We start from the raw sequence: 72089 nt of genomic DNA on the forward strand, positions 1-72089 counted from the left end.
TTCCACTTTTAAGAACTTGCAAGATTGTAAATTGATCAACAAAAATCTCAGGCAGAAGAAATACAGTTGCGAGAACGAGAAAGGCAGGCATCTAACAAAGACTTCTGAAATATCTAATTTTGCTTAATATTTCCCCAAAAGTGACACGTGTGAAAAACACTAGGGCTGCATTTAATTATCTTGATTTGCAACAATCACAACATTTATGGAAACTTAAGTAGAAAATTGAAAAATTATTAATCTAGTATTTTTCGTTATAAAAATGGAAATAGAATTCAGAATATTTATCTACCCCCGTGCCAGCAATTGGGGTAAATTCTGAAAGATCAGATAGACAGAACAAGCCACAGCTAATCTCGCTAACTTCTCAGCTGATCCTGTTTCCTCAAACTGGAAGCCTCTGAGTCCTCATCTGAATGGATCTCAGCTGAACTGCTGCTAAAAGCTTAAAAGCTTAAAAAGCTCTAGTTCCTGGGTTTTCATGCCTTACATACCTTTCTGCTTCCTGCCATCACTTCCTGGGATTAAAGGTATGTGTCTTTCTCAAGTAAGACAAGAGATCTCAAGTCTTGTGATTAAAAGTGTGTGTTACCATGCCTGGTTCTGTTTCCAGTGTGGCTTTGAATTCACAGAGACCCAGATGGATCTCTGCCTCCTGAGTGATAGGATTATAGGTGTGTGTGCCACCATTTTCTGGCCTCTATGTCTGTCTAGTGGCTGTTCTGTCCTCTGACCCCAGATAAGTTTATTAGGGTACATGATATATTAGGGGACATAATATCACTACATTTTCCCTTTTTGTCTAAAATAATAAAAGAATCTTATAACTAATATAGGAAAAACTATATCCAACAAGTATGTACATTATACTGTCAAGAATTACATTAAAAATGTCTAGTCCATTGACATTTGGCAGATTCAGACAAAAACTCCGTTATATATATAAATAATGTCCAGCCATTAACATTTGACAAATTCAGACAAAAAAATATTCATTATTTGTCCTATTTTGGTGAGTCCAATACAAAATTTGTATATAATATAGAAAAATCCAATCCAATGTAAAATAATTAAAATAAGAAGTTCCTTTATAAAAGTAGATTCAATAATCTACCTTTTTATCTTATCATATCCATATTCTCTCTTTTTTTCTTTTCTGAGTAGATTAAAAAAATCTCCTTTTTATTTTTATCATTTCTGTATCTTCTCTTTTTGATTCAATAATGAACACTTTTATCCTATTATTTCTACACCTCTTTTATTTTTCTGACTAGATTCAATCTACCTCTCATCTATATCCTCTTTTTTCTTTTTAACAAGAATTCTGAATCTAATCTCCTTTTTAAATATTTTTTTCCTGGCCATTAATAACAATGACTTGTAACCAACCATCCTAAACAATGACAATTATCCATAAGCCATTGAACAACAAAAAGCCAACCACCACACCTCTTGGGAATGTGGGTGCTGTTTTCTTAAAATTACTTCTTGCTCCCTGGGGGTGAAGACTATTGTGCCCATGTTACAATAACCCTGAGCAAGTCAACTATAGAGCCAGCCAATATCTGATGCAAAACACACATGGGTTTATTGATAACAAGCAAGCCCAGGCTTGGTCTGTGTCTAACACTCAACATAGAAGGTGGAGGAGGACAGCTCTGAGCTCTCAGAGTTGAGGGGGTTTTAAAGTGAAAATCTGCAAGTAGGATGGTACAAGCCTTTGTGTCCTATGATTGGGTGGGGTGTGTAACCTTTGAATTTACTGGTTGGGGGTTAAAGTTATCATTTTTGGGCAGTCCTGGATAAGTCTCAGGCTCTGTCCTTGAGCTGCCATGGAGGCTGGGGGCCTTGCATGTTCATATTGACCCATTCACATAGCTCTAAGTTGGTGAGGGGTCTCAGAGAGTAAACAACTGACTGAACCTTGAGCAGTCAGAGTACGTGCAGAAAGGGAGCCACTGCAAGGGCTATGTCTTCTGTTCATGGCCCTCCCAGAAACTGCTTGCTCAAGTCTCAGGAAACTGAAATTGAGGCCTGATCTCAGAGAGAAGACTGAGCACCCTGTTATGGCATCTGCTTTGTCCTGTCAATACATCTTTAGGGAATCCTGAAAAGAAAATCTTTGGGTTAATTGTCAAATCCTGAGAGAGGCAGAAGTATAATTTGTTGTCCAGTCTTCATTAACAAGGAATTGAGTGTGGTATACAAGTTCATCTTCATTCCCAACAATAACACATTTAGTTGCAAATGCCCCAAAGGAAGATGATAAGGACCCTAGCAGACGTCTTTTCTGATATCTGGAACTGCTTCTAAGCCCAAACATATTTCTGATTATATGGAGTCCTCAAAGGAAAGAAGACCCTTCATGTATCTTGATATATCTGTGTATTTTCCATCTAATATGGAGATGTGTATGAATGGTGCATGGTTTACCTACCTGGAGACCCTCTACTATGATAAAGTATGTAGCTCATGAGCTCTCTTCACCTTACTGTTTTTAAGGTGTGACCATAATCTCAGTCTCATAATCACACAGGGAAGCCAAAACCTACCAGGACAGCCCCAAACTCATGGGCACCATCCTGTCTCAGTCTCCCAAGTTGCTAGGATTATAGGCATGTGCTACCACACTTGGCCAGTTCATGTTATTTTTTGAGGCAGGGTGTTGAGTCTAGAGGCCACCAGGTCTGATGGATAGAATGGCTAGTCTCTGATTCCTCAAGGCAAGGATTAAAGGCAGCTGCTGATGCACTGGGCCATTTACATAGGCCCTATTCTTGTACTCCAGATCTATACTCAGGTATTCAAGCTTAATGCAGCAAGCACTTCATCAATTCAGCCAGCCACAGGGCCCACCTGTGTCTATTTCTAACAATCATTAAGTGGATGGTATAACAACTATGTTACAATACTATACTAAATATCCTACCACCCCAACATTTGCTTTGCTTTATGTTGGTCTAGAATGGATTTCACTGACAATTCTATGATGTTTAAGACAAATCTGACTCTTGGTTCCTAGCCTGAGGACATCAAACTGTGTGAGGCATTGCCCTAATCTTAAGAGTTGTTTTGAAGCTGGTTGTTTGCCTTTGGAATACTCAGCTGCTGCAAAGCTTTGGACCTTAATATAATGTAAAAAAAAAATTAAAACCCAGTGTAACTATGTTAAATATGTCTGTGCATCTATCTTCCTATAGGAAAGTGGTTCTGAAGACAACCATCTCAGTTTTCCTTTGCTTTCTGTCTCTCTCATGGCCTTATTCACAATATTCTTCTGACCATCATCTACTCTTTGTGTTTCCTTCTTTCTATTTCTGTGTTCTGAAGCACTCTTCCTCAGGAATTACTAAGATTTTAACCTCCCTATTTATTATGAACTGGGAAAACTAGAAGGAGACTTGCACAAAACTGGCCATCACAGAGTTAGGAGAGGAGCTCTCAAGACCACAACCATCCTCAATGTATACAGACAGTGGTTTTCTGGAGAGAATGAGATGCTTTTATTCAAGGGTAAACCCACCCATTAGTTACCTATGCTTCTGTACATACACCTGGGTTGCTCTAAGCAAGCCTAATTAAATTCAAGTTCCACTGAGCTAGATTTGAGTGCTGTCGTTTACTTGGTCTGCCATTGGTTACTGCTCTTTGGGTACTAGACAATTGTACATTTCCATAGGAAGAGTTCACACAATACTTAGCATATATGTATGTTTTTTTCTTCATTGATTTCTCCTAGTATAGCCTCTAGTGTCATCTAGTCATCCCTTTTATTTCAAGAACAAGAGAATAAAGCATACTTATTTTGTTTGTAAATAAAGAACAGACAATACATTTCAGAATATCTATTTTTGTACTTGTATTGGTAAAATTCAATGAAAATTAGATCTTAGAGTAGAAAAGCATTTTCCAATTGAATGAAAAAAAAAGAAAGAAAAAGGAAAGGAAAAGAACATTACTGCTCCTATGTATGGAAGAGAATAAAGTTTATGATAGATATGTGGAAGACCATAGCCATAGGCAGAGACATCTGGAAGAGACCAGAGTGGACATAACCAAACTTAGCCATGTAAGGAGAGGAGAAAGGGGAAGGGAAAGAGAAGAGAGAGGGGTTCCATGTGTAACAGCCAGTAGGTCCAAATGAACAAAGAAGGTAGATAACCAAAATATCTGGATTATATAGGTAAAAGCCTTGAGGAAAAAGGGCAGTCCAATGCCTGGGCTGGATAGTTCAGTTTAGAAGGCAAAGCATGACAGCCATACTTTGTAACAGAGAGGGAGTGAGGGATTCTGGGAGAACCTGACATCTTGGTATGTTAAGTGTACGGTTCAGTCATTTGTCCTGGATTTGAAACTTAACATCCCAGGCTTTTCATTGATAATAAATAAACGATAAGAAGCAGCATAATCTTCTATGGTTTCTTAATGCTGATATGAGGGCATCATTGGTAGGGACCTCAAAACCTGGAAGGTTGACCAAGTATGGGAAGAATGGGCTGTGTCACTCGGGCCAGGCTCTGCAGGACCCTCTGGAGGAAGGACATGCAAGCAGCACTTGGAACATCTTGCAGTCTTTAATGGCCTGGAAATCAGCTGGAACAGACACGTAGAAGGGACAGAAAGTAAAGTTAAGGAGCGTAGGGCAACTTTTTCTTAGATACACTTTGAAACTTTTAGGATCATGGTTCTGGAAGTTGGGGGAGGAAAGTCCCAAGACCAGGGGATGGGAGAAACAATCCTAGCTTCAAGAATAGGCGGTAGATGGGAAGACATAGGCTGAAGTTTGTTTGACCTGTAAGAAATGGATTCAAACTGATTCCCCGAAGATTACAACTTTTTTTTTTTTAAGTTTAAAAAAAGAGGTAAAAGTTTTAGATGTGTCCTATTTTCACTGTTTGTAATCTGTACTGAAATCCACCCTGTAGAAAAAAGACAGTATACTCACACCTTTGCGTCATAGTAAAAGCTTGGGGACCCAAAAATGATTTTGAGTTAAAAGCATGAACACCCTTTCTAGAACACTGGGTGTACACAGACTGGAAAGAGGTTTTTAGCACAATGAGAAGTACCTTTAATTCTGTACTTAGAAAGCAAGCAAAGGAAATCTGAAATTTTGACCTTGTGATTAGGATAATATTTGCAGTGCTTTGCAAAAGCTATATTAATAGCTTACCAGTGTTATTCCCAGATCACAGGGGCCCCCAAAAACCACCACAAATACCAAATCCAATATGTAAAAGCAACGAGCCTTTTTTTCAAGCTGGACCTTGGACTCTCCATCTTTCAGACAAAACAGTGGGAGCAGATAGCACCGAGCCTGGGCAAGGTAGTGTCTTTATCACAGTAGAGGTCGAAAGTGAGGGGATTTCCAGGGTTCAGGACCCTGATTGGCTAACATTTGTCTAAGGGTGTTTTGGCAAAAGGGGATTGCTATGTGCTGGGCTCAGGCATCTGGCTATCTTATATAATTTTCTGTAATGGTTCCAATGTTTGGAATGTCCAATATTTCCTCTTAGATGCTGGCTCTCCCTGGGTGGTGTCAGCTTATGGCTTTTCCTGGATCCCAGTGCTGCCTGCAGGTAAACCAAAACTCAGACCTACTTTTTATTTGTTTTTTATGGAGCCTGACATGGCAGCAGTGTAGCCAAGCTACTGCTTGGGTCTCATAATCAAAACTCCATTGATGGTTAAAATGCTGGACTTCTGAAACCTTGGTATAGCAATAGCATAATGAGGTAAAGAAATCTGAAGTATTTTTCAAGTTTTTTTCCCCTAAGTCACTTTTACATTTACATACCTTAAAACACCATCTTAAATCTTCATATCTTAAGCTTTTACATCCTCAGACCTTTATAACTCACATTTAGATACTGTTAAATACTCTTTGAGCCTTTAAACTTACATAAAATCTGAACTATTTTTTATTTACCATGTGACACAGGTGTCTGACCATTGACAGAAGGTATTGTAAAGCAAGTTCCTCTAGATAAAGGGATAGTACAAAGGTACTTTGAACACTGTTCTGTGAATATATCTCTTTATAGAGTCTGGTAGCAAGCCTTTCTTGGGTGGTGGCCTAGAAGCTCTAGGTAAGTGAGGTCTGAGGCCCGACTTTTACATAGGAAGAGATCTGAGGAGGCAGCTGTAACCTTGGGGAATGGGCTGGTATGCTTGCTGCTGTTAGAATGACAAAGCAGCAGTTAGTCTCTCAATATCATCAGAGATGTGAGGATAAACTATAGCTGGAAGCGTCATCCACATGGCCCATGTATCAGTGAAAATGACAGAGCCTTCCCCATTACATAGGATGAGTTACCTTAGGCTCAGGTAGTCTCCATGATTTTAATGGGGGCAGTGGTCATCTTTGGCTGTCGTACAGGACAGCATTTAATCTTCAGTTGCATACAGAGCCATGCTCCTTTGGCTGTGAGACCCAGATCTCAGAGATTTTTCCAGTAGAAGAAGTTAGGAAACATAACCTTTCTTTGACTGGGTAATGAAGGGCAATCAACCCAATAATGCACAGTTTGTGCAGAGCCCTGGTGGCAGGCAAGGTATGGGACCATTTTGGCCAGTTGTCAGCTGTAGTTGAGATTTTTCTGTCCCACCAGCCAATTCCTAAATCACCACATGGAGACTTCTTATTAATTATGAAATCTTGGCTGATAGCTTAGGCTTGTTTCTAACTAACTCTCATAACTTAAATTAGCCTGTGTCTATTAATTTACTTCCTGTCTCGTGGCTTTATTACCTTTAATCTGTACTGCTCATGCTGCCTTTCTGCTTCCCCTATCTCTGTCTCCACCCTTTTTCCCAGCATCTTCTCTGCCCTGAAAATCCTGCCTAGCTATTGACCATTCAGCTTTTTATTATTTTATTGCCAAATGACAATTCTTCACAGTGTACAAAAAGATTATTCCACAACAGTTAGCACCACCACAGTCCAGGTGGAGCCATTGTGCCCCATTTATCTTCTTTGGAGACTTTAAGAATTTCCTCTAGGAGGGGGCAGTTCTGTCTATTATAGGAAGCTTAAACATTTTAGTTGCCACATTCAGCAGATCTCTGAAGAATTAGAGGACCATCTATTAAATATAGCCAATTTTAGGCTTAATCTTCAAAACACATACAGGAGGCTAAATGAAACTGGTTACTAAATAAACAGTTTACAAGTTAGTAGCTTATATAAGGTTAGGATTTTACAGCTTTATCCTGTTAAGTTTGAGCCTTAAAATTTGAGTTGAACATTTAATTTAACTACAATTAGCATCAAGATAGAATATCACATTTTTATGACATAGTTTATCCAAATAGCTAAAGTTTAACAAAGTTACCAAAGACAAAGGAGCTAGATAAATATTAATGTGAACATGAGTAGACTTTAGGAATTTATACACCTTGCCTATCAGATATATCTTATTTATCAAACATACACTGTTACTTACCTAAATTTTCTAGAATCTTGGTGTTGGACAGTTAGCAAAGATATAAGTAGTTACTCATACATCTTAAGTTGGCTTTTGTTATAACCTTACAATTTTAGCTTCATACAAAAACCCATACCAATTCAAAAATATATTTGGAGACTTGTTTCTTTCTTTGTCAAAAAAAAAAAAAAAGAAAGAAACACAACAATAAACTAAGGGCTTAGTAGTACTGAGAAGTTTTACAATTTTGCTTTTTATGTCATGCCAGGTGGTAATTGTAAAATGGTGAATTCACATGGCATGTACATTTTAATCTTAGTAAAGAAGGTTGCCAGTCATGTGGCTGCTTACATCTTGATAAGGTCATCAGCCAAAATGGAGGCGATCCACATGGTTGCTATTTAAATCATCTGTTGTAGCTGGAGTTATCTCTAGTCCTGCCTGGGCTGGCAGCCACTCAGACTCAAATAAACACACAGACACTTATATTATTTAAATTGTTTGACTCAGGCTCCTTGCTATCTAGTTCTTATATCTTAAATTAACCCATTTCTATTAATCAATACCTTGCCACCTGGCTCATGGCTTACCAGTACTTTACATCCTTCTCCTCATGGCAGCAGCTGGCAGGGTCTCCCTGCTTCAGCTTTCCACCTCCCAGAATTTTCCTCCTCCTTGTCCCTCCTACACTATCCTTCCTGCCTGGCTACTGGCCAATCCGCATTTTATTTATCAATCAATCATAGCAACATATATTTACAGCATATAGGACATCTCACAGCCATTTGTTTTCCTTTTGATCTATTTTTAAAACAAGAGTTGAGTCTAAGTTAATATACAGTATATTCTAGACAACAGTTGAAGAACATATATATCCATACATATATTTTTAATCTATAAGTCTTTTGTTATGTTTTAAGACAGATTACATTATAGATTTTGCAGATTCATTAACCATAGCCAATGAACATATGAATCAATCCTGAGATAAAAAATATTTACTAAGTCTTGAAATATTTCTTGAGAGCATAGCACAGAGAAATGATATAGATAAAAGATTTAAGAGTGTAAAGATGTTGAAGCTTAAAGATAAGAAACTCTGGGATCATTTGCTTATGCTGGCAGAAGTTGTTACAATCTGCAAAAATTTGGAACATGAGTGTGCCCTTTTTGGCTATCAGGATATACTTTCTGGATTATACAGAGAAGAGCCTCTGAGGAAAGGACAGCTCAGCGCCTGGGCTAGAGAGTTCAAGGTAGAGGGTGGGATATGCCAGCCATACCCTGTAACAGGTAGGGACTGGGGGATGCTGGGAGAAACTGGAGGCCAGGTCCACTTTTATATGTTAAGTAGGCACCTCAGCCATTGGTTCTGTCTTTAAAAATGAACAACAATGTCTATGTGCATTTTCCATACATTCTTGATAGATACTTTGTTTTAGACTAGTTTTATGTGATATATAAAAGTTTGAATATATTCTAAAGAGTAGGTAGTAGTAAGACAAGTTAAAATTGGCCACATGTGTATGTGTCCCAATTATGAATGTCCCACTACAAGTAACATTTAATTTAAAAATCAGTATCACTTTTGTTTTAAATGTTCTAGCATTTCACAGATGACAAACAAGTGCAAAATATCTCTCTTCCATTCTACCTAGGCTTTAGAAAGTTACTGAAAATGATATTTCAACTTACATAAATGATTGGTGGCTTCTGCCAGAGGGGAGGTAGCTTTTTCCACATTGTGATCTCTCCAGGAAACATCTCCTTCCAGTCTCTCAAAACTAATCAGCATGCTTCCTGAAAACAAGAGTGGTTAGCTACATATTGTATCAGGAAGAAACATTGGCACTGATGACCTAGCCACAGAAGGCCTCATTGATCCCTCTTACTTGAGGTTTTGGTGGAATTAATCACAATTATTGTACAGTTCTAGGAGAGAACAAATAGATCGTGTTCTTCAAAAGAAATGGCAAGGTTTCAGAGGAGAAAAAAAAAAGACTGGAAATTCTGCTGTGCCATGTTCTGAAAATACACTCTGTCAACAACTGCTTTCTGTTCGCTGCTTTAAAATAAATTATGTATGACAATATTCTAATAAGGTTTTACTCATGCAGAGTTTATGCTTATGTGTTATTTTTCAACATATTTTACTCTACAAAGGAGTTCATGGATCATAATGAATTACTTTGCAAATCAAAAAGGAGAAGGAAAATGGCACTTCTTCCTTCTCTTTAAAATACTGGCCAGCAGAGAAAAACGAATAGGATCCAGGGACAAGAAAGCTATACTTAGAAGGATTAGATTCTCCCACCCACTGCCTCCTCATCCTATCATGGTCTCATTCTTCTAGAGTCATCCAGAGTCCTTGGAAACCACAAATAGTCCTGAACTCACATGTCACATATATGGACCTACCTCAATCTCCATCATCCAGAATGGCAAAGAAGGAACAGTCTAAGGCTGAGAGTGAGAACGAAGTACATAATGTAAGCTAGCCCTTGATAGCTTTTACGAAAGTATCTTTGACATTTTGAAAAACAATTAAAAAGTACAAATATTAGCAAAAAAAAAAAAACAACCAAAAATATTTTGAGATGGATTTTCACTATTTTTGTCATCCTATATAATCTACATTTTCTTCTCTACTGTTTTCATCAATTTTATATGACCAAAATTAATAATTTGCCAAATTTATATATAGTCATTCAAAGATGAATCATATGTCTCAATTTCTTCTTATTTTGAAACTGATAATCTCTTTAGAATTATGTTTAGTATGTGTAGATTACTCTATAGAAAGTCTTTTGGTAAGTACATAAATGAAGGTTTTTTATTTTTTGTTTTGTTTTGTTTTGTTTTTTTAACCAGACACTTCCTAGAAAGAAATGAAGTACTAGACTGCTAATATTCATCTTCAGAGGAAAAGAAGACCAGAAATTACTTGCTCATATTATAACTAAAGAACACTGAAAAATGATTTAAGAAACTAATTTCTCTCATAATGCTGAAAAATACTATTTTGCATTTAAAAGTCTCTCCCTTTTTTGTTCAAGATGCAATGACTAAGGATGAATGTATATAAGGTACTATATTTACTCTATATTCCAGAGAGCTCCCATCCAGGAATAAATAAGCTGGGAGAGAGTAAAGCAATATCATTTCTCATGTTATGTATTTCATCCACATTAAAGTCTAGGTTTTTCTAGTATCATGATTGATTGATTCCAAACAACTTAGAGTGTGGATTCATGTCATGTAACAGCTAGCTGCCCCCCATTTCTACTCTGTATTTTGATACAAAGTGAGGCTTTTTTCCATATTAGGGAAGACTAGCTCAGGAGAGTGTTACTAGTGGAAACTGACTATACTGTGCTCAAACTACCTCTCACCTTCAATTCCCCTTGCCTGGAGCTTGGCTCACTTGGATCACTAATTAGCCATAATCACTATTAGTGCAGCTATAGCTTTAAGACTATTTCTAAGCTCCCCAGTTATTTTCAGGTTCTGTGTTCCCCTTCTCCTGCCCACTTGATTGGTTTTAAATTGCAACTGTCGACTCCAGCTTTCTATAGCACTTACTCATGACTGCTCCAGCGTTCAACTTTCTCTTTCCATTCAAACAGCTAAATTGGAAGTGTATAGTGTTTGATTTATATTTAGATGTAGTTTTTAAATGAAGAGTTAAAAGTTAAAAGTCTGCACAGCTGCAGGAAACATTATTGAAAGTCCTTTAAAACCATTATGTAGACTCTCCGAAATGGCTGCTACAAATGCACATTATAAAGTTGCCCTTTTAGCTGCTAGCATTTCATTTGAATTTGCACTGTTTCTCCCTTGCTATTGTCCGTATTTAATGGTAATCATTTAGTATCATAAAGCTAGACATGTTTCTCTACACAAGGATAATAATGGCACATGTAGAAAAAGAAGTTTGCAAGGAAGGGAGTTTGAAAATGTGGAAGACAGAGGGTGCAGGAGCTCATTCAAATTAGTTTGCAGCAATACTGGAATAAACTGGCTAAAACAACAGGTACTTTTATCATTTGCAGAGACTGAAAGTCCGTCCTTACCATGGACTTTATTTATGACCACTACAGTTTGTGAGGGACAACATCACGGACCCAGATTTCCTCCTCTGTTAGTTCTGTCACTGTCAACATCTACTTCATCCTGGGCTGACTATCGCTCTTAGAGAAAAGATGGCAGACATCTGCCAACTTGCTGGCAGGGCTCTCTGCTTTCTTCATACTCATCAGTAGACATTCACTTGTGAATGTAGAAGAACCGGAAGAAGAGAAGGGCTAGAGAAGAGAGAGAAGGGAAAGGCTTAGGGGACGGTGAGGATATAAAGAATAGGACCTGAACGAAAAATGAGGATAGAGAAGAGGACTTTCTCCAGCAACTGCAAATGAAGCTTCCCAGTGAGCTTCCTATAATTTGGGGGAGCATAGGGGATTCCTGGACATCTGGAACGTGTCTAACAATCTTTTCAAAAGAACAAGGAAGTAGATACTGCACAGTCAGCCACCAGTGTCTGCTCTATGCACGAAGGGTTAGAAGTCATAAAGTAAAAGTGGTTACATACAGATGAACCTGACCTTTGATTTAAATGTCCAGCTCATATTTCATTCATAATAGCTCAATGAAAACAGTTAAAATAAATCATAAGATTATATATTAAAGTGAGTGTATCTAAAGTCATTGTAGCAAGCTTTCTCATTGTCCCTGTCTCTTTTATTTGAAACCCTTGGACAAATGGCTATAATTTATTTCCTTTACTTGAAGAGTAGGAGAATAATTCCCATTTCTCTGGGAAGAGCTGCATCTATACTTTATTACAATATTTTCAATTTCCATTATAAGAAGTACATTTCCAATATCATCATAAATGTATTAACCCATTATTAGTAAATACACACAAGAGTATAATAAATGGGTGCCTTGGAATGTATAAAACTGAGGCAGAGTGTTTTGATCCCCAAGCTGTTTATGGGACAACCAAAGAGATAAGACACGTGTATAAATAACTCCAGTTTGAGTTAGAAAATGAGTCCATTAAAGTACAAACAGAGAGTAATGCAGAGTGCATCTCTTTCACTGGAAGATTATCTCTTACGTGAATTTTTCAAAGTAAATCTCAATTTCCAGTTCTTGGGGAAATTATTAGCCACACTTCTTAGTTTATCGTCATCAGCAGCTCTGCTTATTCTTATCATATGCCAGTTTTACCTGCTTAGGAATCACAATAGAAGGACTTTTTCTACAAAGCATTTAATTACTCCTTTGCCTCTAGGGATGTTATAAGCCAAGATATTAAGCTGAGATGGTGCTGTGTGCTCAGCCTGTAAACAGTTCTCATGCCCACACTAGCTATAACCTCCAGAGTAAACAACGCAATCTGCTAACATGGCAAAGGGATCCAGTCCCTATTTTAGGACTTAGCTGGAGATATGTAGTTTTTTTAATCCACAGATGTCCTCAATAACCAAAAGTTCAGAATAAACAAACACAAACTTTTGAATGAAATTATTCATATCTCTGTATGCTGCTTTAAACTAGTAGAGGTAACTAAAATGGATATCACAGGGAAAAAAATTGTCATGCAGAAGTAATGATAGTATACTCTTTTTCTGTTACTTTGGATTCACAGACACAATTTTGAATGTCAATTTTTGAGTAATAAAAAAATCACAGAACAAAGAGAGAAAGGTTTGATTTGGAGTCCAAATCATATCATAACTAACTACATATAGTATATCATAATTATTTTATCTGTTTGAATTTCATATATATACATATGGCTTTTCTACACTACTTAAAATACTCCTTTCTCTTAATTTTAGAAAGAAATATTTAGTTAAAAATTCTAAAATAAAAAAATAGATTATGAATCCAAATGTGAAAAATTATGTTCATGCTATTATTTTTTGTTTTACCTTCACAAGGATTCCCATATATTAATATGGGTAGTTGAGAATTGGCTGCTCATAATTTGGCAATAATAGTATGTTTAAGTAGGATAAAATTAATGATTTTCAGCTTCTTCAGTGTCAAATCCAGGGACTGTTGCCTGAACGATGTCATTAAAATTTCAAGTCATCCTTCAATACAATAACACATAAAAAGAAAAAGGAAAAAAAAGCACAGAACTAAAATTATTTGCCCAAGGCCTTGAAACTTACTAGTAAATAAATAGTGGAGGTGGGGCAGGAAGCCAGGCCTCTCTGTTGTGTCTGCACATTCATGGGATTCTGCATGGTTCATCGACAAAACCTTGCTGAGCGTTCAATATCCTCCAATCAACCATTAAAAAAAAGTCTGTTTTATTTTTCAGAGCCATGTAGTTATACATCATGGAAAACAGATATTCCTTGAAAGGTTTGGAGGCTGTAGGTTGATGAAATAGTGTATTTGGGCAGGTGTGGACAATATACACTAGTCAGTTCCTCCTTTGGCAGACATGACGGAGAGAATTTCTTCTCACTAAGACTCTCAAGGATGCTTTGAAGTGCTCTACTGGGGATAATGGGGAAAAATCTGGCCATAGCTTCCATTTATATAAAGAGAGTTTTTATTTTAAAAGCACTTTCCCATGCATTATGTAAATATACAGTAATGAATATTTAATCCAGAGGCATCTGAGCCTCATCTATATTTTTATGGGGCATCATTTAAGCAACTTTTAGTCTCCCAGTATCTCTGCCCTTTGAAGAACCCCACTTATGACAGCATGTTAAAAACTAGATTTAATAAATGTCCAATATCAGTTCATCTTGCATATAAATAAAACACTTCAATCTGAAATGCAGCTCATTACAGACAGTTTTGTCTTTATGGAGTCAGTGGGCAGCCATTCCTGGGACAATGGAAGTGAGGCTCTGCAGGACATGTAGAGCAACTTACTCTGTGGGGCTAAAATTGCTCAAGATTAAAATTAAAACAATAAACTTCAGCTCCTGAGTGTCTTCATTACTAAAGCATTGGGTCATTTACTTTAACAATGCCAACTTACTCTCTATTTCACATTCCCTTTAATTAGTTAAGGAAGTAATATGCAAGAGCACACCTCATGGTGTCCCATTACCTTGGAGAGATGCTTTTTCTGTTTCCAAAAATAGCATGTTTCAGCTCCTAAATTCTTTGTAGAAGGAAAGGATCCCAGTAGAAATAAGCCATGAAATACCATACTATGAACTTCTAAAAAGAATGTGCATGTGATAATGATAAAATATATATGGTACATATCATATGTACCACATTGCTGAAACAAAAATACATAGACTCAACTAATAACCTAGAAATAACATGCAGAAAAATGAACCTCAGTGGTAGGAATCTTGGACAAATGCCCAATTATTTCACCTAAAACCCAAATCACATAAGACACAATCTATTTTGTTGAAATTCCTATGTAGTAAGTATAGACTCACTCTCTTAAATTGTTTAGTTATTATAGTCTAATCTCTGACTTTGCCTGAGACTAACAGAAATAGTACATAATCATGCTTGTAAACTGTCAAATTAGTTTATGCCAGTGCATTGAACAATTTATCGTGCACAAAACTACAAAGTGTTTTGAAGGAATAATAGAAAGGGAACTTAACACCTATAAGATCTGTTTACCCAACTCCTGGCACCACCCTGAAGATTGTCAGTCATTACACATAACTAAAAGATAATAATCCTAAAGGATTTATCTTCATTAACACAATTGAGAATTTAAATATTACATTGTATAAACAGGTCTCATTAGGTGTAATTATGAAACAAACTTTTTATCTCTTTTATACTTATCCCAATGTCGTTTCCAGGTTGTCCCTAGGTGGTAACATAGATAGGCTCCTAACAGTTTGTTTATACATTGATAATAAAGAGTTCTGTGGCCATACTAATTCAGTAAACAAGCTCTCCTTCATAGAAACCTGGAAATCCATTCCAATTTAGTTTAATCTTTCCCATGTTCCCTCAGTTAGAGCCCAAACTGCACAGAAAGTACATACATGATCAGAGGTGGAACTTGCCTGACTTCTTCCTCTATTGCTTCCTCCTGGATTTGCTAACACAATTTCTTGGTCCTTTGGATTTTGGAGAAAGTAAAAGGAACTGGAGAGTGCTGAGTATCAACCGTTGTCTGATGGCTTTGTATTCTCTGGATCTCACACCTGTTTAAAGACAGTTTGAAGAGATTGACTCCACCTGTAGCTGCCTCCCTTTGTCTCAAGTTCCCTCATATATCTGATACTTCTATACTGCAGCACTATCTGAAAGCTTTCTGTCATCCTTTCAAGAGCATGGGTCCTGAAGACTCTGTGGTCATAATGACAGCTTCTTGCCAAGCACTCATCTTCCTTTATCTCATCCTAGCAGGACTCCAGTCTGTCGCTCTCACTTCCAGTGGTTCATCTTAGACTCAGATCCCCCTGTATTGTATCACTGTCCACTACAAACATTAGGAGACACATACTAAGTTTCCCAAAGCATTTTCTTGTACTTGCATTATTTATTTGAAAGAACAAAGGAACAGCATCCCATTCCTCCCAATGAAGGCAAGTAGGAGACTAAATATTCTACAATAGCTTTTTATAGGAAAATTCCCATTTCAAAGTGAGTCCAAATGTCTATTTTCTGAATACTTGTAAGGCCTACATGATGGCCAATATCTATTGCAAATTTGACATGATCTAGAATCGCCTAGAAGTCACGCCTCTAGCCATACTTCTGATGTGTGGCTTTTGGTAGATGGAGGTGAAAGGACTCATCCTGAAAGAGGGCTTTGGTTCCAGAAGAGATTAAAACCTGAAGGCTCACAGACCACCACTATACTTAGTTCTCTGCTTTCTTCCTGATGCGTGTGCAGAGGGATCAGATGCTTCAATTTCCCGTGGACAGGAGTTCTTCACTGTGATGGATGCACACATAGAGTGAGACAACATAAATCCCTTCCCCTGGCTTTACTTTTGTTAGGTGATTTTATCACAGAAAAATAAATAGTAACTAAGTCAACCTCTTTATAGTGAATGCTCAGGAGGCACATTGATTGGGGTTTAGACTCCTACTTTTAGGTTTTACAGGGTGCACTCATATGCAATTAACTTCCATTTTTCGAAAGTCTGAACCAAAAGTTGGATAGGAATACCACCTAAATGCCACTGATGCTTCTTTCTTGGTGCTGCATACTTAAGGAAATACAAAGAAGTTATTGAGATATAGTGACACAGACATATTTTATCTCTAGTGTGTAGGGTGGGAGAGATACCTAGAAACTAATGGCACATTGGCATTTAGTTAATCATTTCTATATCTGTATTTTATATAAATTATATAAACCAGCAGTATTCATTAATTAAATCATTATTCTACCCTCTGAATTAATGACATTCAGGTGCTGTCTCCTAATCAGTGATCCAAACTCCAAGGACTATATATAATATAATCTGTGGTAAACTTTTTAAGAAACATTTAACTTGTTTCTAAATGTTTTTATACTATAAGGATTAACCTTCATACTGATATCTATAATGCCTGGAGTAGTTTACATTCCCACCAGCAGTGTGTAAATGTGCCCTTTTACCCATGTCCTAGAAAGTATTTGTTGCCATTTCCTGTTAATGCTTACCATTCAGAGTGCTGCTTGTTCATTTCATTAGTCCACTTACTCATTGGGGTGTTTGATTCTTTTCTTGGTATTTAATTTTTGAGTTCTTTGTACATTCTTGATAATAACCCTCTATCTCATATGCAGGCTGATTCTTCACCCATTTGTTTATTTTCCTTTGCATAAGCGTTTTAATTTCATGTATTTCCACTTGTCACATTTTGAAATTATTTACTAAGGAATTTGAGTTCTTTTCAGAAAGTTCTTGCTTACACCTACACCTTGAAATATTTTCCTATTTCTTTCTGTAACAGTTTGAAAGTTTCAATTATACTTAAAATCTTTGTCCCACTTTGAATTTATATCTGTAAGGGGTGAAAGGAAATGATCTAGTCTGGTGCTATCAGTCAATATTCCCAGTATCTCCACTATTCCCAGCACTGTGTGTTGAAGAGGGTTTATTTTCTATGGTGTATGTTTTGGCATCTTTATCACAAATCAGATGGCTGTAGCTATATGGTTTTTAATCAGGGCACTCTATATCTATAATATTGATTTACGTGCATGTTTTGTGCCAGGGTCAAGCTCCTTTTATACGGCTCTGTAATATAAATGGAAATCAGTTAGTTTTGTGACATCTGTATCTTAGAGATGCTAAAGACTCCATCACAAGACTGAATTGATAAATGTATCCAGCAAAGTAGCAGGATATAACATCATGATATAAAAATAGTATTCTTCTTTTCTACAAATAAAGACATGCTGAGAGAGAAATTAGGAAACAAGATATATACAAAAAATTAAGAAAAATTAAAAATCCCATTCACAACATCCTAAAATTCTACCTTGAAATATAGCTTGCAAGATAGCTCAATCACACAAGATCACAAAATAGCTTTTCCTTGAAAGTATAAGGATTCAACTTTAATTCCCATAACTATGGTTAAAATATATATGTGTTTATTTTATTGTTAAATATATCTTAAATAATATATAATAAAAGTACATATAATAGAATATGCTTGTAATCTAAGCAGTGGACACAGGTGAAGACCTGGAGCTCACTGGCTACCTAGACTAGACTATTCTGTGAGCTGCAGGACACTGAGAAATCTTGCTCAAAACAGTGACTTGATCTTTAGCCTCCAAATAAATGTGCACACATATGGATGTGTACCAAAATGTGAGTTTCCACCAACACACACAGGAGCACATACATATACATAATATGTTACACACAAAAACGTTGGAATAAATCCAACCAAGAATGAAAAATATCTCTGAAGTGGAAATGTTTGCACATTGGAAAAAGAATATTTTTAATTTGTGTATTAGCAATGCCCAAAGAAATTGAAAAGATTGTCAATGGTGTGTTAAATAGAAAGTTCTATTGTAAGAAAATACTTTGTAATGTTGCCAAGGGTGTGGTTTCAAAAAAAAATGATAGAGGTGGGAATCAGAAATGGTCTTATAGAAAATTTGGAAAGAAACATGAAGGTAGATAGAATTTAGAACATACCTGTGTTGTCTCTTTCAAAATTAAACATAGGTTGGTAAGGATGAAAGGAATATGAAAGGAGATAAGAGAGCAAGGAAAGAGAAGTATGGAACTGTCAAAGAAAACTCACTTAATAAAAACAGACAAAGGAATAAATTTGATGCCTCCTGTGGCTGCAGAATTTATAAATGCAGCACAAATGATATATGCTATTATTATACCTAAGGTAATTGTGGCTTATGGTGTGCAATCACATCCATAAATTTCTAGGCAAAGACCATGAGGATAAATACAAAATTAGATTTGCGTAACTTTGCTCAGGCAACATTTTTAAAAGCAGAAGTATGAGACTTTGTTCCCCAAGTGACACAGTTTTATTTCTGTTTCTTGATAAAATTCTCTGACAAAACAGCTTTAAGGGAGAAAGGATTATGCAGTTTTCAGTCTCAGGTTACAGTCTAATCCATCATTGTGGGAAGTTGAAGGAGGAACTGGAAGTAGCTGGTCATATCCACAGTCAAAAGCAGATGAAAAGGAATAAAGACATAATTGAAGTCCAAGTCCATGATCATGAAATGATGCATTTCACATTCAGGGTGGATTTCCCCATCTCAATGAAAGCAATCAAGCTCAACCCACAGAAATGCCCACTTGGCCAACATGATCTCGGAAATTCCTCTTTGAATCTCTCCCCAGGTGACTCCATACAGTGCCAATTTGACAATTAAAAATAACTGTTATACCAAGGTTCACGTATTGGTCAGGTCTAAATTATTATGGGATTCAGACACATTCACTATCTCCAGATTACCATACACTCTAGCACTAAAAGAAAACTAAAGAGTGTCACAACTGCTTGTGCTAATTTAATGTCTCCATGATCACAAAGCCTGTCTCATTCTCATCTTGACATTAGCAGTAGCCACTAGAATGTTGGCCTATATGATATGCTAAGCACCACACATCTTAATGTGCACTTTCTGACTAAGGCTCAGTTAGCATATTTAGATACCAAATTAAATCCCCCATTAGTACATGAGGAAGCCCATACAGAGGGTTTTTATTTTCTCTAAGTTATTACTGTTCATAAATAAAGGTGTCCATCAACAGTCAAATTTCATAGATGAACTGCCTTTAGTGTCCTGGTATAAAACATGATTCCACCTCTCTAAGTGATTACATATAAATTTGATAATGTATTGGAAGTACTGTCGTGACAGCAACCATAGAGCTCAGAAGCACAATACTTGCTTCTGTTCCTTAGAATTGGATTTGCTTTTTAGTTCCATGATCTAATGAGAAGTGGGATCCCAAACTATTCTACATTGATTGTCAATTTATGAGTGTGGGTATACATGTATTCATGAACTTGTTTAGGTCAGAGGATAGGTAGGTAATTCATGTGTTATTGCTAAGATGCCATGCACTTTGTGATTTGGGACAGGATCTTTCACTGACACGTACAATTCAAAGATTAGCATTTTATTAGGCTAGGAGCCCAATGAGCTCCAGACAGCTACCTGTCTCCACATTCCTAGAACTGGAATTCTCGCAAACACAACCATGTCTTACATTTTCACATGGGCTCTAGGGACAGAACTCTTGTCCTCATACTTATGCAGAAAAAAACATTCCCTACTAAGCCATCTCTCTAGTACTATATATATAGAGAGAATATATATCATATATCATATATCAATCATATATCATACACCATATATATATTATATGCTAAGCACCATACAGTTTAGTTTCACACACACACACACACACACACACACACACACACAAACACACACACACACATACATATATAGCCTATATGCACATGGCTAATAATCTACTCTTGAAAGCCCTAGACAATATGAATATAAATACAATTAAGGCAAGAAAGACAGGATTCCTGTCCCTGGAACCTCTGGTTTTATCTTTAAATATGAAATGCTGTATTTTAAAAAATCCATTAAGTGCTGATATAATAAGATGAAACTAAAAATTTGGTGGCACAGCTTTGGAAAGACTGTCCCCTCTGCCTGAAGGGATCAGAAAACCAAGTGGCAGGTCACAGAGAACTTTCTTCCTCATGTTGTAATTTACATCCCCTTTGGTTATGTGCATTCATTACTTTATTCTTATGACTTATTCAAGTATTCAGTCATTTGGACAGCTACGTAAGTGAGCCTTTTGCCTTGTTGCAAGCATCTAATCAATATGTCTAAAATGACTAAGCAGATGGACTGGACTAAGGCTTGCTCCTGCTTTAGTAGGAGAGGCCAACATGACACACAAGCAACAGGATTCAAATGTCAATGATTTACAGTTATCTAGCTCCTAGTCCTAAGAAGTTTAAGTAAGAGGATTACCAGGAAAATAATTAAAAAGTGATAATGTGTGTTCTGCTTTAGGTCATAATGGGTTTCGTTAGATGAGCAGGGCAATGCTGCAGTTTCCAGCCCCCTCCCTTACTGTTTTGATGATTTTTCATGGCATAATCAATGATACTACAATCTTATTGTTATTCAGATAGGTAACGGATATTAACATTTGGGATCAGAGTCATTTCTCAACGGAGATGGAAAGAGGTTTGTAAAGGCCATTACCTCATCAACATTTAGTGTCTCTGCTGAAGAAGAGAGTATGGAAGAGAGGAATCAGACTAAAGAAGATGGAAGATTAAAAAAAAAAAAAGCCAAAGGAAAGGAATTTTTTCATTATACTGTGGACTTTAATGGTTCTCTGTTGTCAGTCTAATTTGTAAAGATCAATAGCTTCTCTTAAACTACAGTCCAGGCATCCCTATCTCCTTCTGATTCATCTGCTCGGCACATTATTTTCATTCTGAAAGATAAGAACATAAGGCATTTTCAGATATTTTTACTACTTGTACAGTTCTTTAAGCTATCAAATAACCCAAAGTGTGTATGGTAATGACAACTTTTTATAAAGGAGCAGAATGTGAAATCTCACAGTTGAAATACTGTCAAAATACAAGCAGGCTGCATTTTATCAGAGTGGATTTAAGCTGTGTTTACAAGTTGCCAAATATGTGAAAGAAAAATGAGAGGTGTAGTCAGGGTTTAGACGTTTTTCGGTGTCTATCTATAAAAACCTGTGATGAAACTGGCCCAGCTTTCTAATTTGTCTCAGTAGATCCTGTGTCCAAAAGAACTTCAGCATTCTTTTTTTTTTTTTTAGATTTATTTTATTCATTTCACATACCAACCACAGATCCCCCTCTCATCCTTCTTCCCACTTCCCAGCCTTCCCTCTTGACCCATCCCCCATTACCCTCCAAAAGGGTAAGAGTTCTCATGGGGAGCCATCAAAACCTGGTACACTCAGTTGAGGCAGGACAAAGCACTTCCCCTCTGCATCAAGGCTGAGCACAGTGTCCTACCATAGGTAATGGGGCTCCAAAAAGCCAGCTCATGCACCAGGGTTTGATCCTAATCCCATGGCCAGGGTTCCCTCAAACAGACCAAGCTACACAACTCTCTCCCATATGCAGAGGGCCTGGTCTGGTCCATATAGGTTCCACTGCTGTTGGTCTAAAATTCTTGCTCATATAATCCCTCTTCCTTCTCCTTGACTGGACTCCCATAGCTCATACTGGTACTTGGCTATGTATCTCGGCATCTGCTTCCATCAGTTACAGGATGAAGGCTTTAGCTTCTCTGGAGCTGTGGGTAGTAATCTGGTTAGTTTTACTTTACACCTAGTATCCATTTATGAATGAGTACATAGCATGTTTGTCTTTCTGAGTCTGGGTTACCTCACTCAGGATGACATTTTCTAGTTCCATCCATTTGCCTGCAAATTTCATAATGTTACTGATATTTTTACCAACCCCACATCTGACAGACGGCTGATCTCCAAAATACATAAAGAACTCAAGAAACTAGACATCAAAATACCAAACAATCGAATTAAAAAATGGCCTACAGAGCTAAACAGAATTCTCAACAGAAGAATTTCAAATGGCTAAAAGTCATTTAAGGTATTGTTCAACATTCTTAGTCATCAGGGAAATGCAAATCAAAACGACTCTGAGATACCATTTTATACCTGTCAGAATGGCTAAGATCAAAACCACTGATGACAGCTTATGTTGGAGAGGATGTAGAACAAGGGGAACGTTCCTTCACTGTTGGTAGGAGTGCAAACTTACACAGCCACTTTGAAAATCAGCATTGTGACTTCTCAGTAAATTGGGTATCAATCTACCTCAAGACCTTAGGATGCCACTCTTGGGCATATACCCAAGAATGTATGTACTCAATAATACCACAAGGACACTTGATCATCTATGTTCATAGCAGCATTATTCGTAATAGCCAGAACCTGGCAATAATCTAGATGCCCCTCAACTGAAGAATGGGTAAAGAAAATGTATATATATACAATGGAGTATTACTCAGTTGTAAAACAAACAAACAAAAACAAAAACAAAAACAAAAACAAAACCACATTCTTTATGAAAACACTTATCTCAGTAATTTCAACCATCAACATAGGTAATATTCTTCCTTATATTTTGTTTCCTCTCTGGTTAACCATATTTTTAACACTTACATCTGAAGCTCAACATTGATGGCATCATCTCATTGGTATCTCAGTAACTTGCTATGATATATTTCAATTCAAGAGGAGACAAAATAAAATATTCCTCATCAGAACATTGATGAATGATAATTTAAATTCTAACTATACACGTTCTGTGTGCATATAATTTTATACATCATAACACAGGTCATGGCCAGGTGATGGTGGTGAACACCTTTAATCCCAGCACCCTGGAGGCAGAGGCAGGTGGATCTCTGTGAGTTCGAGGCCAGCCTTGTCTACAAAGTGAGTTGTAGGACAAGGCTCCAAAAGCTACACAGAGAAACCTTGTCTAAAAAAAAAACCAAAAACAAAATAAAACAAAAATAAATAAGCAAATATATAAATTAAATAAATACATAAGTAGATAAATAAATAAATAAACAAATAAATAAATACACAGGTCATCATTTTTTGTCCATGATGGTAGGAGACTGGGTATATTGTCTCTTTTCAAATTATAATATTTTTAATTTTTGTTTATTGATATTTAACTGAATAGTAAGCCCAGAAGCATCTGTAAGTACACCTATACTATGTAAATTATCATGTAATCATAGCCTTCATTTCCTCAAGTTCCAATCTCCTAGTCTTATCCCCAACTCTGCATCAGAACATGTGCTTTAGTGTTTTCTGACCCCCACCCACAATTCGTGTGGATCCCACAGCTCTTTTCTTCCTAAACCTTCCCCTCAACACTCAATGTTTCAGCCCAACCTAAAGATCCAGAAGGCAATCCCTGCAAAACCACGGGTCACACCTGCCAGCGAAAGAGGTAAGTTAACTGCAGATCTTCACCTCTCCTTCTCCTCCTCCACAGTGAATCCTCCACCTCATCCCAGCTCTAGAGCAGAAAACTTGCTGAAGTTTCTCTTTCCCTTTTGACCCTATCTTTCCCTTTTGATCCCTTCCTGACAGATCAGGAAAACTGTCTCCTCCAAACTTTCTTGACCCAATTCATCCCATTCTATCAGGCTCTAACACCAGAAGCATTTCTAGGGGAATACACTACCTGAGCAGGCCAGGGAAATATGTAAGCTAACCAAAAACCTGCACCACTCCCTCTTCTCCAAATGCAATCCCCCAGCCTCATCCCTAGATCTGCAACAGAACACCTGCTGCAGCCTTCCTTCCCTACCTGCCCACATCTCCTGTGGATGACAAATAGAAATTTTCTTAAGTCACATGCCTTTAAGAGTAATAATTAATAATTTGAACGTATAACAGAAGTCACAGAGAGTGCTCAAATAGTTCATGTTATTCTAAAAATTTACAAGAACTGTGACCTTTGAGAACAACCTTAGACCCATGAAATTAAATTCAGTGAAGTAATTATAAGCACAAGGAATCCAAGGAATTCAACCTGCATTTATTGAGAAGAAACCTGAAAAAAGAGACATGAAGATATTACAAGGATGAAAACAGCAATCTATGCCAAAAATATACAAAAAGTATGATTGACATCATCATTGAAAGAGTGGGTCAGCACAAAATGCTGGAATGTAGAGGGAACCTGGTCCTGCAATTAATGGAGGACAGAAAAATGGTGACCAAGATAAAACCCATATTTTACTGAACTTTAAAAGAAGTTAGGTTTTCTATTTACTTATTTATTTTTTATTTTTGGTTTTTCAAGACAGGGTTTCTCTGTGTAGCTTTGTGCCTTTCTTGGAAAATATACAATGGGACATTTGTGTGTAAGAGGTAAAATTTACAACAATGCAGGGAAGACAAGGCTGCTGAAGCTTTACCATATTGAGAGGAAAGAAAGTAAAACACAAAGAATTTGAAATATAGGATTAGTAAATATGGTAAAAAAATTCTTTCATAAAACTTATCTGTAGCAAAGATACTAAGAAATATACCTGAAACACAGACATTCATTTCATGATTGAAACCAAGGAAAAATAAAAGAAATTGTACTAATGTGTTTAAGTACAAAACCAAAAATCAATAGGTTCAATGGTGCTGAAGAAAGGAAAGGTTTTGGTGACAGAAAGTGGAGGAGATTACATAAATAATCTCATGAATGGAAACTCTATATTAAATGGAATCATAAAGCAACACTAATTTATTTAAATAGTTCACATTAAATGAAGATAGTAAGTAGAACATTTAACATAAGTGTTATAATATTCTTATCAAGTGTATTATATTTTGTTGGAGGGTTTTTGTTGACTGGTAGAAGTTGTAGTCTCCCCATGGACTGTCAACTTATCTCAAAAGTTAGGCAACATGGGGCTCCTTCCATCCAGCAGAACTTCCTGCCTTTACCTGTCCTTATCTGGAGATGTCCCTGTGCCTGCAGGGCTGTCATTTTCTGAAAGCTCTCCCTAAACCAGATGCCTGATTCATCTTTAGCTTGACCATTGGCACAGATCCCTGCTGGAAGACTTGAGCTAGGAGCTCTGCCATAGAACCCTACTGCCACATACAAAGCCTTGCGATAGGAGTGTGACACTTAATGCAAATTAGGATTTGTCCTCGGACTCTCAAATCCTAGTTATTCCTTATACAATGGAATAAAATTGAGCTGTTTTGCTGAAAGTAGTCTCCCAGAGGGCTGTCTCCATGCGTGCTCACTGGCCCCTTTAAAAGCTTCCTGCTGCCATTTCTGCCTCTTTTCCCTCTTGGACTGGTGGCTGACAGGCCAAGAGGGAAAGAGGACCCCCACATTATTTAGAAGATGAATGAACATAAAAGAAAATATCCAGTCATTTTTTTTTTCAAATTACTGCTTGTATGGTTTCCGCATATTCAAGGTCTGGAAGAACTCATCATCTTTTGTATATTATGGTGTTCTGTGGAAAATATAGAGCACATATATCTAGCACTCGTTAAAAATCCAAGTTCTAGGTGGGTAATGCTGTGGAATTTCATTTTCTCACTTGTAAATTTGAAATCAATTCTTATTTGTAAAGATTACATTTAGCCATTGCATATGGCTCTACAATACATAAAGAATTTTTCATACAACTGTACACCATCCCCTCAGCATTTTTCTCCCATTTTCTCTCATATTTTCATATGATTATAGTAAACTGGGACTAGTATTGCACTCTTCCCAATACACTGGGTATCCTAAGCCATTTAATATTGGAATCCTCTAACTCTCATTTTGGAAACTTTGATATTATTGTGTTATTTTGTCATTTCGAATGACTTTGTAAGAGAAACCATCTTAAGGAAATAGATAAGAAACTAAATTCCAGTTTGAGTGCTATTCCAAATTACAGAGTCATGGAATTTCACATTTTTATATGTGGGATTACATTATGTTCAAACCACAGTAAAAGTTCATGGCAATTATCAAGTTACAGTTTTGTAAAGCACAAGTAGATTTGTCTGCTGTTAGGCAGCAATCTGAAGCTGAGTCACATGGGTAGCTTGGCAAACTTCCTGGAGAATTTGTGTCAACGTGTGTATGTGATATTCATATTTCCTTCTTGAAAGAATAATGGAATTTAAAAAACATTATTTATATTCTAAGGTAGCTGTTGATCCTTGAGTATGGAGTTAATGTGGTGCACAAATCTGGTATATTTGCTGGTTCCTCTAGACATCATGCGTTTAGGAGATTCAGAAAATGTTTATATTATATCATGTCCTTCTTTTTTATATACTATGCAAATGTGTAACTATCAAATAAATGACTACTAAGTAATATTAGAAAATAGGAGAGTTTTTCTTTCCCTTCCATGATGTCCAACAATGGTATCACTGTCTCTTCTATCACGTGTCACTTTTAAAACACTATTTATTACATGTAGTCAACTAACTCTATTACTATTCTAGAATGCTCTTGGATATTCCTGATTATTCTGTTACACTGATAATGTTGCATTGAGAACCAAGTAAAATTCAAATTTCAAATCTCTATTATGCTATCAAATATAATCTACTGGGAAAAACAAAAGCTATAAACATATTTGAAAAATACTCCAGTCACTAAACAAGGGCTTTTTAAATGAGAGCTAAACCTTGAGTGAAGCCAAAACAGATGCTGAATGTATAATGGACAACACATAGGAGAAAATAATCCTATTTTTAAACCACTTACTAGGTAATAGATTTTCTAAAAGCAGGGGATAGTATTGAATTTCATTGTGTTCACAATACCCCTGATACTGATTGTTGATACACAATCAATAGTATCACAGTTTCTGCTCCCTTCTCTTCTTTCCTATTTTCCTTTATTCTTCTGCTCAATAAGTATATATAAGAACTGTCATTTTGTAACACTTGATTTGTGTGAATCATTGCGTGACAACATATAGTGATTAACAACTTTAGCCTACTCTGATGAATAGTGTCTCAAGGAGCTTTTATCTTCATTCACCTTTCCCACCATTGTGGAACTGGTGTTTTGTTTGTTTGTTTTAATTTTTTGTTTTTGTTTTTGTTTTTTTTCATTAGCTCCTCATCCCTAGAATTGTCAGGACTGTGGTTTTGTTGTTGTTTTAATGTTTGGGGGGGGGGGGTCCACAAGAAGTCCCATGCATGAACATCAGTCACATACACAATCAGCAAGAGTGTTTATTAAAAAATTTCTAGTATGCAGGGGTCAACCATCTGACACATGGCAAATGACAAGCCCAAGAGAAGCTAGCAGGCTCCTTTCAAGCAGGATTGAGGGGATTCCAGCTGTGGTTAAGTGAACTTTGAAGTATTTGGGTATAGTCTTCTACTGGTACAGGGATCATTTTATGATTGGCTCTTGGTATCTGGTCAGCAACAGTGGTTGCTGTGTCAGGGGACTGTTTTCTGTGTCAGGGATCTGTTTGACTGAAAATAGCAAGGTTCCAGCTTGTGGCTGGGAAGGACCCTGATTGTTTTGCCTGAGGGTCTGATTGAAGCCAGCCATGAGTCAACATAGGATGGTGGGATAATATTGGGCATAAGTCTTAGCAAACTGGCACCTGGAAAAATAAGACAAAAAACAAATACAAATAAAACAAAAAGCAATTGGCACAGTTAGGGTCAGTCCTGTTGCAAGAGGAGATGGCTACTTCGGTCTTATTCTGACTTTCAAATATTTATTGGCCATTAGGATAAACTTTCTAGTAAATTAAGAGCTTTTATTTTACTGTTTTTAGTTGGACTCTATCATTTTATTACTGCTTTTAAAAATTCTTTAATTTTTTTGTTATTTATTATATTTGTGTTTTAATTTTATACATAAGCCATGTGTTCCCCTGTCTTTCCCATTCCCATCCCCACACCCACCTTCCCCACAGCCCCTCCCCTTCCTTCCCCATCTCCTCCAGGGCCAAGACTCCCCTGGGGATTCATTTAAACCTGGTGAATTCAGTACAGGCAGCTCCAGTCGCCTCCTTCCAGGCTGAGCAAAGTGTCCCTGTGTAAGCCCAAGGTTCCAAACAGCCAGCTCATGCACTAAGGACAGGTCCTGGTCCCACAGCCTGGGTGCCTCCCAAACAGTTCAAGCTATTCAATTATCTCACTTATCCAGAGGGCCTGCTCCAGCTGGGGGCTCCACAGCCTTTGGTTCATAATTCATGTGCTTCCATTCATTTGGCTATTTGTCCCTGTGCTTTTCCAATCTTGGGCTCAACAATTCACATTCTTACAATCCCTCCTCTTTCTTGACATTTGGACACCTGGAGCTCCACCTAGGGCCTGGCCAAAGATCTCTGCATCCACTTCCATCAGTTATTGGATGAGAGTTCCAACACGACCATTAGGGTGTTTGGCCATCTGATCACCAGACTAGGTTAGAACAGGCTTTCTCTCGACCATTGCCAGCAGTCTATAGAGGATGTATCATTGTGGATTTCTGGGGACCTCTCCAGCACTCTGCCCATTCCTGTTCTCATGTGGTCTTCATTCATCATGGTCTCTTATTCCTTGCTCTCCCTTTCTGTTCTTGATCCAGCTGGGATCTCCTGCTCCCCTAAACTTTCTTTCCCTCAAACCTTGCCCTTCATTACTCCCACTGTCGTCTAGGTTGTTCATGTAGATCTCATCCATTTCTCTGTCAATGGGCAATCCCTGTGTATTTCTTAGGGTCCTGTTTTCTAGGTAGCCTCCCTGGAGTTGTGTAGCAGTTTAGTCATATTTGATTTTACATCTACTATCCTACTATGAATGAGTACATATCATGTTTGTCCTTCAGAGTCTGGGTTACCTCACTCAGGATGATTTTTTCTAGATCAATCCATTTGCCTGCAAACCTCATGATGTCATTGTTTTTCTCTGCTGAGTAGTACTCCATTGTGTATATGTACCATATTTTCTTTATCCATTCTTCAGTTGAAGGGCATCTAGGTTGTTTCCAGGTTCTGGCTATCACAAACAATGCTGATATGAACATAGCTGAGCAAATGCCCTTGTGGTATGATTGAGCATTCCTTGGGTATATGCCCAAGAATGCAACAGCTGGGTCTTTGGCTAGATGGATTCCCAATTTTCTAAGGTAGCACCATATTGATTTCCAAAGTGGCTGTACAAGCTTGCATTCCCACCAGCAGTGGAAAAGAGTTCCCCTTGCTCCACATCCTCTGCAGCATAAGCTGTCTTTTTTTTTTTTTTTTTTTTTTTTATATATCTTAGACATTCTGACAGGTATAAGGTGGTATCTCAGAGTCGTTTTGATTTGCATTTCCTGGATAATTAGGGATGTTGAGCAATTCCTTAAATGTCTTTCAGCCATTTGATCTTCTTCTGTTGTGAATTCTCTGTTTAGTTCTATTGCCCATTTCTTAATTGGACCGTTGGGCATTTTGATATCTAATTTCTTGAGTTCTTATTTTTCCTTCTTTTTTTTATTATTATTAAATTTGTGTTTCAGTTTCACACATCAGCCATGGGTTCCCCTGTCCTCCCATCCCGCCCTCACCCCCACCTTCCCCCAGCCCCACCCCTCCTTTCCCATCTCCTCCAGGGCTAAGACTCCCCTGGGGATTCATTTAAACCTGGTGAATTCAGTACAGGCAGGTCCAGTCCCCTCCCTCCAGGCTGAGCAAAGTGTCCCTGTGCAAGCCCAAAGTTCCGAACAGCCAGCTCATGCACCAAGGACAGGTCCTGGTCCCACAGCCTGGTGCATCCCAAACAGTTCAAGCTATTCAATGGTCTCACTTATCCAGAGGGCCTGCTCCAGCTGGGGGCTCCACAGCCTTTGGTTCATAATTCATGTGCTTCCATTCATTTGGCTATTTGTCCCTATGCTTTTTCCAATCTTGGGCTCAACAATTCACATTCTTACAATCCCTCCTCTTTCTTGACATTTGGACACCTGGAGCTCCACCTAGGGCCTGGCCAAGGATCTCTGCATCTACTTCCATCAGTTATTGGATGAGAGTTCCAACACGACCATTAGGGTGTTTGGCCATCTGATCACCAGACTAGGTTAGAACAGGCTTTCTCTCGACCATTGCCAGCAGTCTATAGAGGATATATCATTGTGGATTTCTGGGGACCTCTCCAGCACTCTGCCCATTCCTGTTCTCATGTGGTCTTCATTTATCATGGTCTCTTATTCCTTGCTCTCCCTTTCTGTTCTTGATCCAGCTGGGATCTCCTGCTCCCCTAAGCTTTCTTTCCCTCAAACCTTGCCCTTCATTACTCCCACTGTCGTCCAGGTTGTTCATGTAGATCTCATCCATTTCTCTGTCAATGGGCAATCCCTGTGTCTTTCCTAGGGTCCTGTTTTCTAGGTAGCCTCCCTGTAGTTGTGAGTAACAGTCTAGTCATCTTTGTTATACATCTAGTATCCTTCTACAAGTTAGTACATACCATGTTTGTCCTTCTGAGTCTGGGTTACCTCACTCAGGATGCTTTCTTCTCGATCCATCCATTCTTGAGTTCTTTATATATTCTGAATATCAGCCCTCTGTCAGATGTGGGGTTGGTGAAGACCTTTTGCCATTCTGTAGGCTGTCGCTTTGTCTTGTTGACCATGTCCTTTGCTCTACAAAAGCTTCTCAGTTTCAACAGGTTCCATTGATTAATTGTTTCGCTCAGTGTCTTTGCTACTGGTGTTATATTTAGAAAGTGATCTCCGGTTCCAATGCATTCAAGAGTACTTCCTACTTTCTCTTCTATCAGGTTCAGAGTAACTGGATTTAAGTTGAGGTCTTTGATCCACTTGGACTTATGTTTTGTGCATGGTGAGAGATATGGATCTATTTGCAGCCTTCTATAAGTTGACATCGAGTATGCCAGTACCATTTGTTGAAGATGATTTCTTTTTTCCATTGTACATTTTTGGCTTCTTTGTCAAAACTTACATGTTCATAGGTGTGCGGGTTAATGTCAGCATCTTCAATTCGATTCCATTTTTCCACATGTCAGTTTTTATGCCAGTACCAAGCTGTTTTTATTACTGTAGCTCTCCAGTAGAGCTTGAGGTCGGGGATCGTGATGCCTCCAGAGGTTGCTTTATTGTACAGGATTCTTTTGGCTATCCTGGGTTTTTTGTTTTTCCATATGAAGTTGAGTATTATTCTTTCCAGGTCTGTCTCTTAGTATATTTTTATTGTACAGAGGAAAGGGTGACATTATGACCTGCATTCACAGGTTATTAACATGCAATTTTTCTTTATTATCATTTTGTGTTCTCTCTACAAATTCCTCTTCATAGCTAGCAGTTCTTCCTTCATATTCTTCATTCACTACTCTTCCAGATACCAAAAATGTAAACAAATATCAAATAATTACTAGTCTTTTATTTAATATTTATTTCTAGCCATTTCCCTGCAAAAGACACATTTTTTTTTTCTTTCTAAGGCTGTTGTGTGACAATACTTTTCCTGGGATGCAACACACATATCTACTCATCTCAAATAGGGATCCCATGACAGACCAAGGTATGGAAACTATAAGAGTCCAATAGGATTATGGATGTATGGTCACTTATAGGAGCAGAAAGGACTCAATGACAGGTCACCAAGGCCCTCTTCACCTCACAAATCTGGAAACCTCTGCACACTGCACAACCTGCAGGCAGCCCAACAGATTGGAGAATATCCTTTCCAAGTGGCTCAGTTGCTCTAAGCCTCTTTCAGGCAGCTCAGTTCAGTACTCTTGGCAGTTTTTTCCTCTGAGAGTTTTCCTTGCAGCTTAACTCTGCTTGTCCAAAGAGGACAATCTGCTTTTGTTGCTTCGTCTGACATGGTGTGGCCTTCTGAATATGGTTGGCTTCATGTACTTCCTGTAGCTATTTTGAGTTGTTTACTTTTCTGTTTAAAGAGCTCCCCCACAGGATGGAGTATTTTAACTCAGAAGAAACTGCTGCAAAATGATGGCTGAATAAAAATCTGTTGCGCATATAACACATGTTTGTCCATTCATCCTTTGATAGACATCTAGGCTTGTTAATCAGGCTATCATGAATACTAAATCAATGAATGTGGATTTGCAGGTACTTGTAGAGTAGGGTAGCTATGATTTCTTTATATATATATATATATATATATATATATATATAGTGTGTGTGTGTGTGTGTGTGTATGTGTGCATGCGCACACATGCGTGCGTGCATGCTACAGCTTAATCATATGAAATTTCTAGTTTTAATTATTTCTGAGCAAAGTAACTCCACATTGATTTTTGAAGTGGCTGGATTAATTCCTATTTATATAAGCAGAATGTGAGGTTTCCTTTTCTCTGCATCTTTGCCAACATTTGTTGTTTTTGTTTGTGTCCTAAGACTCACTCTGATTTAGTAGGAAGTGAACAGTTGTTATTTTGACACACTAAAGATGTTGAACAGTTTTTCTTGTATTTAGTGGCTACTTTATTATTTCTTCACCCAAAAAATTATATGCTCAGTTCATTTGCCCATTATTGATTCTGACTCTTTTGGTGTTTAGTATTTTAAGTTCTTTTATATAGTAATATATATTTTTATATAATTTTTGCCATATAATTACATAGCAAAGAATTTCTGGTATTTGGCAAACCAGCTCTATACATTTGATTTACATTTCTGTGCAGGAACTTCATAACTTAATGTACGTATCCTTGCCAATGCTTGGTGTTATTCACAGAGTTTGGGACTTCCAAGCAGTGTACATAATTTTCCTTTATTATTAGTTCCTGTTTGGTTGTATTCAAAACATCTTTAACCAACCAATATCATAAAGACAACTTCTAAGATGATGATGACACTTCACTGATTTAATTTCCTAATTTAGGTTTATAATACATCAATGGTAGATGAAGTTAGAGCCTAGATGTTTATTTTTTCAGATATCCAGTTACCTATCACTGCATCTTCATGATTTGCACTGTATCCACTGTACTGCTTTATCACACTATTGTAGTACAAATGATTGTAAATGCCTGAGACCTTCTCTATATGTGTTTTCATTCACTGATATGTATAATCTATTTGTTCTCACTTGTGATAATGAATGATTTGGGCAATTGTTGTGTGCTACTGTATACACTGGCATTTAAGTGTCCATATTCTCACCACCTTGCTTATTTCTATCATTTGTTGGTGCGTTATGTTTATATCAGTTTCAACATTGTGTCTGTTGGTGCTAACAGTTGTATTTCTTCATTTGCAAATTTCGTCCTATTACTTCTTGTGCGTAATTTTCCTAGACAGCTTGGGAATCAGGCTTGGAGAAGGAGTAGTTCAAAACACTACTCTTTCAGAGAAGGAGATCTGGGTTCCTAGTACCTATATTAAGTGGTTCAAATGTCATCTAACTCCAGATCCAGGGGATCCAAAAACTTGAAACATCCATGAGCATCCATACAGTTGCACACATACACATAAATGCACACATAAATAAATACCAAAGTAAATATTTTCAAAAGAAAATTTTAGAATATTTATGAGTGAATATATCCTAAGAAATTGTCTTATGGGTTATTTATAGCACATGCAAATAAATTTTTAAATTAACTGTGAGCATATCATAATATAATGCGAGATTGAGAAATTTCCATCAATGCTTCAGCATTCATCATCATGAGATTTTTAAATAGTTTTCATGTAAAAGAAAAGTTTAATTTGGGTAAACAATTTTTGAATTTATGAATTTTCAAATAATTCCTTCTTTATTCCTGAAAATGTTTAAATTAATTTATTAGTTTTAAATTTTAGTTTGGTTACAAAAGGTGATTCAATGGATCAGAGTAACATTCATAAATTTCTATATGAAATAATATTTGTAACATTTTAATTTTCATATTTATTAGCACTATGTTGTTTTAAGATATGTTGCTGTCTTAAGATCAGGATTGATGTAGTATTGCTTTTATTGTTATTGGCAGATATTGTCCTGTATTATGAGGCACTCTGCTCTGATGGATCACTTTTCTAAAACAAAGTGCTTTCTATTTTGAAATCTACTTCATTGCTTTTCCTTGTTTCACAGCTCTTGTTTATTTAAAAGTAATTTGATATTTCGTAAGCCTTTATTTGAGACTTTTCTTTCCATCTTTTCTTAACAATTTCCTTTTTTTGCTATGCTATGATGTCTATAATAATATAATCTGGTATTATTACTGAATATAGCATGCCTAGATTTAAAATAAAATATGCAGGTGAATATAAATTTTGTTCCATTCAACATGATTTCATGCATAGCACTTAGTTAAAAATATTTTCTAATACTAATCATTACTCTTTTCTTTGGCAAATGTACTAAGAAACGTTTTTCTGCTAAACGTTTGACACAATTCTGTACCCCTTTTGTTATATGCTTTCATTATAGTTATCCTGAATTAAAATTTTATATTATGAGACTTCTTTTTACTAACATGATTGAGATCTGTTTAATATATCAGCCTTGACTGATAAGTATCTGATTGATAAGTATTCCCTTTGAATTTGAAATTTTTCTAGTTTCAGCTCTTTAATTTTTAACTTCATATGACTATTAATTATTGTTTGGGGGGCTGAACATTGAGGTTTCTGTTTTTAGTTGTTGACTATCTGCTTCATTACTTTTATCTGGACAAAGGCTATTTATGTTTTGTGTGCTTTGTTGATAATTCTGAGGCATATTTCTCTGTTGTTTTTTTCTTTAGTAAGGTTTTATCTTGCTTTTTAGGGGATTCTTTTATTTCTCTTTTCTTAAAAAAGTATTTTTTTTTATGCAGTGGATTCTGATTATGTTATCCCTCCCCCCTATTTCTTCAAGTTCCTCTCATCCAATCCTTATCCATAACCTTCTTATCTCTCCTTAGAAAACAAACAGGCATCTAGGGATGATAATAATAAAATAAAATAAGATGAGCCAAAACAAATAAATGAGAATAAGACAAAATAAACATTGAAAAGAGCCAAAAAAAGCACAGGAAACATATATAGATGCAAAGACACATATGTTCAGCCACACAAAATCCTTTAAATATAAAACTAGAAGCCAAAACATATATGAAATGGACCTGTAAGCAGAAAAAAAAATACTGTAGATCTCATCTTTACTTTGTTTCTTGTAGTTCTTTAGTAGATATGAGTCCTCCTAAGATTTTACCAGTATATGATAGAATTCCTGTTGGTATCATCCTTGTTCTGCTTTTATGTAGGCAGCCATGTTGTGAGAGTTTATGAGTGTAACTTCTTTTTGACTTTTGTTTAAGTGGCTCTTTAGTAGGTTCTACTTAGAGATAAGTAAGCCCTATTGAAATAGCCATTCCTGACATTTTTGTTGAATGCTTAAGCTACTTAAATCTTCCTGTGTCTATGTCTGGTATTGTTAGCTCTAAGGGCCTTTATTGTTCCATGTATAAGGTGACAGTTGTTTTGTTGGCTTGCAATCTTCATAAATCATATTTTTGTCCAGACAAAATTCAAAGAAACTGATGTATTTATTTCTTCCTACATTTAAAGTCCCATTACCTTTGTTTTTCAGCCCAACAAATTCTACATGCCTCACCTTTCTCATTCCTAATTTTACATGCCATTTAAACGACAGAATGGATTATATGAATGGAACTCTAGAAAGTTCCAAGAGGAAGAGGAATTGGCAACTGGGGAACTTAGTCCATTCACGTCAGTTCTATCAGGGATTATGGAATAATAGTGACTTTTGCAACATTTAAGGGAGTAATGCTTTCCTAGTATTTCTGCACTTCTCTAGATATCTGTGCCTATTGTTTCCATGACAACTCTAATCCAACATTTAACTACTACCTCTATGGGTCTGATGATGACTCCATTGTTCTTAGCCATGGCTTATATTTATTTCATATTTTCACATACCAAGCATAGGAATCAACCACGCTTTCAGAAGAAAAGCTCTGGGTAGTGTCAACCTCACCTCTCCACATTCCTTTTGGCAGTGGCACTTTAGTTCCTTGGTTATTTCTTCAATTTTGACTGTTCTGGCTGTACCAAAGGGGTTTTCAAAGAATAACTCAGGAAAAGATTTGGCATTGAAAGAAAGTTGGTTTTTTTGAAGTTGAATACTCTGGTGGAATGATCCATCATATCTGGAAGTATAGATGTGTACATTTTTAGCTCTATTAAACAGTTTACATATTCTCTAAATGTTAATCCATTATCACACTCTTTAATATATATCTCATTTAAACCATAAATTATTTAAATGTTGTACTCTAAATTGATGAATCTAAAATTTAATCTACACTAAGCTGAAGAGATGAGGAGAACAGGCCACAAATTGTTAGGTTAATGGGTGTTATTAAAAACACCAAATTGTGATAATGAAATTACTTTCTCCCCTTAGATAATTATGGCTTCTAAGTCTTCTGTAGGTACAGCTCTACAATTGATTTGTTATCAATACAATTTTATGAAGGGTTCATTTAAAACTTTTTAAATTTATAGATGTATCAGAATGTATAATTTCTATAACAGAAACATCCATGCAATTTATGAAGAAAAAAAATCAAAGCACAAATTAATTATTAATCATTTTCTTAAGTTGCAGAAGTTTGAGTAGCCAGCATTTAAAATGTTGTAGATGAAACACACTAAAAATTTTCAGTATTTGAAATTTGATTTTTAGGAAATAATTTCAATTAGTTTTTTGCATCTTGTAAGAAATTCAAAAACTCTATTCTTCCTCAGGGAAATGTCAAAGTAGAATCATGATATAATGCATAAATCACAATTTATGTCTTTGTTCTATAGTGACAATAAACAGTTATATCTAACCTTTATTCTTGAATAGCTTCATCCAATAATTGGACCACGTAAATAAGAATTCATGGTGTTGGGTATTTAGCTCAGTGGTAGAGTGCTTGGCTAGCAAGCACAAGGCCGTGGGTTTGGTCCTCTGGAAAAAAATTTTAAATTAAAAGAATCCATATTAAAAAAAAAAAACTCCAAATCTATAAAAGACTGTCTTAATTAGGTGTTTTCATTGATCACTTGGAGAAATATTTAAGCTATAAGCAAAATGATAAATTCATTTTTCTGAATGGGTACATCCCCTCAATTTTTATTTACTTGAATTGTCATGACTATTGAGAAAATGAAGGTTTGTTACAGGACTAGTATTAATTCAGTCTGATTACCATTGAATCTTATAATCAGCTTCATATTTTGGATGAATAACATGCAATTTTGTAGCTTGGAAAACAACATTTGGTTTTTATATCTTTATCAACATCAATCCAAGATTGCAAGTTACTTGTTACACACCATAAATGGGTTTACATTCAGATCATAAAATAAGAAATTTCCATCTTTCTATTCAGGATAATTTGACTTTCAGGAAGGAGAATAATTATCAGGCTGATATTGTATACTTTATTAATAAAAATTCAGGTCTTTTGTTTCACTATATGGTATAAAGCCACACATTGCTCAAAACTTGTAGATAGTAAAGTCCATGTGAACTTTCTTTAGGAAGTTAGTGTAAACACTGACTTTGCTCTGTGAGATAATACAGTCACTATTCCTATATATCTCTGGGCAGAATCAGAGTCTGGTTTCCCATACATGGGAATCATCTTCTTGAACTGGCAGCATTTGTGACAGAATAAACTCCATTCACTTGTTCTATTAATGCTCTGTGCAGTCAGCAAGATCAATGCTGCATGGATGATGAAATGACTAACAGCCTTCCTCAGAGCCCTGCCGAGTGCTTTCTGTCACACAGAATATGTAATTACTGTACATATAACCAGGTAGAATTTGATATTCTATTGCTCGTGCAATCCCTGCAAACACAAGGAGGTTCTTAATGAGTAGAATAAAAATAAAGTCTTTTCTCTCTGTGCATACAGAGTCATTTATTATATTTTATTACAGAACTACCATTTAACACACTGAAATTGTGGGATAAAATCAGATTCTTTCCCCCCATTGGCTAATATGATGACCAAACAACTTGGCACAATTTAAGAGCATTGGATAGAAAAGATTTTCTGAACAGATGCCTCCCCAAGGCCCATTAGTTACAGCAGCAGAGCACAAGGTGAGCCAAAGCAGAGTAAATGGGAACTAATGAAGCCAGCAGACCCAAGGATACTTTGCCGAATGTAAGTAAACAGGCAACACATATCACACCATTAAAAATAATCCAAACTGCGTGATTTGAAACAGGTATCTTGTTCTGCAGATGGCACAGCTGCTAGTACTCATCTGAAGAGAGGTATTCTCTTTTAGAATAACTTCTGCAAAAAAGGAACATTAGCCACTTCAGGAATACAACTGGCTTTTTTTTTTTTTTTTCTTCTCTGTCTCCAGTTTCTGCTGCCTGCCTTCTTGCCTCCAGAGTTGCCCCCACCCTGCACATCTGAGATGAAAGCTAGCTTTAAGAGCTGAGTAGCTGTATGGGCCTGCAAATGTAAACCTTGAGAACATTACATTTTATTCTAACCAAACATAGGAAATATGAAGCTAAGCAATTACAAAGGAAATAATTGAAAGGAAGAGTCAGAACAGATGTAAAATGAAGAGAAGTATGGAAAAAAAAATCAACATTAAAGTCAAATTTGAGTCCCCTTTTACTGAGAAGAATGAGTTTATCATTTGCAGATTGAATATAACTAAGTTGAAAGGTATTTTTCATAACAATGATTTACATATTCAGCCTTTTGTTGGAGTAGGGTTTCTTTTGTATGACAGCAATATCTCTCCCTCCTTTTTTATATTTAAAGGTGCCTCTCCATTTTCATTGGAAGTCTCTAGATTGAGTGTTTTATAACTTGGTTAGAAAGATTCACTGCAGAAAGAACATTTAAATTCAGTTATTATTCTTGTGGTGAAATTTGCAGGCTAGTAACATTTTCAGTTATCCATTTGTGAATTGATAAATGTATACAGTTTGCGCAAATGATCCTAGTTACGGAGAATTATTAATGCCTCTTCAAAGTCTTATTTCTTAAATTAAAACTGAAAATACAAATAACAGAATATTGTTCTCTGACTTAGTAATCGTGTTTATTACATCCTCATTAATCAGGAGGTTGCAGCCTAGTTCCTTTTGACTGGACAGTATCAGTGAATGACAGAATGGTGAGAAACTTAAAGGTCATGCTATTGGTCAAGATATAATAATTATTCCTTGTTGTGTAATATTTGGATTGCAGTCTGGCTCTCCCAACACTGACAATAAAGTTTTCTTTAAATAAGAGAGTGAAGCTAGCTACTAGCTGACCAAAAGAAACCACAGAGGTTTTAGAGGACTGGGGGCAATGAGAGTGACATAGGAAGAAGTAGGTGGAGCTAGTGAGAGTCTTGACCCTTGTGGATCAAGAAACGACAGAGAGAGGAGGTCACTTGTGGCTTCTCTGCCACTTTTCTCATCATTCAGGTTCTTACCCCAGTATCTGACTGCTGAGTTGTTATTTATAAAGAATACTTAGGTAAATGTTTCATCTCCTGGCATCGAAACAAGCATATGAGCCTAATTTCCAGAATTTGTATAGAAGTTGCATTACTTCATGATGAAGTCACAGTGACTTCACAATGCATGCAGTCTATCATTTCCCTTAAGGTGAGTTCAAACGCCAGAGTATTAAATCTAATTGCCATTTGACTTCAGAAGAATGCTGAATCTATTTTCAAAACACTTTCCAATATCATGCACTGTGTCATACTTCAACTTCTAAAACTGCTCTTAGAAAATCTGTTTATGGGAAGTAATGAGAATTATGGTCTCAACTATAGCATTTTACTCAGGATCTTTCACAGTATTAGAACATTAAGTAAGAATATAACTTTAAGTATAGTATGAGAACATTAAGTAGTGCTCATTTCTAGTGTTAGTTGACTGTATTAAGGATCATACTAGACACTGGGGAACTTACCATTGGTAAAATGTAGTCTGTCTTTTGTGTGTTTCATAAGCAACAGAACAAATATTGACTATGCAGATGGTATATGGGAGCGTAAACTAGGACTGCATATTTAAGCATTAAAATACCATGTCCATTGTGTATGTATTTATTATCTAAATAATCAAGATATGAAAATTGTATTCTATCAACAAAAACACAAAATAGGTAGAGCAAAAAGGTATTACACACATACACACACACACATACACACACACACGCGCACACACAGATGTAGACATTCAAAGGAAGAAAAATATACATAGCATTTGAGATTATAATAAATAATAATATCAGAAGAATAAAGCGTGATAATGTATAGCATAAAATAAAACTATATTGATAAACTTAGTTGTAGTTGGGAGATAGGCAATCCAAGGTTCTTCTTTCATGCTAAAATTTTATTTTTTTGTATGATAAATAAAAATCTAACTGCTTAAACTTCTAAACTGTATTGTGATCAAATATGAACTCTGGCCAGAGCATTCTGATGACAAAGCTATACCAGTTAGGAAACAACAAAAATAACATTTAGTATACAGTGTTTTCCTTAGTGTAAATCTGAAACAACATTCAAGTCAGAAAATTTAAAAAAAAAGTAAAAGAAAAATTAACCTTCTTTGGCAAATCTGTTAGCAGTGTCACTACTAAAATCAACAAGATAAGAAAATGAAGTTAACTTACGTGAAATCATTTAGAATTCAGTCAATCTTGAAAACCTAAGGGTAGACAATTATCATATCTTTAGTATAGGAATCCTGTTAGCTAACTGCAGAAGCTATGAGATTATGGGAAGAAAATAAACTGAGAAAAGTAAGGAATAAGAATCAATGCTCCTCTTAATTAATGAGCTGAGAAAGAAGGTCTTTGAAAAGCTCTGCCACAGACAAGACAGAAATACAGGAAAGAAAGAGTAACATAATTTGAAGAATGCTAAGTCAAAAGTGAGGTTGAGAATAAATATTAAAGAAAAGTGTACAAATGAACAATAAAGAAAAGAAGAAAAACCATTAGGCAAGTTGCATCAGTAGATTTGTGGAGAATAGCAACATATGTTTGTTAACAGGCTGATGACTAAATGGGAGGCAAGACATTCAGCTCAGTGTATCTTAGTGTTCCTGGTATCCATACACAAAGCACAGAGCCAGCTACAAGGAAGATTTTTAATAGTTGTGTGCTGACAGACAGATAGAAATGGGCTGATCCATCACTGTCCATACCTGGCCTGTAGCTGAAAGGCAAAGAATTAACTCTCAGCAATAGCTGGAGAGAAAAGTAATATTTAGAAATTTTATTTTCTTATATTTCAATATAGAAATTGAAAAGAATTTTTTTAGCATTAGGAATGAATGCTGTTATTTACAAAACATTAGTGGAAAAGTAAATTATGAAACAAGGTTTAAGTTATGAGAGATGATAAGGTCAAGAGTAAAAGTCCAGCAGGCCTGTCTCCTGAGCCTGGAAGGGAAGAATTATTGTTGGATGTTATATAGATACAAACATGGATTGGCATTTCCAAGGTATGACAGAGTATATATGTATATATAGGCTTTAAAGTAACATCACAAGGCTAAAAATACAAGGTAGCTAAAGAATATAAGAAAAGTTGGAAATTTTAAAAAACAAGTGATAAGTACTGGCAAGAAAAACAATTTATATGCAGCCCTGAAGTACAATCAGAGGTTAGAAACATCAATTTATAATATCACTCACAAAGCTGAGCGATTTTAAGCACCTAGTATGAGAGAAGATTGATTGTGCATTATTCTACGATTAGGTATTTGGGGTAAGGTAAAAGAGCAATGAAATCAAGTGTGCAAAGTAATTGAGCAATTCAGAAAAATCATCTTCTTTCATGCTCAAATAGGGGAATACATCTAGGAAAAGCAGGTCTTTGGCCTTGGGAGAAGAGAAAAGGCAACAAATTGGATGCTTTTAGGAGATTAAAGAAGGAGTTTTAGTAAACCAAAATGATGAAAAGGAAAGATTAAGTGATTTGGTCAGGAAGTTGTAGTAGCATTGTATAGTAGTAGCTAGTGGCTATAACACACCTAAGTTAAAACTGCAAGAGTTGAATGGGGCAAGTTGCTTTCTAAAAATAGTTGTATTTTAAAACCTCATGGGGTTGGGGATTTAGCTCAGTGGTAGAGTGCTTGCCTAGCAAGCGCAAGGCCATGGGTTCGGTCCTCAGTTCTGGAAAAAACAACAAACAAAACAAAAAAAAAACAACAAAAACAAAAAAACTCTCATATTGTTTGCTTTCCAACAGTTTCCCTTATGCATATTCTAATTATTAGTATTCTAATCTCCCTCCCACCCAGGTTCCTCCTTCTTTCCCTCATTTCTAAAAGTCTTCTTCATACATCATGATGGGTTTTGTCATTATTTGGTTTTCTTTCTTTGTTTGATTTCTTGATTTTTATGAGACCCACTGATTTAAGCCTGGGACATCTGTGTGGACCTGTACTTGGGACTGTCCAGATAGATTCCTCAGTGGATATGTTAAAATAAATATTGGTGAATGCAGAAATGCTTGGAAGTTCACAATGCTGAGAATAAGCAATGATTTGGGTTGACTTGACTGCCCTCCCACTCAAAGACATTCATATTACACTCATTAAAGCTTAGAAGATATTAGCAAGAAGTGGATGTGGAAGAAAAGTGAGAAGCAGAAAATAAAAAAAGACTGTGAAATATAATCTGGTTTTTACACTCAGCTATTACAGATTTTCTTCATCTAGATACAGCAAGGATCTATAGTAGTGATGCAGCTTGAAATACAAAAGAAGACAATATACCAGGGGCAAAGCATTTATGCAAAGCTAACACATTCATTGGTAGTGCAAAAATTATTCAGAAATCTGAGATGGCAAGGTAATTGAGTTTTAAAGCATGCTTAGTTTTCCATGGGAGTAGAGCCAAGGGATAAGACAGATAAAATTCTACCCAGAATTATCAGGGCAAAGTTGTATTTAAATTTGTGAATAATACACATTACTAATACAAAATCTCAATGAAATATTACAGCCAAATTTCATTTTTCATAATTATTATTTGTTCAAACTTTTATTGAATAATGTTTTTGTATTACTCTATAGGTATTGTTAATAATACTTGGATGATTAATAATACTTGAACTGGTCACCAATTGTTGAATTCATTGTTGCTCATACTTCATGAATGGAAACCTTCTCCAGGTAAATGAATTAACAGACACTACCACATTATTTTTTTCAATAATTGCACACAAAAAATCTGCAATTAGCCACTGCTAAAATATGTTAGAATCAAACCTATTCCTTTCCTTAGGGGCATAAATCTTATTTATAATTAAAATAGAAGGGTAGTATAATAGCCACATCTATGTTTCAGGAACAGAAAGAGATACCAAACTATATTATCTTATTTTCCTGCATGTCTCAGACAGTAATCCTCAATGACCACTCTTCTGCTATTGTTCTGACTGGGAATAAGGAGATCAAAAGGCCCCGTTCACATCCTCAGATATTCAGAGACCATTTACAGAAAGCAAAACAGTGTCTCAATTTTCCATTCCCTGTTGGATCTGCCTAAGGGAATAAAGATAATTATGGTGATGAGCTGTGTCATTATTATTTTAATTTATTGAGTGCTAATGGTACACTCAGCACAGCAGTAAATAAGGAAAGAGAAATGGTGCCTACCTCAGCCTGAGGACAGAGACAGGACACAATGACATAGAGCTGTGTAATACAGGAGGAAAAGTGCAATGCTCCCTGACTTTAGAAAAAGAAGGAAAGAACTAAATATACTATGCATTGATTAATCAGAGACCATACAACTAAATAAGAGATAAACTGCAGAGAAGATAACAGCCCTGTGATTGGTGAGCTGATGCATGGTGGTTTGTAGGTCATAAGATAATGTGATAATGTAAAACCAAACAAAAAAAGAGTCGAAGGGTAGGCAGAAATTCAAAGATGCACTTCCATCATCAAATTTTATTTCCTTGCATGCTTCTAGGCTTTGATTATAAGTGTATTGCTACAAAGTTGGAAAAAAATGAATCATCCTTCATATTGGATGACCAATCAACCAGAGATTCATTCACACTTCAACAAGTCAGCTGATAACCTAGTAATTAAAGATAGATGGAAGTTAAAGGAGCAAAACGATCAACAAGACATATAGCGTCGCAAAGATGTGTGACATTATAGTTCTGTCTAATGATTATAACAAAAAGAACTTCATGCATAAAGAGAAAAGGGAATGGATAGGAATATACTGAAAAGGACAGTTGTAGAGAAGTAAGAATCATCACTACCAGGATGGGGATTGAGGGATGGTTCAGAGGTTAGGAGTGCTTGCTGTACATTCATGAGTACTAGTATCTGGATCTTAGCACAGTGGTGCTAAGGACTGCCATTCTAGCACTCACAGATACAGATCACTCTCCTTCTTCTGGCCTCAGCATGTATGCATAGGCTCATGCAACCGACCACACACATACGCTTGTATACTCCACAGATAAACATATAAATAAATGAATAAATAAGTAAATAGATGAACAAAGTCCCTCAAATTAGGTATATTGCATTAAATAAGACTTAATGATAACCTGAACTCAGTTTATAGATTAATTGCATTCAGAATTTATCTTTCTTTAGTCCTTCAAAAAGTATGCATATAATCAATTTTGAGTTACTGACTCAAAACCTAATGTGGTTGTCATAGCACTATTCTAGCCAAAGCCTATGGTATCTAGCCAAGAGGTAAATTCATCTTCTTTCCTTGATCATACATTAAATATTTTGTCTTAAATATATATTGTAAGTCCATGTTTAAAGATATTTTCTCCATGATTATAATTTATTATTGTTAATATATCTTTTACAGTCAGGTATTCCACCCTATGTTAAAACTCATTTGATAGAGTTTTAGTTAAATCAAAAGTTATTTAGAAGTATCTGAAAAAATATATCATCCAGATGGTGGCAAGCAAGAACTTATCCAAGCTATTATGTTAGAACCTAGAATCTGGGATTCACTTTAGATCAGTGGTTAAAATGAGGAGGGTAATTTTCAAGTTAAGTCTGTTGATGGGGTATTACAGACCATCATCTTGTGTTGCAAATTAGCTAATTGGTTAGACTCAAAGAAAAATAATGCTCTTGTTCCTTTTGAGTAAATACCTTGGATGAAGGCATTCAGTTGAGTTAAGCCCTGGCTCCTCATAATCTCAGTGATAAGGGAAGCTTTATTGATGGCTATATTTCAAAGAGATGGCTCCAGATCAGGAGGAAGACATTTTAAGGTTATAAAATTGTCAAGAAATATTTATGCCAAACTTAGTTAATTGTTTAGTGTGGTTTATACTTAGCCCACCATTTTTGAATGGTCAAAGAGTCCTTAAAATTTCGTATGTTTGAATTTTGATCCTACAGAGTTTTAATTTGTATAAAAGCATTTTCCTAATTCTCTGAGAATTTCAAACATTGAATTTTAATAATGTCCAAGCTAGGTGTCAGATGTTATTTGTATCTTTCATTGTAGAAGTGGTAGGGCACATTGAATACAATATATAATTTTTAAATGTTATTCTTTGTTTTATTTTTTGGTTGTGTGCCTTTTCCTAGTTAGACAGTGGCATCGTCACTGTGTGTAGAGGAACTAAGAATGTGTGATGACAAGTGAAGAGCCCAGGGTGTTCAGCTGTTAGGACAAACAAAATGAGCTTTTGTGAGCGGAAAGTAAATTTCTAAAATTAGCTTACTTAAACACTATGCCATAGGAAGAGATTATAGAGGAATTCCTGGTCAGATAACTTACACATTCACTGTGATGAGAGGGGAGAGGAGATTCCCAGATGAAATCAAGAGCAGAAAGAAGGGACCAGACCTGGGGCAGTGGTGACCATGAGGAAAAGGGATGCTTTGGCAGGAAGAGATCCTCACACACTTGCAGTCTTCATCTTTTTATTGTGGGTTAATATTTTAGGGATCATACCACACAGCCCTGGCTGAGCGTTCATTTTACTCTTTTTATCAGTACTGGAAGACAGCTTTCCATCCACAGCTGTCTGAAATGGATCTTCAGGTATAAATACGCTAGCATGTTTAACCGCACTATGTTTCAACTGAGACCTCTTTATGTAGGCCATTGGACTTCCCAATGTTCTAGGATACTCATTAAACTTTTTGTCACAGAAGTGGGGAACCATGACAGAAAAATATCCTGAGAAAAACGGTTTAAGCCAAAATTCAAATAGAGAACTCTGGAGCTAGACAGACATTGATTGATGCCATTTCTTTCTACTTTTTACATATTCTTTGTCAATGGTCATCAAAAGCCTCAACAACATGTTTGATTATTAAATATTTGTATCATTGATTATTAAGTATTTGTCTGTGCTGAAATTTGCCAGTATACAACAACACAGCAATTTCAATAGCACTGTCTCTGTTTAGCGAGCTCTGAACTGCAAGGACAGCCTCCAAGTTTTGGGAAAGGTAGCCATAAGATGTTACTGTTTATTGTTATGTGGAGAGCTGCCTATTGGTTAGGGAGATGTGATCATGGGAAAGAAACAACCAAGCTTTTAGCATCTCTATAGATTTCACGTTAGAACACTTCTTATTTCTAGAAACTATTTTTACCTGAATCTTCTAAGTCATCATGTCAAAATGACATTTTAGAAATGACTAAATCCTTCCTTATTGTAGAAAACATCCTCAGATGAAGGACATTGTACGAAAGTGTGTCCTTCATCTTTCTGGTTTTGCAGTGCTGCATAAATAAACAGTGCTGTGTTGAGGCTAAGCACTGAAAGTGAAATCTAACTGTTCCTCACAAATGATGATATACATGATTTAAATGTCAAGGATTTGGGAGATAACATTTAAAACTATATAATTTACTGGGTGAATCTTATATTTGATGAATTCAGTAGATTCTGTGGCTAGTAATGAGAGGGATTAGAATGCTAAAATCATTTATATGATAATGACCTGGAATATGAAAAGAGAAATATGATTACTAACATTGATGGATTCTGAACTTAAAGATATAACAAATGAGTTTGAAAAATGAAAGGGTTACAAGTTCTAGAATTTGAGGGACCTACATTAGAAGTGCATGAAACATTGATGATTGTTTGAGAAGGTTCTTCTAATTCTCTGAGCATTAGTTATTTTTAAATAACTGGTAAGAAAGATCTATAGAAGTATTATGAATTGTAAATGTATTATACAAAAAACCCTTCTGATAGATATTACATGTTCAAAAATAATAAACAAATTATTTTTGTTATGTATGTGTGTGTGTGTGTGTGTGTGTGTGTGTGTGTGTGTGTTTATCCACGCATAGGCCAGTGATCAGCATCAGATGTCTTCCTTTTTATCTCCATCTTATTGTTTTGAGAAAAGGTCTTTCACTGAACTTGTCATTCAGTGATTGGATAGAGCAGTAATCCAAACTCAAGTCCTTGTGTTTGAAAGGTAAATATGCTAGCCCCTAGCTCTTATGCTTCTATTTTTCCATTTCTAATTTCAATACTTAATTTTTTAGAGGAGTTTATGTACACACCAAAAATAGAAGAAAGGTAATGAGATTCCTCATGTGTCTCAAGTCATGCACAAATGGACATCCCTCTGTTTGTCAACAACTCCACATAGTAAGGTACATTTGTTTTAAATGAAGTTATGCATGGTTAGAACTTTTAAGGTATCTCTTTAATCTGTAAAGAGGAAAGCAAATATGATACTCTCTCTTTTTCTTTTTTACTAGATTGTAAGTGATGTTTTGCAGAGATAGGCCCTCCAGTAATGTTTACTTGCTTTTGAAACAACCACAGTAAATATATTATGTCTGCTTTAATTCCAGCATAACCACTGTACACACATGATGTTCTGGCAAATTGATTTTTGAAAGCAAGATTACCTAAACTGAACTTGGTTTAATTGATTTATTCAATGGAGACACTAAGAATAGTATCCAAAATGTTCAAATTAGTCTAAGACTAGTTAAGGAGCTGAGGGATGGAATAATGCCACAATCAAGGCCTTGTCTGCCATAGCGTTCTGCTGAAGAATCCTTTTAAAGCAACTCTATTTCTGGGATTCAGGACTGCAGAGACTCAAACTGACAATTAAACATTGCATCAAAAATGCCATAATGTGTGTATTATATTTTCTATGCCCCACAACATTAAACAGAATAACCAATATTCTTCAGAGAAAATATAAAATGAGTGATTTCACCAATTATGAAAGGAACATTGAGCTATTAAAATTAGTCTGATCTTTAAGAAATTTCAGCCCAGCAGTACAAACGTTATTAAAATAGCAAGATCATAACAAGTAGTCATTAGAATTTGCATATGTGAATGAGAATGTTCTTAATTACAAATTACATTCTCTAAATTATTTAGGAGCTGTAAATCAGCACAACAAAGAATAATAAGTCTAAAGAGTAAAGTGTTTCAGGGGATTGTTCAAATGCAAATGATGGGAGCAACAACACTAAATGAGGGGTTTGCTGTTGGTTTTTTAATCAAATATCTTATTGGAATAAAATATTATGACAGAAACTATAAAAGGTTTGAAAATTCAGGGGATACTTCTTATAATCTAGAATGCTATTTTCTAGAAGACCCAAATGCCTACAATATCATCCTAAAACAGAAGTGATTGAAACTAAGCCCATGGTTGCTAACAAGGTCAAAATAACCTTCTGTTACTGGCATTCATGAAACAGTAATTTACCAGGTAGTTATTACTAAGTAGCTCCTGTATGAAAATGACAGGAGCATTTAGATGTCTAGATCTTGGACAATCATCTTTCCAAAAGGATAAGCATAGGTATAAATTTTTCTACCACCCACTAATAATAAAAATAAAGAGAACATTTTTGTTTTCTTTTTGTTTTTTCGAGACAGGGTTTCTCTGTGTAGCTTTGCTCCTTTCCTGGAACTCACTTGGTATCCCAGGCTGGCCTCGAAATCACAGAGATCTGCCTGGCTCTGCTTCCCGAGTTCTGGGATTAAAGGCATGAGCCACCACCGCCAGGCTAAAGAGAACATTTTTGTGGAACCTAGCAAGAGTAAATGAGATATGCTGAAGACCCAGGTACTGAAGGAATAACTGTGGTGTGTTTCCTGCTTTTATTTTTTACTCCATATACCACATCAGGTACTAAAAACACTACGGTATTAAAATTGCAAACAAAAATCTCCTAGAGAAGTTGACTCTGGAACAAAAAATCAGGAAGGACACCATCCATAAAGAGAGAAAACAATCATACTCAATCGTAATAGTCACCCTGTTCAAATAAAAGATCATAGAAAACATTGCAATACCTCTCAGCAAAGAGGAACAAGTATTATTATTGTGGCTGTCCTGTGAAGAGATTAGAGAATTTATCCAGATACATGGTGCTGGAGACAATGAACAGAGAGCTCCAATCTTCTGTTTCAGTGGAGTCCAGTAGTAAGCACTAATGAAGTGTTCTGCCCCCATTAGGTCACTCTTTGCAGACTCTTTCCAGGTAGCATGCAAGCCTGCTCCTTCCTGAAAACATCAAAAACCAACATTCGTCAGGGGTAGAGGGGAGGTCAAAAGAAGGAGCTCTGCTTCTAGGATAACTACTGGTACTGACAATGTGGCTCCCCTTTTCACCCACAGAAACACATAAAACACGAGACCTAAGTGGATCCTGAGTATTCAGAAGCAATACCAAATCTGTTAGGACCTCAAAAATGGTGACAAATGTTGAAATCAAATCTTAAAAGAACTGAAATAGTCATTTTCCAGAACTAAAAGGGAAAATTTCCTTCCAAAGTCAAGAAAGATGCCTCCTGCAGCCATGCTTAACCCATGGTGTTCTTAGTGTTGTGGACACAATTAAGCAATAAAAGGCACGAAAGATATCCAGACTGAAGGAAGGTAATAAAAGTGACTCCTTATGGATAGTATGAGCTTAGACACAAAATCAAAGATAACCCTAAATAATTATAATTAGTAAATACATTCAGCAATATACAAGAATACCAGATATTGGAAATGATCTGTATTCATTAGAAATTTTAGCAAATAATCCAAACTAAAATAAAGAAAAAAGTTGTACTTACAATAATAATATTAATATGCTTCATATGGTAAATTTAGCCTTTGAAACAATAAAACTGTTAGAATGAATGGAAATAAAACTTAAATCAATGACTCTGAAGAAATCATGGGTATCTACATAATATTCTTCAAGTGTATGTACAGATGGGCTGCTTTCATATAAAAATTTCAGTTTATACATGCTGGATATTGTGAATACCTGTTTCAAACTTCAATAATGAAATGAACAGACTCAGAATAACTAAAACCTGATTGAAATCAGAACAATTTTAGAAAATTTACTTTTTCAATTTCAAAAAATACCATAAATTTTCTTAATTAAAGGCAGTATAGTATTGATACTGAAATATAATATATTAATTAACAAAAAGTAAAAGCCCAGATAGAATTCTTAACATTTGTGCACAATTGATGTTTTGACAAGGTGCTGTAAAAATTCAACTTAAAAATTTTTATATTTTCACCATCAATGCACATATCCAGACCAAACTATGAAAATTCATAGCATGAATGTAAACTAATCCAACTATATATGTTGTTTATTGGAATTAATGGAATTAATTTATCATAGAATTTAAATCCAGTGCCATTAAATTTCAAAAAAATAATAATAGTTGAACTTGGTAATAAAGTTAGGTGACAGCTTTTGGTAGCAACATTAAGAACAGAGAACAAAAACTAATGTCAGGCTTAATTAAAATTTTGAAATATTTATTAGGGCTGTGGATATAGCTCATCAGAAAGCACTTAGCTAGCATTATAAAGATTCATGTGCCATCCCCAGTATCACAAAATATCTAAAACTTTTCTATATCAAAACACAAATATTAAGTAAAAGGAAAAAAAAAAACTAAAGCAAAGAAAAAATCTTTTAAAATCCTTTATCTGACAAAATAAAACCCCATAATATATACAAAATCTTTAGTGTACAACAATAGAAGGAAACTAACATAATTATAGAGTGGGTTAATACACTATGCTCCAAAAATGGTCAGCAGTAAAACTGAAATTTATAGAGATATGAGAATGACAACCACAATGAGGCATTGCTATACAAGTAGTAGGGTGGTAAAAAAAATAAAAATAAAGATTAAACATTGTGTCTGCGAGAATGTGTAGAATGTAGCACTCCTACACAGCTGTGTGTTGCACGAATTCTAAATGGTCTTATAATAAAAACCTAGAGCCAGCTACTGAGGTAAACGGCCGAAAGATCAGAGAGACAAAGCAACAAGACTTCTCACCCTGCCAACTCCACAAATTCTCTAACTGAATGCCCCGGAGTCCTCAGTCGAATATCACCACAGTTGTGTTCAGAATGCAAAATGGTAAAACCATTTGCAAAACACTTTTGGAAATTTCTAGTTTTCTAAAAATACACAGTTGTCATATGATTGAACAATTCCTCTTGCAGGTGTATTCCCAAGACAGTTATTAAAAATGTGTTCAACTGCCGGGCGGTGGTGGCACACACCTTTAATCCCAGCACTTGAGAGGCAGAGGCAGGCGGATCTTTGTGAGTTCGAGGCCAGCTTGGTCTACCAAGTGAGTTCCAGGAAAGGCGCAAAGCTACACAGAGAAACCCTGTCTCGAAAAAAAAAAAATGCGTTCAAACAAAAAAAGTGTGCATTTTTAATAGTTTATTTAAAGAGTCAAAATATATGACAAATTTAATATAAACATGCTATAGATAAACAATAGACTATAAAGAAATAGAGTGGGATATACTTTGATAACTAAAGGTTAGAATAACTTTCAGTAGGAAAAAAATGTTTATGCATGTCACAAAATTGATGAAAATTTTAGTGTTATCTTAGACCAAAGAAGATACATAGGGTAACTGCCACATTTGAATATTCTATGTAGTAATCAATAGGTTAAGTCCTAAAGATATTTATCCAAGTGATATTAGTATTACTATACATGTTTCAAAGTATATTTGTTTAAAGGGATACCAATAACCTACAAGAAGCACTATGAATTCATTGAGTATAGTGGCTACAAAATTACTTCAGACACACAATTTTGTAGTTCCAACAATTTTCTATAGTCTAAACATCTAAGAAGTAATTAAAAATGTTAAGGCTAACAGTACTTGTCAATGAGTTCTGTCCTATTTTTGAATAATTTCTAACAGCCATATAAGTTTTCAATGGAGAGGACATGAGGAAAAGATGATATGTAATTAAATCAGTTCAATATTTTGATGCCATGAGGTCAAGAATTATCCATAGGGATAAGAATAGAATTCTACTACTCTAAGAGCTACCAAATTAACGGGTCTAAGTTACTGAGGCAGTGGTAAAGACATGGACTGCACACTTACATATGAATCTATTGCTACCTAGACTACTATGTCTTATTTTTCATCTGGATGCTTTTGTTGCTAAATGGCTCACAGCCTGTTTATGAGTAAAGTGACCCCTTGCTTACTTGAACCACGTTGAGAGTAACATTTCCCCTACAGATTGTATTGCACTGGCAGTATTATTCCCAAACTGTACTCTAACTGTTGATTCCTAGTTCTCTGTCTAGTTTTTCTTTCTTTTTTTTTTTTTGCCTAAAATATGTATCCTTTTAAATTCACATCCTTATTATTTTCCTTCAACAACTGAAATCTCTAATTTTTATACTTAAAATATTTATATGTAAGCTCATTTCACATTATGTTAATTTTAAGTAATGAAAATAGCATATTGCCTTAGATATAACTTTAATAATTTTATTGACATACTTATAAACACTGAACGATGGCTGGACTCATTTACATACATTTACTCTTATTTTGATGCTGTGTTTATTTCCATGAGATATTTATATATTTAAAAAGTTGTTGGTCTAAATTGTCCTACTTCTGGGTTCAAAGGCATCATGCAGATGAAGTCAGTTGTGATTAATAATACCACTTCAAAGCTTTATGCTCACTTCACAGGAACTTATTGTTCATTTATACACCCATGATGATCTTTCACTATTCATATTTTGTCATAAGTAACCCCTTTCTGCATTTTCATTTCCATGTCTAATTACCACAAAACCCTATAGTCATAAAGATTCAAAATATCTCACCTGAGTTTCAAAGCATCCTGTAGATGAGCTTTATAAATTTATAAATTATCAGCATAGTTTATAAATTTATAAATCGTTTATAAATTATCAGCATAGTTTAAAAGCAAAAATTCCTCATTGAAAAAGACTTTTCTGAGTGTATGTCTGCCTTGTACATCCTGAAGTAAAATAACAACTACAAATCAAAACCAGGAGAGTTTTGATATTATGAGAGTGGTCCTTGTTTTAGCTTCAGATTTATTGCTAAACCAGGAATGTGCAACTTCAAGTTATCTATTGGCATAATGTGACAACATGCATTCATTAGGAATCTTGACAAGTATATTATATGAGAGAAGAAAAGCAGAAAGGAGGGACAATAATTCTCTCCAAAGAACCTCTGTGGTGTGATATTGAAGGTTATCTCTGCATTCAGTAAAGATTTTCAGAGCTTTCCTTGAAAAGAAATGTCATAACCTATAGTCCATTCTTATCTGCTCTAATAAAAAAGGCAATGAATGGCACATCTCTTTGATATTTCTTATAAATTTTAAACATGTCAAAATTTTATACTATTGTGCCCATAAGAATTCAATGTAGTAAGAAAGCAAAAATATCAGTCTAGGTATCCATATAATGTGTTAACATTTTGTGGCCTTCAAGTTTTTGTTGTATATTATATTTTTAAAACGTGATTTCTTTTTCTTGTGGCTATTTCTTTTGGGATTTATTGTGACAATTGTCTCAAAATTTGTTCACTTGACATGGTGTCATACACATAAAAGCATTATTGCCATGGTTATTCCAATGATTATAATTAATTTCAGTAGACACTTGTAAACAGTTTAGTCTATATAAAAGCATATATGTATGTAAATCTACCTACATTATGCTTCTGATATGCAGTATCTAGACAGCTGGGCATGTTGCTGTGTTAATAAAATACAAGAAAAAGTAGCTTTTTGACATAAGCATAATGTAATCTTAAAGGTCATCTCTGAACTTAGGACATGTTTTAGAGGCTTCAAAGAATATGAATGGCATAACAGATTAATTTTAAAAGTAAGGGCTAGTGAAACACAAATTACAGATAAAATAGTAAAGATAACAACATTTTGTTTTGAGGATTCTTTTGACTAGATTTCAATATATAATATATTTAATTACATTTTTAATTAAAATAACAACATATTGTAACTTATTGGGAAAGGAGCAGTCCTCTACTACAACATGTACAGATTGCACTGTATATGGCAGATAAAATTACTGTTATATGTCCCTTAATTCAGTGCAGGCAGCTTACTACACACAGTGGGGTGTTGATAGAAGAACTCATACAGTATCCTTAACAAATTCAGCTTGACTATAGCATATGTTAGATAAAACATTAAAATATTTAAAAGGTTCTTTCAAAACTTTCTCTAAAATACTTATTTTGTATTGGCCTAAAACTAGCTATTCTGAACTCTTCACAAAACCTTTAATATCATAAAAAGTAATTAATTGTCACAATAGAGAGGCTATAAAGATGAACTTATTTATTTAACAAAAATCTGTTTCTCAGCAACATTCTGAAAGGCAGTAGTTAGGTATGATTCTTAGACAAAATAATAAATGAGATGAATGCTATCCTACAATATTATGATTCTTTGGGCAATATTCTATTATTAATTCTTTTTCATAATATTCACTGGTTAGAAACAGTGAAGAAGCCATGGTTTCTTTCTTGTGACAGACTTGAAGTCTGGTTTGAGTTACTATCGTTTAGAAGGCAGAATGAAATCTTCCCACTCGTACTAGCAGCCTCCACTAAACCTGGTCTCAGAGATTTCATTTTGATTTGACATGTGGAATTAATATGTCAGATTCTGTGGTTGTTACTGGGGTGACAACCCAAGAATAGATGTTAAGAAGATTAGGCGTACAGCTTGTAGTGGTACAATGAAGGTTGAGGTTGGTTTCAGAATCTGATCATTATGTATTGATCCTATCTTACCCATGAAGTTTACTTTGCTTGACCAACACATCTCACAGAAATATCTTTTTAACGCAGTTTCCTTCCTGTTATCTGTAACTGTTCATTTAACCTCTTCTTATCTGCTTTTTTCTTATGAATAAGCTCCTGAGTGCTTCAGAGGAAAGCCATTTCTGTTGTCTTAGATTCACCTTAACAGCCAGTATCCCTTAGTCTTTAGTGAGAACTCAGAGTCATGATATCCCCATCATAATGAAATTGGAAGTTAGATGATAAACAATTGAAAAATTTCCAGAGTCTTTCATAGCTTTGTAATTTATTTGAAGATGCGACATGCTGATGAAGCAAAACATAGAAGAGATACAAACGTGCTCATTTTCAGGCCCCTGTCATGAGCATAATGCCCCGCACATTATAATACATGCTAAATTGAATTGTTTATGATGATAAGAACAAAAAGCTGTCTTCCATGTCTCTATTGGAAAGGCTGTCTCAGCTTTACCAACAAGAATATGCAAACACACCATAGGTAGAGCTCTGACTAATTCACCACGCAGAGCATGGAGAGAAAAAGTTGGTTACTGAGAAAAAAAAATTATGTTAAACTTTTTTAGTCCCCAAACATTAAAAGGTTTTTGCATTCTCTCCAAGGTCATTTTACTTCAGTGAATTGTAGCTTGGGCTCGCACATTATGCCTCCTACGATCTTCCCAGGGTGTCATAAGAATTAATGAGATACTCAGTCCAACTCACATATTTCTCCACACCTCTGTGGATCTCCTCCACACCCCAAGGAGTGCTTTATAGGCATCCTTTACTGGAATTTCAGTATGCTCAATTAAGGAAAATTTAATTAAAAATTTATTTCAAAAATAACATCAAACTCCCCAATGCTTTCAAACTTACAAGCATTCCTCTCTGTAAAACACATATTAATTAGGGATCCCAGCTACATTTGGTGTTCTTTAGATGTCTTGAACTACTTAACCAAGCTCTTTCCTCTTTAATTTAAACACACACACACACACACACACACACACACACACACACACACGCACACACACAGACACATGCACACGCACATGCACACACACACTATAACTGAGGGAAATATTCTACAAAATTAATATGCATTTTGCTCCTACTCATTGCTTCTGAACATGAAGTTCTCATTGCAATTAACCACAGCTCTGCACACTGATGAAATACGGCAGTTGCAGAGAGGAATGTCAATCTAGCCCTTTGCCTCTATTTTTTTCATATTAATTTAAACACAAATCATCAAGATATAATAACTTTTAAGAAGCTTCTGATTTTTAAAGATAGTTCCTTGGTATTTTGAAGCTGTTTGATTTATTTTGGTCCCTAATAGTTTCCTATGATTAATAAATAAAGGAAAGGAAAATACTTAAAAGAAGAAAAATATGAGAGGTCAAGGAGGTGCATCAAGATAACAGAGTAAAGAAACTAACGGTTAATTTGAACCCTAAGAGCTGAATTAATTGGTGGATTATCGACCGAAGTGGTCTGTGTTACTGAACATGAGATGACTCTACCATCAAAAAATTTGTGGCTTTGAGACCTTTACTTCAGTCCGTTGCTCCTCAGATTTCTTATTTCACAAAGAGGGAACTGGATCTTCTCTGTGCCCTCTTGTGTTCCTAATTTCAATGCGTTTGTGGTACATAGCCATTGTCCACACTGGGAATATTTTGCTTCTCTGTTTCTGAGTATAAATTGATGCCAGTGGTAGGGTTTCTTACATGTCCACTTTCTTCTCTGAAACTGTGGAGAAGAATACAATCTTGCTGAACTATCAGAGAAGACAAAAACATAATATTAAAGTCAAGACACAATAAACTAACATTTGCTTGAGTATGTAAATGATAATTTTAGCTGTAAACATTTATCTCTTAAGCTTTATTATTTTTTGTTGTTGTTGTTGAGCTTCTAAACCTTCCATGAAGGCATGATGGCCTAGCACCCATCTTCATGGGATCACACTTATTGCTCATCTGTTCATCAAGGGTAACAGCTGCCCACAGACAGAAAGGCTGTTCCATAGATCTTTATAACTGCCCTATTACATTACTTGCAAAAGAACCCACTGCCTCACCAAGACTTTGATATTTCCAATAACCTGCAACATCTGGCGTTTTATCATTTGTGTTAAGCTTTAAAATTTGAAGATGGTAAAGAAAATATAGGGACAATGAGAAACAAAAGGCATATCACAAATAACACAATGATTTCTATGAAAGGTAAAATATGGAGAAGTAGACTTCACTGTATCACAAAGTAACTCAAAGAAAAATAAGTCAATTTTATAAATGAAACTATTCCACTATTCCACATGGCTCTGCCTGCTAACATTAAACTAAAACCAACACATACAGTTGTCTAGTTGTTCACATGTGGCAATTTATCATTTTTCATTCCTTTTTATTTTTCCTTGATGATTAGAAAGATGATATAAGGCCATCAAACATTACACTTATGACTTCTAACAGTGAGGACCTAACACTGAGCAACTTTGGGAGACTTTAACGGAGTATGTGTTGTGCATTCTAGGAAGAATGACATAGTTGCTAAACAGAGGTATCTGGTGAAATATCAACTTTAGTGGCTTTGCGCAGTTAGCATTCCTAGATGCATCCAGAAGCTGATTCCCACAAATAGTGATTAACCAGCATTGACCTTAGGTACCACATTATTTCAGCTTCCCAGATTTTTATTACATTTATAAGTAACAATCACTTCAGTGGAACAGACTTAAAAGATAGGCTTGCTGCAACTTCTTTTCCTGACTTCCTAACAACATGTCTTCCCTGGTCCTTCCCTTCTTGTATGATCACAGTGTTTGCTATATTCAAAGCATCTTCATCTTTTTGCCTGCTTCTCTCTCACTTATTTTCATCTCTCCCTCCCACCAAACCAATTTATTCTCTGCCTTCTTTTTCTTATCTGTCATCCAGTGCACATGGATTTGATCTTAACAAATAATTGGGGAATCAGCTTCCCAAGTCCTAGTTTAAGAGTCATCCTGAAGCTACCAGTGCCTCCTGTTGAATGACATTTTGGAAGACAATATATCTCTAAAGGATCACTTAATGTTCAGACTTTATCCTATTATGGTATGAAGCTAAATATTCACCGTATCCATGGTGCATCAGATCATAGCCATGCTGGCTCTCCTAGCGTGACTTCCTCTGAGTTGAGTTGTAGGGTTTGCCCTTGACTCTTATTTTATGTAGAGTAGAAATAAAGAATGTTGTTGGCAGTTACAAAAATGGAAATACTATAGCAAAATTCCAATCTAAGAGAGAAGGATAATGGAAAATAACTTCTTACCTATGAGAAATGCTAGTTTGTTCCCTTTGCTCTCTCTCTCTTTTTTTTTTTCTGACAGCCAGGGAACCCAGTAATAAGCTATGTATTCTTTTAAAGCAACGTAACAGTGAAACAAGATTACCTGATTAAAGATCAAATACACAGTTAATGTTTCTGTTTTCTATCAATCATCTCTATTATTATGCCTCCTAAATAAAAAGAGGATGTGTTGTGATTCTCTATATGATTTCTGACTAATTAATACCATTACTGTTTTGAAGAATGAGGTCCTCCCAACACAATAGAAGTGGACTGTCATGTGAAATCATTAGTTTGCATTACCTTTACATAAAGCTTTATAAATTAATATACACCCCATAATACCACTGGCTGTTACAGAGCTGATTTTGCTTTGGAGCTGCATCAGCTGCTATTTTATAGGTAAGCCATAAATTCATAATTCCCTCATGATAAAATATGCAGCTGAGCTTTTAATGGTGAGTTAAGAGGTTTTATTTGAAATAGAGTCACAAGAAAATCTGAACACGTAGACTTTCCAAATCTGGTTTCAAAATAACTATTTTGAAAGTGTAACTCTATTAAGTTGTATCAAAATATATTTTAGCAATTAAATCTTCCACAATAAAGACTTGTATCAGCAACCTGGATAATTGTTACCAGAAGAGAAATGCAGACTTTAGTTTCTGGTTTTAGAGTCAGTATGATTACATATTAGGCCACCTTCTTCAAAATAGCCCCAGTAATTATTAGCCAATGTTTTCAAAGTTAGTTTAAAAAGTAGTCTACAGATCTATTATCTGTCTTCCACTTTGTCTCTGTGAATAATGCAAGAAGAAATGAGTGAGGCTGGAGATTGTTGGTATTTTACTGTTAAGTGTTATTAATATTATTGCAACCAGGAAATTCCTGGATTCAACACAAATTCTTTCTTTAACTGCATTAGATTTAATTGCCAGAAAATGAATGGCCAGGAGACTCATTTTCTGTTACCCTGATTCATACATCAATCGCATCTTGATTTCTTTAACCCTGTTTCATAAACTTTGATAAAAGTGTAAGTCAGGAGGTGATTAGTCAATTACCAGACTGTTTATTTCACAAAGAGTAGACTTGTGGGAAAAGTAAATGAGGATTAAAGGTTAATGTGATAGTGTGGGTCATCCTGTTGATGCAATCATCTAAGTGTGAAGCCACCAGCTGCTTTGAATAATGTTAGAAGAATTTGGGAGAGTCTGCATCTGATACTAAACCTCTGCCCTGCAAGACTGAAAATGTTTAAAAGAGGTTAATTATAAATATTCAAGAACAATGGAAAATAATATACTAAAAAGTTTATTTGTAATTGAAAAATGAAAAACACAGAAGCCAAGGTTCTCTGCTCCTGTCAGCTCAGGAACCAGAGCTGTCTAAGAGGCAGTGAGTAGTTGTGACAATCCTGAATATTCTGTCTTTTGTATTAACACTCTGACATTTTGGTTGTCTTTTATTTTGTAACCCAGTCCCTGAGACACGCCTTACAAACACCTCTGGAACAGGAAGTCCTGCTACTATACAGGCAATTCCAAAAGCATGGCTGTACTCTCCTTAAAGTCTTTCTCAACTTCCAAAGGTGCAAATAGTTTACTAAGAAATCCATTGCCTCTGTCCTTTCTAGGTAAATATCTATTACCACTCAAAACTCAAAATTCTATGTACTTACACAAGAACACTGTGTATTGGGATGTGGCCATTGTGCAGGGAGGTTTTCTCTATGTAGCCCATTCATTAAGGGACAATGGGGGATACATATTCCCAACAAAAAGAAATGGTTTAATAAGCTATATCTGCATCTATAATATGTTTTTTATAAATAAGAAAAATATTTTCTAGAATAATGGACATTTTTGACTGTCACTAATTCAGTATCTTGTCTGAGAGAATTATATTTGATTCCTAATTCCTGATATATATGTTCTAAGTAAAAATAGTTTCATATACATATATATATATATATTACATACACATAATCAAATATGAAATGTTTTATAAAATATCTGTATAATACAAATCCTTATATTACACTAGGATATAATAATTGCACGGGAAGAAGAGACACAATGAAAATACTTGAGTTTGACACAAGGTAGATTAGCTCAGATACACGGCTTTTATAAATATAAGAAAAAAAATACCCCTCTTCCCTATGCTCCATAAAGTCAATCTGTTGAATTCACCACCGTGGCAGGTCACTTAGTCCAATACCATGGATGTATAATTTTATGGCTCTTAATAATATTGTTGTATGCAATCATGGATAATGACAAGAGAAACAAAACCTTATGCTTAAATGCATACATTCTTTTTCTTTGTAGTTCATGACAAATAAAGCAACATACTGAAAGCCGCAATGAGCTGCCTGAAGGAGAATTTTCATGGTTGGTTTTGAAAGCAAGCTATTGTGTCATAATCTATTTTGCTATGTTCTAATATCTCTATATTTTAAAATAAATGCTAAGGTAAACCAGTGAAGAATGTTTTGATATCTGCCAGAATATAAAAATGAGAGGTTTCTTTCTTTATATGCTCAGTTTAACCTTTTTTATTTTCTTCCTTAGTAATGTTCTCCCCAATGTAAAAATATCTTTCTATTCATTAAAATACAAAAGAATTTCCTATTATTTATGAATGATTTGAAGTTTTATTTGTTATCATATAAGCATGACTTATTGAAATAAATCAGAGATTAAGGAAATTTGGGAATTTTTAAGACTTTGTTGGCAGGAACCAGTTACTTAAATAGTGACTCTGAGGTCATCTGAGTGTGTCATGAAGAAAATTCTTTATTTATTTAGAAAATATTTCCTTTAGATAGAGTCATTGTAGATTATTAAACACTTGAAGTAGAACAATATTTAATTAAAAGTTAACTTTGTTCTTTGAGTGTGATTTTAAGACTTCCTTTATTTCAGAAGTGCTGACAAAGTAACTATAAAAAGAATCTTAAGGAGATCATTTAGAAAATGAAATTGCTTGTCATAAAGGAACCATGTATAGGGGTGCAGAGGTGGTTGCATCCTTAGAGGCACATATTATCCTTCCATAGGACCTGATGAGTTCCCAGCACCCACATCAGGGGGGCTCACAGCCTCCTACAACTCCAGCTCAAGACATTTGATGCTCTCTTCTTGCCAAAACAATCATGTACACATATCTGCACACAGACATACAGATATAAATGTAATTAATAGGTAATAAAAATAAATTTATAAAAAAGAAAAACCTTAGTGGGAAGTTTTACTGTGTCCCACCCGGCCATGCAGCCACTGGGTCCCAAATAAATGCACAGAGGCTTGTATTAATTACAAGCTGTATTGCCTGTGTCTCATGATAAAAGGTAAATTAAATATGAAACTTTGGACTCACAAATACAGGACAGAAGATAGAATATTTTCTTTACTTTTACCAAATACAAATAGACTAGATACAGTAACTGTAATTCCTGCTTGATGCCTGTTTTGTTACATATAATTCTACTATGTTACAGTTAAAGACTTCCTTTTTGATTTTTCCCTTTTAGACATAAAAGGGGAAATGCTGTGGGATGTCTTTCTTCTGTATGCTGTGAATATGTGGGACTCCTATTGGGTAATAAATAAAGCTGCATTGGACTATGGGAGGACAGTGGGAAATCCAAAGGGATAGTGAGGGAAGAAAAGCAGAGTGGGGAGATGCCAACCTGCTGTCCAAGGAGCAACATATAATGGGACAGAGGTAAAGCCGCAGAACACATGGCCACACATGGGTTAATAGAAATGGAATGAATTAAGTTATAAGAGCTAGCTAACAAGAAGCCTGAGCCATGGTCCAAACAGCTGATAATTAATCTTAAGCCTCAGAGTAATTATGTTATAAGCAGCTGTGGAACCATGGATGGGAGAGATTCATCCAGACTGCAGGGCCAAGCAGGACTGGAGAAATCTCCCGCTACAAAAAAACAAGGATATTTATTTATTCACACTAGCACATTATGTTTAATATACTTTATAAAGTATGTGTCACATCAAGGATGCTCTGTGAATATCTTCCATGTTTTTCATAAGCTTAAATAAATGTAGTCCAAAGGAAACCTTAACTTTAGTTGGAAAACCTTTAGTCCTAAGTTACATTGTCCATCCTCTTGGTGTTTAAAAGATAGAAATGAAAAAAAAATGGAAAAGCAATCTATAAGAGTGCTTACTAATAACAAAGAAGAAATATTTGAATGCTGTCCAAATTGATGGGATTTTGATTTGTTGAATATAGCTAATTAATTGCCTTCTAAAGATAAAGAATTCAGTTCTTACAATAATTAGAATCACTGAAAATAAAAAAAATTAAATTTGACAGTAGTTTCAAAATGCCTACTAAAATTAATCCTGATAAGCAAATACGTTCTCTGTATAAATAAATCAGCTACCTTATTAAGCATGGAAACTTGGTTTCATTCCAATAATAGAAGGGAAGCCACACTGTCCTACCATGATTCCTTGAACTTCAGTAATGTGTTAACCTTATTAATTGAAGGGAAATACAATGTTTTAATTCGGCAATGGGAATTGAAGATAAGAAAATGTTTTTAATATATAATAAATAATTAATGTAATTATTTTGAAACAAGATACAGTAAGACAGGGCAAAAGCCTGCATATTGAGGCTGGATAAGACAACTCAATAGGAGGAAAGGAGTCTTAGGAACAGGCAAAAGAGTCAGAGACACACCTGCTATTTTAAATACTACACCTACTCACAGAAATATTTATTTTCTTCAAAATACCATCCAATAGCTTCTCCCTATATCACATAAAGTAAAAAGGGGAAAATGAATATTGATTTACAAAACTTTGATTAAACTATATTTTGTAACACATATGAAACCACTCTTTTTTGTATATGCTCACTAAAATAAAAATACTGCTTTAGATTAAATAACTACTATCTCACACTCTTGTATTCAGGGGTACTTAGTCATACACTTCAGACATGACACAACTGAGATCTGCCTGAGTCAATTATTCCATTTTCTGAAATAACTGTCATTTACTTTCATAAAAAGTGAAATTCCTTTTCAGGGTACAGGTAGCAACTTGTGTAGATTACCATTAGATTTTATTTTCAAAATGAAGATAAATAGATACTGTTTGTAAAATTCATTTCAATGGTAAAATGAAATGTTAGCTTTTACACCTCAATTTAACTCTTAATTATATGTTTTAACCTCATAATTTCTGTGATATTGTTTTCAAATATCTTCTCAATTCCCTCATAAAAAATGAAGGGTAATTCTTTTTGTTATCAATGATCAAGCCAAATAAATTCTCACTGAAGAAGTCTTAAGAATTCACAACACAAGCCTGGCATGGTTGCACATACTTTCAAGTCTAGCATTTGGGAGACAGAGGCAGACAGATCCCTGAGTTGTAAGTCAGGCTGGTCTAAAGAGCAAGGTCTAGAACAACCAGGCCTTGCAGAGAAACCCTGTCTCAAAAAGCAACCCCCCCCCAAAAAAAAAGAATTCACAATACAAGACTAGCCTTTTGTACCCTGTGAGTTCCAAACTAGTCATGTCTACATAGTTAGCCATTGTCTCAAAAAATACAAATACAAAAATTCAAAAGAACTATGTTATTTGTTGAAAGGAAGAAATAGGTATAAATGGGTTCGGATAGGAAACTGGGGGGATGTTTATATAGAAAATTCTTCATATGCTAGAAAGTATACAAAGAACTCTAGACAACATATAGCACAGATATTGAAGTAGTAGGTCTCATCACTGCATTCATTTTTCATTGTTTCCAATTTATTTTTCCATCTCCTCTCATTCTGGTTTTTTATTGGATGGTGCTGTGAATCATCTTCTGTGGTTTTTCAAAGGCAGTATGGCCAGTGTTAGACTCTTTCCTCTGCTGAGTTTGAAAACAACCCTTTGTTAAAAATAAATCTATAAATAAATGAAGCGCTTTGATCCTTCCTCTCCTGTGTGTGTGTGCGCCCCTTCTGTGCCTTGTTCTGGCCTTCTTGCTTTCCCTGTGGATCTGTAACAAGAAAGGATTGGAGGGAGCTAGGTAAATGGAGTTTGTATCCCCAAAGACAATTGTTCTCAGAGTTTCTGACCAAGTTTGCTACCTAAAATGCGTTCTGCAAACCTTGCCGCTCCAAAAGGAAGTTGTGGCTGAAAAAGTTAAAACTTGGAGCTTCATTTATTTACAGTGCCGACGCCTTTTCCTGACATCACCCTGAGCCACCCTTGGGCTACACATTGACTTAAAATATTAAGTTGTTTGAAGTTCAATGACTTAGGTGTAATTACACACACACCTTACAGTTGTGTATTAAAACAAAATCATTGAAACAGCCTCGTATTAACATAAAGTTGAAAACATTTTAGAAGCTAAATGAAATAAAAATAAAAAATATTTTGGACACTATAATGATTTACTGTTTTCACTTAATGTTCTTTGAGAATTTAGGATCCACCATGTTAGCATGACTGATTTCCTGAACTTCCTTTTTCAGTATTCCTGGGCAAATCATTTAATTATTTTATAAATTTATGTTTGATAGGTTAAAAATCAATCATGTTCATAGCCATCAGGCTCCAAAGGATGTGACTGACTAAAACTTTTATCTGTCTCTTTTTAACAGCTTTGTTGAGGTATAATTACCATAAAGTGTTCTAAACCTGTAATTCAATGTTTCTTTTTCAGGAAATTTGCAGAGTTAGGCATGCATTGACAGCATGTGAGTTTTCAATATTTCAATGACCTCAAAGAGGTTTCTCAAAGCTGTTGGCAGTCTCTCAGAGTTCTTACCTCAAGCCTCAGGTAATACCTAATTTACTTCTGTTCGTAGAGGTTTGCATTTCTCGGACATTTAATAGAAAAATTATTTGATGCCTTCTTTCTTACATTGGTCTCTTTTACTTGGTCATATTTTTTCATAACATTTTATTTATTTAACTTTGTTTTTATTTATTCTTTGTGTCTATCACATCATGCCTCCCCCGCCCTCAAATAAAAGAAAATGAAATTTAGGAAACAAAAGGAAAAAGTAAAAGGAAAAAAGGGAAATCACCTCACAAAAGCTGAGCTGCAGTGTAAAACTGTGAGTCCTTTATCCATACATTTGTTTTTCATGCAGGCATTCATTGCGAAGAATCACTGGTTTGGTTCAAGGCCCCTTTGCAGGGCCCTCACCTGGACTCTTCCTGGACATCCCAATGCTTCCTGCCAGCTCACTTGTCTTCACTGCCCGGGTGAATGCTCCAGCATTGCTTGGCTAGTTCAACCCTTGCAGAAAGGAGCACAACCAGTTCGCCCACTTTCAAGTCTTCAAGGTTCTCCCACACCTACACACACCAACAGGGCCAGCTCTTCCACCTGCCTCACACAGTGATGAGGGCAGGGGGCAGGGTATCTCTCCCTTTCCTACTACATACAAAAGATGAGTTATGGGGACAGCTCTCCCATGGTCACAACATCAGGTCTGGCTCACCACACCTCTTGCAACAGGGTCAGCTCTATTGTGCTGCCCAGGCGAGGTGCAGGGTCCACTTTCCTGGGTGTTGCAGCTGGTAAGGGGGAGGATCAGCTCCTTTGCTTACCACAGGTGTGAGGATCAAGTGAGGGAGGAGGGCATCTTTCCCTCACCCTCACCACCTCAGGGCAGAAAAGGGGGTTGTGGCCAGGACTCCCACTCTCACACACTCAGGGCTCTCTCACCTGTGCTTCGGCCAACAAAGTCAGCTCTACTATGCTGCCCCGGTAAGGAACAGTGCTGGCTTTCCTGAGTGCTGCAGGAGTAGGGTCAGTTCGCAGGAGGAGCGAGAGGAAAGGGGTAAGGTGGCGGGGGGGACATCTCTCTCCAGCCCACACTGCAGGGCAGTCAAGTAGTGGGAACAGCTCTCTCACTCTCACAACTTCGGGGCTGGTCCACCTAAACCTCTACCAATATGCTTGGCTCTATTGTGCTGCCCAGGCTAGGCGCAGGGTCTACTCTCCTGAGTGTTGCAGCTGGTAAGGGAGAGGGTCAACTCCCTCCCCAGTTGGAGGTGATAGGGAAAAGGGGGAGAGCATCTTTTCTTCCTCCCCACCACCACCCCAACACAGATGAAGGAGGCGGTATCAGCTTCGCTCCTCTGACACCCTCAGGTCTGATTTACCCGTGACTGTCTACAGGGTCAACGCCACTGTGCTGTCCAAGTGATGCAGAAGGACTGTTCTCCAAGTACTGCAGCTGGTGAGGGGATGGTTCAGGTCCCCCACCTGCTGCAGGAATTGAGGGACGAGGAGATGAGGGCATCTTTCCTTCACCCATGCTTCCACATAACAGATGAGAGGGGCACTACCTGCTGTCTCATTCTCACGTCCTCAGGGCCAACTTGCCTGTGACCCTGTGAACAGGGTCAGCTTTACTGTGCTGCCCAAGTGAGGTATAGTGTTCTCTCTCTGAGCGCTTCAGCAAGTGAAGGCGGAGCCAACCCTGTGAAGCCCTATGCAGACCCAGACATTTGGCCCTGGGTGACAATAGGTCATCTATGTCAGCCCATACCTCACTGCCCTCACCTCTGCAAATCTGCTTCTCTCCCATACACATTACTTATTCTGCCTCTCCCTCGCTTCCATATTGCTACCCTGTACTCATAATAATGGTGCCTGATTGTCTGGTGCCAGAGGAACGTACCAGGCCTGGGAACGGTGGGCAGCTCATGGGTTGGTGAGATTTTTAAACCTCATCTATATTATATTTTATTTTTTATATATTTATAAAATATATAAAATATATTTATTATATTTTCATTACTTTTTCTTGGTGAATAATATTCTCTTTTATGGATACACTACATTTTGTTTCTTCTATGACAACAGAAAATTGGGTTGTTTGCACTATTGGAGGTGTTATAAATAATAAATACCCTATGAACAGTTACATAATTTGTGTGTGTGAACATATATCTTCATCTTTCTTGAGTGAATAGTTGGAAGTAGAATTGCTGCATTACATGATATGTATGTTTTTACAAAATTGTGAAATCTTTTTATTCAAAGTGGCTGACTGCATCGTTCTGTGCTTTTACTTATAAAATGTAAACTTGTGAATGCATGCTTTAACTCTTGTACATTGTTTTGATGATAACAAGCCTGAAGTGGTGAGATGGCATTTCAATGTATTTTCTTTTAAATATCTAAAGTACCAACTCTCAAAACACATGTTTACTGACCATTCACATAGCTTCTTTGTTGAAATAGTTTCTTTGGTGAATTTGTCTGTTTACTATCAAGTATTGGGACTTAATTTTATATTAATGAAATAAAATTTGCATTTTTGTGGACTTATGTGCTATATAAATGTGTTTGTACACATGTGAGTGCATTCGATATGCAAATTTATATGTGAAGTCTAAAAGGTCATATGAAGATCTCTTCCTCAATTACTTCTTTTGTGAGATCATGTCTCTCATGGACCTTGATTTTTCAGAAAGTCTGAAAATTCCAGTGAGACTCTGGAATTTGACTGGCTCTGCTTCCCAGCCCTGCTTTTTAGGAGAATACTGGGGATCCAGAATTGTGGTGCAAATGCCTTTTCTCCGTAGCCATTTGCCTTGGCCAGCAGGATTTCAACAGGGTGACCAGCCTGTGGGAGCGAATGAAAGCAACAGGGGACATGAGGGACCACAGAAAGACAAGATTCTGATCAAGCTGCAGATTTTATTTTTCTCCACAAGGCTCATATAGCATAGGAGGGGAGGGGGCAGGAAGGAGGGCGGGGGAAGAGACGTGGAAGGGGTGCAAGACATGGGAGACATGCAGGTCGTGCAACTGCAAGATGTCCACTAAGGTCACTGGTCAGAGGCCATTTGTTCTGTTGCTAGTCTACCTGACCATGGAATGCTCTTTACATTCGGTTGCCACGGCACCTGACTGTGGAATGGTCTTATCTTTGGGAGCCTCCAGTTAGTAAACAGGTGTTACTGCTCTGGGGGAGGGCAGTGGTCTTATGACTTGCTCTCTGGCATAGCTAGTACTTTTCCATGGTTCATGTTTGGTTCCTGACATCTTGGCCCTTGACAGCCATTGAATTCATTGTTATCAGATATATGGCTTACAGTATGTATGATTCTAATGTATGATGTGAATTTGAATTATCCTAACAATGTTATTTAAAAACAACTGTGTTTTATAGCTGATATTTTATTATTTATTCCATATACTTGAAATAAATATAAAGATTTTTGGAAAATAAACTAAAACAGCTTATGTATATGCAATACAATTTTTTTTAAATAAACTGGTAAAACAATAAAATAGTAAATTATACTGCAAAATAAGCATCACCAGAAAAATATGAAATTAAAATCAATATTACCTTTATGAAAATATTATTTTAATTTGATTTTTAAGTAAGTAAAATAAAATAAAGAATTCCACATTTCTGATATAGTTGAGAGGGGGATTGTTGGTAAAGCCTGCCTTTATCTCTTCTGTATGAATGTACATAATTTACACGGCCAGATATAGAAAATACTATGGTTCCTTTATTAATGGTAACAAATTGACTGGTAAGCATATCTTAGTATGGAAAATGAAGTGGACTTGCTGACCCCACATAGGTCCCCAATTCCTGACATTTGTTATAGAGAGATAAGTTTTAGTTTGTAGAACTATAAGTCCTTACTCACATTCATCTATCTCTCATTAGTATAAGAGGAAAAGAAAACTAAGAAGGAAAGATTTAATAGGAAAAGACAACCAAAAGCATTTCAGTTAAGATAATTAATAAGGGAATTAACATTTGAAAAAGGAAAATTAGATGTCAAAGAAGTAAGCAAGCAGCCCTATAGCATGTCTATTCATCATGAAGGAACATTAAGGGATACTGATGAGCAAGTGTATGGAGAGCCATGTGTTCTCATTTGTGCAGGAACCTGTGCAGTGCAGGAAAGAGCGTGGTGCCACTAGGTGAATAGGACTGGCAATTTAGAAGAGTTGGGTACATGGAGAAATATATGAACAAGCTATACTGGCCTGGCCCTGTGACTTCACTCACTACTATAATGCAACACATGATTATTTCTGGTCCTAGACAGAATTTTAACATGAAACTGTGTGAGTCAGGGATTCTGAGATTGGAAACTCCAACTTAGTCAACTGAGAGTAGAATAAGCATGTGTCTCTGCTCCCAAGATGGCTCCCTTTGTATCAAGAAAGGAGGAGTCAGAACATGAGCACCATCTGCTAATATGCTCCTCTGTTCAGTGGCAGAAGACATTGAGCAAGAAGTTCAGAAGTTTCCAGAATATCATTTTAGTAGAACTCAGAATTTGATAAGAGATTCTTCTCCAGGAGATGTTTGAGTATTTCTCTTATCAAACAATATTCAAAAGGGGCCTTCTCATGTGTCACTTAGGCAAAAGTGTGTAGTACATGCTTGAAAGTAGATTTAGAAATATGTATTAGAAAGAACTTTTTAAGTACTTCCATTTCTAATCAGGTATCCTAAGGAAGAACTGTGAAACTGTGAAAAAATTACATGTAATGCTTTATTTATACTCTTTTTATAGCAAGAAACATTTGAAATAAACCTAAATTTCCTTCCATATGTGTTTGCCTAGAAATTATGATATTGGCATTATTGTTATTAAGAGTTATTAAGCTTAAATATATCTATATTAGAAGAATATCATTGTTTATTAAAATAATGACAATGTATATTCTTTGAATATACCAATAGGATTATTTATGAGTGACTAAATTTCAGATAATATTAATTTTTCAAATATTTATGTTTTGGGCATGTAGTATTTTACAAGAAATTCTTACAGTAAACATTCATTATACTTTACATAAATGGAGTGATATTCTTAGATTCACAACCACACAAAGACTGACCATGTAGCTAAATATTCTGAACAAGCAAATATTCTGTCAATGCTCTGCATGTTTCAAAAAATCATAATGGAACATTGGAAAATGTGAACTCATTTTGGCTTTAATGTCCTAATGAAGTGGAGAATGGATTACGGCTTTAAGGATGAGAAGTGGCTTCAACATAATTCTACCCTGAAAAAGTGTGCTGAGCTTGATGGTGGCAGTAGCAACATTTTCTTTCATTTTCCCTTGAGACCAAAAGAAGAGGCGGCAGATTGTTGCTGCTCTGTTCTTTCTTCTTTCTTGAGCTTTGATACTAAGGACAGGGCACCTTTTTCATCTTGCTACAGATCTGACTGTTTAAATCTCTGAGGAAAGGTCTCTGTGCAGGAAATGGTATAATAAAAAGAAAGTTCTTCCAGTTTCTGTATAATTTTTCCCTCTGTGAGCCTGTGATCAGACTCTGAGTTTTATTATGATTCCTAGTTACTTACCAATTTCCTTTTGTGCGGTCTAATCCTTGGCTTCTAACTTTGTGAGAGGAATGTGTCTGTAAACACATTCTTCCTCCTATGAGTGTCCCCGGCATATGTTATTACCTTATTTCTATAACAGGGCCTTTACAGTAAAGTTCAAGTTGCAATTGTAGGCATGTATTTTCTTTGAATTTAATGGATGTCAAGCTATCACTTCTATATTTGTTAGGTGCCATAAAAACACAGAACACTATGTAGTAAGAGAGAATGCAAACATGAAATTAAAATTCTTGCAAAAAAACACATGAAATGAGTGGATACACCAATAGTCCATAGATATCAGATGTGATATCACAAAGCCAAACTTGTTTAGAAATGACATCTACATATACTGTGTGCATTTGGGCAAATTTTTAAGTCTCCCTGTGCAACATTAGTAACAATAATGACTAGCAATAATGGTATAGCTATTAGGATCCAATAATGCTGCAAGTATCTATACAGAAGAGTATTGCCTACTATGATTATTGGTATGTATCTATTCATTTTAATAGCTATAAGGGAAGATAAGACTAATTAAATACATCATGGTCCTTTGTTTAATATATATCTTTATGGTTTGATGTACCTTTTAATAATAATATAATACTACCTCTGAACCAGGTGTGTGGCTTAGAGGGAGATAAATGATATACTCAAAAGCTTTATATGCATTATTTCTCTTTTTCACATGAAATATATGAGGCAGATTAAAACTCTGTGTATGCAAACTGAGACTGAGAAAGTGGGGGTGAGTTCAGTTTTTGAGCAACTGAAACTGTCTGCTTAATTTGTAATGTCTTTTTTTCTCTTGGTTAATATTTTGAGAGCTTCCAGGATAGAAGTGGATAGATAGTT

Source organism: Onychomys torridus, chromosome 9 (assembly GCF_903995425.1).
Source record: "Onychomys torridus chromosome 9, mOncTor1.1, whole genome shotgun sequence".
Lineage (NCBI taxonomy): Eukaryota > Metazoa > Chordata > Mammalia > Rodentia > Cricetidae > Onychomys > Onychomys torridus.